General features: G+C 43.0%; 2 protein-coding genes across 2 annotated transcripts; both read left to right on the plus strand.

Annotated features, from left to right (window-relative positions):
- Positions 1-24193: 24193 nt before the first annotated feature.
- Positions 24194-29312, plus strand: LOC135561251 (beta-microseminoprotein-like). The gene is made up of 4 exons (XM_065002727.1): positions 24194-24216; positions 27854-27962; positions 28171-28273; positions 29106-29312. The coding sequence occupies exons 1-4, from the start codon at positions 24214-24216 to the stop codon at positions 29233-29235; spliced, it is 345 nt and encodes a 114-aa protein (XP_064858799.1). The 5' UTR covers positions 24194-24213; the 3' UTR covers positions 29236-29312.
- A 5360-nt stretch (positions 29313-34672) lies between these two features.
- mrpl2 (mitochondrial ribosomal protein L2) lies at positions 34673-57677 on the plus strand. The gene is made up of 8 exons (XM_065002342.1): positions 34673-34778; positions 36603-36697; positions 42202-42379; positions 46419-46574; positions 50587-50727; positions 51173-51283; positions 54076-54149; positions 57203-57677. The coding sequence occupies exons 2-8, from the start codon at positions 36626-36628 to the stop codon at positions 57410-57412; spliced, it is 942 nt and encodes a 313-aa protein (XP_064858414.1). The 5' UTR covers positions 34673-34778; positions 36603-36625; the 3' UTR covers positions 57413-57677.
- The last annotated feature ends 14412 nt before the right edge of the window (positions 57678-72089 follow it).

Raw genomic sequence — 72089 nt, forward strand, 5'->3', positions numbered from 1 at the left:
TGCGAGGTGCCATTTCCATTCTGGGTCGATCAGCTCTGGGACCGTTTTGTCTTTTAAATGAAGAAATGCGTTAATTTCGGGTAGCAGCTCGTAAAAACGCCTCAAAACTCTGCCCCGGCTCAGCCATCGGACCTCTGTGTAGTACAGCACATTTCCGTGCGTAGACTCCAGTTCAGACAGGAATTCTTGGAACTGCCTGTGTTTAAGTCCCTTTGCTCTGATGAAGTTTATGCACGACACCACAACCTTCATTACAGAATCCCACTTCAACACATTGCAGCACAGTGCTTGCTGGTGAATTAGGCAGTGGACTCGTAGCGGGGCGGTGAGACCCCTTTTTTCCAACTCCCGGTTCATGCGTCCTATTAGACCGCGAGTTTCGCCCACCATGCTAGGAGCCCCGTCAGTCGTGATGCTAGCTAGCTTTGACCAGTCCAGGTCCAACTTCTCCATGGTTTGGCACACTTTGTCAAAAATATCCTCTCCCGTTGTAGTCCCTTTGAGACTTTGGAGGGCCGCCAGCTCCTTGCATATCTCAAAGTTTGCGCTAACTCCACGAATAAAAATGAGCAGTTGCGCTGTGTCTTGCACGTCCGTGCTCTCATCCAGTGCTAATGAAAAAAAGTCAAATTCTTTCGTCTTCTGCTGCAGCTGGGCATATACATTACTCCCGATTTTTTCAACGCGTCTGGTGATTGTACTCGCCGACAGATTTACGGCATTAAATGCATCTTTCTTCTCGGGACACACCTCCTCCGCGACAGCATCCATACATTTCTTAACAAACTCTCCGTCAGTGAAAGGCTTACCGCTTCTTGCTATCAGTTTAGCAACCCGAAAGCTGGCCCGAACGGATGCCTGGTTCAGCTGAGCTTGGCGTACAAATGTATTCTGCTGAGATAGTAGTCCACTTTTTAGCTTTGAGAGTTTGTCTGCTCGTATTTGGCCTTGCAAGCTATCGTACTTGTCTTTGTGACGGGATTCATAGTGTCGGCGAAGATTGTATTCTTTGAATACCGCCACCGTCTCTTGACAGATGAGACAAACAGCCTTTTCTTTGCATTGAACAAAAAAAAAATTGTTTGTCCACTGCAGGTTAAATACCCTGCATGCTGAATCAATTTTTCTCTTACCTAACCTTTTCGCCATTATTCCGTTCTCTCTTTGACAGGGCCGGGCCTAGGATTTTTTTTCTGGAGGCCAAATAGGAAAAAAATTCGATAGCGTCTCTGGTATTGTTCAGAGGGCCGGGCCAAATGTGCTGACGGGCCGTATCCGGCCCGCGGGCCGTAGTTTGGTGACCACTGGTGTAGACATTGTTAATGTTGTAAATAACTGTTGTAGCTGGCAATGGCTTATTTTTAATGGAATATCTACATAGGTGTACAGAGGCCCATTATCAGCAACCATCACTCCTGTGTTCCAATGGAACGTTGTGTTAGCTCATCCAAGTTTATCATTTTAAAAGGCTAATTGATCATTAGAAAACTTTTTTTCAATTATGTTAGCACAGCTGAAAACTGTTGTTCTCATTTAAAGAAACAATAAACTGGCCTTCTTTAGACGAGTTGAGTATCTGAAGCATCAGCATTTGTGGGTTCGATTACATGCTCAAAATGGCCAGAAACTCGTCAGTCTATTCTTGTTCTGAGAAATGAAGGCGAGAAATTGCCAAGAAACTGAAGATCTCGTACAACGTTGTGTACTACCCCCTTCACAGAACAGCGGAGTTGACGTTGAGACTGGTGTTTTGCGGGTACTATTTAATGAAGCTGCCAGTTGAGGACTTGTGAGGTGTCTGATTCTCAAACTAGACACTCTAATGTACTTGTCCTCTTGCTCAGTTGTGCACCGGGGCCTCCCACTCCTCTTTCTATTCTGGTTAGTTTGGGTCTTTAAAGTGCATACTTTTATTTTATTCAGCTGCATTCACAATGATTCCAATTTTCTCCGCTTGTGCTGTTGTGGTGTTCATTGCCAATAAGCATTTCTCTATGGCCATGCTTTCCTCCTTGCTACCCCTACCCTGGTCAACAGCTCCGCACCCCCCGCAGCTCCTTGCCCAAGCCTCCCCATCTTCTCCTTCACCCAAATCCAGATCGCAGATGTTCTGAAAGAGCTGCAAAACCTGGACCCGTACAAATCAGCTGGGCTAGACAATCTGGACCCTCTCTTTCTAAAATTATCTGCCGCCATTGTTGCAACCCCTATTACCAGTCTGTTCAACCTATCTTTCATTTCGTCTGAGATCCCTAAAGATTGAAAGCTGCCTCAGTCATCCCCCTCTTCAAAGGGGTGACACTCTAGACCCAAACTGTTACAGACCAATATCCATCCTACCCTGCCTTTCTAAAGTCTTTGAAAGCCAAGTTAATGAACAGATCACTGACCACTTCAAATCTCACCATACCTTCTCCGCTGTGCAATCCGGTTTCCGAACTGGTGACGGGTGCATCTCAGCTACGCTCAAGGTACTAACTGATATCATAACCGCCATCGATAAAAGACAGTACTGTGCAGCCGTTTTCATCGACCTGGCCAAGGCTTTCGACTCTGTCAATCACCGTATTCTTATTGGCAGACTCAATAGCCTTGGTTTCTCAAATGACTGCCTCGCCTGGTTCACCAACTACTTCGCAGATAGAGTTCAGTGTGTCAAATCGGTGGGCCTGTTGTCCAGGCCTCTGGCAGTCTCTATGGGGGCACCACAGGGTTCAATTCTCGGGCCGACTATTTTCTCTGTATATATCAATGATGTCGCTCTTGCTGCGGGTGATTCCCTGATCCATCTCTACACAGACGACACCATTCTGTATACATCTGGCCCTTCTTTGGACACTGTGTTAACTAACCTCCAAACGAGCTTCAATGCCATACAACACTCCTTCCATGGCCTCCAACTGCTCTTACACGCTAGCAAAACCAAATGCATGCTTTTGACTGACTAGCATCACTACTCTGGATGGTTCTGACCTAGAATATGTGGAAACTACAAATACCTAGGGTTCTGGCTAGACTGTAAACTCTCCTTCCAGACTCATATCAAACATCTCCAATCCAAAATCAAATCTAGAATCGGCTTTCTATTTCGCAACAAAGCTTCCTTCACTCACGCCGCCAAACTTACCCTAGTAAAACTGACTATCCTACCAATCCTCAACTTCGGCGATGTCATCTACAAAATAGCTTCCAATACTCTACTCAGCCAATTAGATTCAGTCTATCACAGTGCCATCTGTTTTGTTACTAAAGCACCTTATACCACCCACCACTGCGACCTGTTTGCTCTAGTCAGCTGGCCCCCGCTACGTTTTCGTCGCCAGACCCACTGGCTCCACGTCATCTACAAGTCTATGCTAGGTTATGCTCCTCTTTATCTCAGCTCACTGGTCACGATAACAACACCCACCCGTAGCACGCGCTCCAACAGGTGTATCTCACTGGTCATCCCCAAAGCCAACACCGCATTTGGCCACCTTTCCTTCCAGTTCTCTGCTGCCAGTGACTGGAACGAATTGCAAAAATCGCTGAAGCTGGAGACTTACATTTCCCTCACTAACTTTACATCAGCTATCTGAGCAGCTAACCAATCGCTGCAGCTGTACATAGTCCAGCTGTAAATAGCCCATCCAATCTACCTATATTGTTTTTATTTACTTTTCTGCTCTTTTGCACACCAGTATCACTACTTACACACCAGTATCACTACTTACACACCAGTATCACTACTTACACACCAGTATCACTACTTACACACCATCATCTGCTCATCTGTCACTCCAGTGTTAATTTGCTAAATTGTAATTACTTTGCTCCTACGGCCTATTTATTGCCATACCTCCTCATGCCATTTGCACACACTGTAGATAGACTTTCTTTTTTTTCTATCGTGTTATTGACTGTACGTTTGTGTATTCCATGTAACTCTGTGTTGTTGTTTCTGTCGCACTGCTTTGCTTTATGTTGGCCAGGTCGCAGTTGTAAATGAGAACTTGTTCTCAACTAGCCTACCTGGTTAAATAAAGGTGAAATAAATTTAAAAATAAATAAATTAAATTGCGGTTGTCAACCAACTTTCTCACTGATCATTATTCACAAATCTTTCAGGATTATCCTTAATCGTGGTACCATCCGCATTAATGTAGAAGTGTTTAGAAACATATTATATTCTTATTTACAATAAAAGTGACTCCAAAATGACACAATTACATTGGGTCTTTGTGATTTCACAGCTGAGGCTGTGCAAGAAATCCTGTCTGTGAATGTTTTGTGATGGACTGGAATTGAAGAAGTGGGATGGGTTTTATTTGTTGACATGTCTATTTTTTGGATTTTGAATGATGTCATTTTTGACCCCTTTCCCGCAATATATGTATTTGATCGTTAAATGTCCCGTCCAGCTGGTGGCGGTAACATTGAATGCCAACCGCCGTTAAACCCCACCGAAGAAGAATGAGCACGACCGGCGAAGAAGAAGAACCTTCGGACGTCAGTTATGTGCGACACAGCGTGCTGAAGGACAAGCAGAATCGATTGGAGGCACGAAATAACTTCAGGTGGCTATGGAGCTAAAATTACCGAAACATGTAGCTCATGAAATTCACAACTTTTAGCAATGAATGCCAAAACGAGTATTGTATTTAGAGCGACGCTACGGGTTATGTGATGCTATTTCTGTCTCGTGTTGTAACGTTGTTAGCTACGAGATGCGCACAGTAGGCAACGTTATCACATACCATTTTGGTTCATTATTAGCAAGCTACGATAACTTATCAAATTAGCTAGACATAACTTGATACATTGTTTAAACGTGGATAGCTTGTTTATGAGGTGAACATGTATACATTTACATATTACATTTAAGTCATTTAGCAGACGCTCTTATCCAGAGCGACTTACAAATTGGTGCGTTCACCTTAAGACATCCAGTGGAACAGCCACTTTACAATAGTGCATCTAAATCTTTTAAGGGGGGAGTGAGAAGGATTACTTTATCCTATCCTAGGTATTCCTGAAAGAGGTGGGGTTTCAGGTGTCTCCGGAAGGTGGTGATTGACTCCGCTGTCCTGGCGTCGTGAGGGAGTTTGTTCCACCATTGGGGGCCAGAGCAGCGAACAGTTTTGACTGGGCTGCGCAGGAACTGTACTTCCTCAGTGGTAGGGAGGCGAGCAGGCCAGAGGTGGATGAACGCAGTGCCCTTGTTTGGGTGTAGGGCCTGATCAGAGCCTGGAGGTACTGAGGTGCCGTTCCCCTCACAGCTCCGTAGGCAAGCACCATGGTCTTGTAGCGGATGCGAGCTTCAACTGGAAGCCAGTGGAGAGAGCGGAGGAGCGGGGTGACGTGAGAGAACTTGGGAAGGTTGAACACCAGACGGGCTGCGGCGTTCTGGATGAGTTGTAGGGGTTTAATGGCACAGGCAGGGAGCCCAGCCAACAGCGAGTTGCAGTAATCCAGACGGGAGATGACAAGTGCCTGGATTAGGACCTGCGCTGCTTCCTGTGTGAGGCAGGGTCGTACTCTGCGGATGTTGTAGAGCATGAACCTACAAGAACGGGCCACCGCCTTGATGTTAGTTGAGAACGACAGGGTGTTGTCCAGGATCACGCCAAGGTTCTTAGCGCTCTGGGAGGAGGACACAATGGAGTTGTCAACCGTGATGGCGAGATCATGGAATGGGCAGTCCTTCCCCGGGAGGAAGAGCAGCTCCGTCTTGCCGAGGTTCAGCTTGAGGTGGTGATCCGTCATCCAGACTGATATGTCTGCCAGACATGCAGAGATGCAATTCGCCACCTGGTCATCAGAAGGGGGAAAGGAGAAGATTAATTGTGTGTCGTCTGCATAGCAATGATAGGAGAGACCATGTGAGGTTATGACAGAGCCAAGTGACTTGGTGTATAGCGAGAATAGGAGAGGGCCTAGAACAGAGCCCTGGGGGACGCCAGTGGTGAGAGCGCGTGGTGAGGAGACAGATTCTCGCCACGCCACCTGGTAGGAGCGACCTGTCAGGTAGGACGCAATCCAAGCGTGGGCCGCGCCGGAGATGCCCAACTCGGAGAAGGATGAGAGCAGAGGAGAGAGAGTTAGCTTTAGCAGTGCGGAGGGCCTCCGTGATACAGAGAAGAGCAGTCTCAGTTGAATGACTAGTCTTGAAACCTGACTGATTTGGATCAAGAAGGTCATTCTGAGAGAGATAGCGGGAGAGCTGGCCAAGGACGGCACGTTCAAGAGTTTTGGAGAGAAAAGAAAGAAGGGATACTGGTCTGTAGTTGTTGACATCGGAGGGATCGAGTGTAGGTTTTTTCAGAAGGGGTGCAACTCTCGCTCTCTTGAAGACAGAAGGGACGTAGCCAGCGGTCAGGGATGAGTTGATGAGCGAGGTGAGGTAAGGGAGAAGGTCTCCGGAAATGGTCTGGAGAAGAGAGGAGGGAATAGGGTCAAGCAGGCAGGTTGTTGGGCGGCCGGCCGTCACAAGACGCGAGATTTCATCTGGAGAGAGAGGGGAGAAAGAGGTCAGAGCACAGGGTAGGGCAGTGTGAGCAGAACCAGCGGTGTCGTTTGACTTAGCAAACGAGGATCGGATGTCGTCGACCTTCTTTTCAAAATGGTTGACGAAGTCATCTGCAGAGAGGGAGGAGGGGGGAGGGGAGGAGGATTCAGGAGGAGGAGAAGGTGGCAAAGAGCTTCCTAGGGTTAGAGGCAGATGCTTGGAATTTAGAGTGGTAGAAAGTGGCTTTAGCAGCAGAGACAGAAGAGGAAAATGTAGAGAGGAGGGAGTGAAAGGATGCCAGGTCCGCAGGGAGGCGAGTTTTCCTCCATTTCCGCTCGGCTGCCCGGAGCCCTGTTCTGTGAGCTCGCAATGAGTCGTCGAGCCACGGAGCAGGAGGGAGGACCGAGCCGGCCTGGAGGATAGGGGACATAGAGAATCAAGGGATGCAGAAAGGGAGGAGAGGAGGGTTGAGGAGGCAGAATCAGGAGATAGGTTGGAGAAGGTTTGAGCAGAGGGAAGAGATGATAGGATGGAAGAGGAGAGAGTAGCGGGGGAGAGAGAGCGAAGATTGGGACGGCGCGATACCATCCGAGTAGGGGCAGTGTGGGAAGTGTTGGATGAGAGCAAGAGGGAAAAGGATACAAGGTAGTGGTCGGAGACTTGGAGGGGAGTTGCAGTGAGGTTAGTGGAAGAACAGCATCTAGTAAAGATGAGGTCGAGCGTATTGCCTGCCTTGTGAGTAGAGGGGGAAGGTGAGAGGGTGAGGTCAAAAGAGGAGAGGAGTGGAAAGAAGGAGGCAGAGAGGAATGAGTCAAAGGTAGACGTGGGGAGGTTAAAGTCGCCCAGAACTGTGAGAGGTGAGCCGTCCTCAGGAAAGGAGCTTATCAAGGCATCAAGCTCATTGATGAACTCTCCGAGGGAACCTGGAGGGCGATAAATGATAAGGATGTTAAGCTTGAAAGGGCTGGTAACTGTGACAGCATGGAATTCAAAGGAGGCGATAGACAGATGGGTAAGGGGAGAAAGAGAGAATGACCACTTGGGAGAGATGAGGATCCCGGTGCCACCACCCCGCTGACCAGAAGCTCTCGGGTGTGCGAGAACACGTGGGCGGACGAAGAGAGAGCAGTAGGAGTAGCAGTGTTATCTGTGGTGATCCATGTTTCCGTCAGTGCCAAGAAGTCAAGGGACTGGAGGGAGGCATAGGCTGAGATGAACTCTGCCTTGTTGGCCGCAGATCGGCAGTTCCAGAGGCTACCGGAGACCTGGAACTCCACGTGGGTCGTGCGCTGGGACCACCAGATTAGAGTGGCCGCGGCCACGCGGTGTGGAGCGTTTGTATGGTCTGTGCAGAGAGGAGAGAACAGGGATAGACAGACACATAGTTGACAGGCTACAGAAGAGGCTACGCTAATGCAAAGGAGATTGGAATGACAAGTGGACTACACGTCTCGAATGTTCAGAAAGTTAAGCTTACGTAGCAGGAATCTTATTGACTAAAATAATTCAAATGATACAGTACTGCTGAAGTAGGCTAGCTGGCAGTGGCTGCGTTGTTGTTGTTCTATCTCTCTATAGTGCTGTTATATATTGTTGTATACTGTATCAGTTTGCTAGCTAGCTAACTAGCTGTGTCTAAACTAACTAGTGATTTACAGCAGGTTTTCCCCAAATTGGTCTCCAGCCCATAAGCAGCTTGTTGCTACTCTGTCATTCAACCTGGTTATTTATAAGGTGCTCTGGTCAGATGAAACCAAAATGGAACTTTTTGGCAACAATGCAAAACATTATGTTTGGCGTAAAAGCCCATCACCCTGAACACACCATCCTCACTGTCAAACATGGTGGTGGCAGCATCATGGTTTGGGCCTGCTTTTCTTCAGCAGGGACAGGGAAGATAGTTAAAATTGATGGGAAGATGGATGGAGCCAAATACAGGACCATTCTGGAAGAAAACCTGATGGAGTCTGCAAAAGACCTGAGACTGGGACGGAGATTTGTCTTCCAACAAGACAATGATCCAAAACATAAAGCAAAATCTACAATGGAATAGTTCAAAAATAAACATATCCAGGTGTTAGAATGGCCAAGTCAAAGTCCAGACCTGAATCCAATCGAGAATCTGTGGAAAGAACTGAAAACTGCTGTTCACAAATGCTCTCCATCCAACCTCACTGAGCTCGAGCTGTTTTGCAAGGAGGAATGGGAAAAAATTTCAGTCTCTCGATGTGCAAAACTGATAGAGACATACCCCAAGCGACTTACAGCTGTAATCGCAGCAAAAGGTGGCGCTACAAAGTATTAACTTAAATTGCTGTATGTTGGTGTTGTACTGCAGGTTTCTTAGGATTCAAACCTTCTCAAACAGCCTGTCTAGGAGTGACTAGTCATCAGGATGGATAACAATAAGTGTAAATTAACAAACAGAAGAGCAACAGCAAATTATGTGTGTGAGTGTGCGTGCTTGTGTGTGTCTTTTCACTCTGCAATCACACCTGCAGCTGTCACGCCCTGACCGTAGAGCTTTTTATGTCTCTATTTTGGTTTGGTCAGGGTGTGATTTGGGTGAGAATTCTATGTTCCTTTTTCTATGTTTTTGTATTTCTTTGTTTCTTTGTTTTGGCCGGGTATGGTTCTCAATCAGGGACAGCTGTCTATCGTTGTCTCTAATTGGGAACCGTAGTTAGGTAGCTTTTTCCCACAGGGTTGTTGTGGGTAGTTCATTTCTGTTTAGTACCTTTCAGGACTGTTTCGGTTATTCCCTTTGTTATTTTGTTATCAGTGTTCAGTTTTAATAAAGTAAGCATGAACACTTACCACGCTGGGCTTTGGTCCGATGATTCCTCATCTTCCGACGACGAATACAGTTACAGTAGCCCAGTACATGTGACTATTAAACACTCTCAATCTCTGAATGTGTGTGGGAGTGACAGCGTAGTGTGTGTATGATTGTGTATATGGTATGTATATAAAGTGAGTGTGCGTAGGGTCAGTGCAGATAGTTTGGGTATCATTGTCTATTTAGCAGTCTGGCTATTTAGCAGTCTTATTGCTGTCTCAGAACCTGCTGCCTCAGAGCCTCCAGTACTGTTTCTCCCCACCCTGCCCTTGGTCTGCTTCCCCCTTTCTCTCCCTTCTTCCACCTGTGTTTCGTCACCCCCTTCCCCTGCATCTCTCTGCCTCCACCCTTTCTCCTTTTCCTCCCCCCTCCCCTCTAATCCCTCTTCCTCCTTGTGTATTATGAAGCCAAGCTCAATGATATAAAGAATCATGGAAAACATTTTTGGAGTACTTTAAATGAACTTATGGGCAGAAAGACACATTCAACTCTATCTTTCATATGGTTTATTCATCATAAACCCACATAATGTTGCCAATTACTTTAATGATTGCTAAGTGGGCAAACTCAGGCAGGAAATGTCAACAACGAACAGTGAGCCATTGTATTCATGCATTAAAAAAAATAACTCTGAAAGAAAAAAATATATATATATATATACATATGCATCAGCAACCACAGCTAATGAAGTCACTGAAACCCTTAACAAAGAGTTACAGTCTGTTTTGGAATGGGTAGCCAGTAAAAAACAGGTCCTGAAAATCTCTAAAACTGAACTTGTATTTGGCAGAAATCATTCTGTAAGTTCTAGACCTCAGGTGAATCTGGTAATGAATGGTGTGGCTGTTGAACAAGTTGAGGAGACTAAATTACTTGGCGTTACCTTAGATTGTAAACTGTCATGGTCAAAACATATAGATTCAGTGGTTGTGAAGATGGGGAGAGGTCTGTCCATAATAAAGAGATACTCTGCTTTTTTGACACCACACTCCAAAAAGCAATTCCTGCAGGCTCTAGTTGTGTTATCTGTCCAGTCGTGTCCAGTTGTGTGGTCCAGTGCTGCAAGAAAATACCTAGTTAATCTGCAGTTGTCCCAGAACAGCACGTCTTGCTCTTCATTGGAATTGGCTTGTCTCTCTTGGCTAAGAGTTGAGGAGAGACTGACTGTATCACTTCTTCTTTGTTTGCATAGTCAACTTACACACACCTCTGACACGAACACCTACCCCACCAGACATGCCAGCAGGGTTCTTTTCATGGTCCCCAAATCCAGAACAAATTCAAGAAAGTGTACAGTATTATATAGAGCCATTATTGCATGGGACTCCGTTCCATCTCATATTGCTAAAATGAACAGCAAACCTGGTTTAAAAAAACCAGAAAGCAACACCTCACTGCATAACGCCTCTGCCTTATTTTATGTCACCTTTATTTAACTAGGCAAGAAGTTAAGAATTCTTATTTGCAATGACGTCCTACCCCGGCCAAACCCTAACGATGCTGAGCCAAATGTGCTCCGCCCTATGGGACTCCCAATCACGGCCAGGGTTTGTCATGAACCAGGGTCTGTAGTGACGCCTCTAGCACTGAGATGCAGTGGCTTAGACCGCTGTGCCACTCAGGAGCCCTATTTGACCTAGATAGTTTGTGTGTATTGTAGCAGGCTCAAGGGTGTGGGGTTTCCACATCACCAAGTTGAAAAATCAAACACACACAGGGAGCGCAACAAGAATGCAAATGGGGAATTTATTAGGGATATTTGCACACCGTGGGAAAGGGGGGGATCCAGCAACCAGTTCACAAGGGGTAATATACAGATAATTCTCCGCTTCTCACACTCTCCATAACACACGTTTTCTTCTCGGTCCTCTCCCCCTTTGTGCAGCCCGCTTCCTCTTTTAATCTTCAAAAAGACACTCCGGACCCAAACTGCTGCAGACCTATATCTATCCTACCCTGCCTTTCTAAGGTCTTCGAAAGCCAAGTAAACAAACAGATCACCGACCATTTTGAATCCCTCCGTACCTTCTCCGCTATGCAATCTGGTTTCCGAGCTGGTCATGGGTGCACCTCAGCCATGCTCAAGGTCCTAAACGATATCATAACCTCCATCGACAAGAGACAATACTATGCAGCTGTATTCATCGACCTGGCCAAGGCTTTTGACTCTGTCAATCACCACATTCATTCTAACAGTATAAGTCTGGTTTATCGGCTCATGTTTACTGCTTACAATATCTGTAGGATAAACAGATGTATTCAGTGTAATTAGGGTACATAAAATAAATTACTGACAGGAGGAACCACTGTAGCCTAGTGGTTAGAGCTTTGGGCGAGTAACTGAAAGGTTGCTGGATTGAATCCCAGAGCTGACAAGATAAAGATCTGTTGTTCTGCCCCTGAACAAGGCAGTTAACCCACTGTTCCCTGGTAGGCCGTCATTGTCAATAAGAATTTGTTCTTAACTGACTTGCCTAGTTAAATACATTTTTTAAGTGACCACCTCAGCAATTTATAACTATTTTTTACCAGAAATGTAAAATATTTTAACCTTGAACAAGCAGTATTTCTAAGCAGTATTTGTATCTTCCATGATGGTAAGGTTTATTGATACACCATCCAAGTGTAATTAATAACTTCACCATGCTCAAAGGGATAGTCCATGTCCGCCTTTTTTTGTCTCTACCAATAGGTGCCCTTCTTTGAGAGGCATTGGAAAACCTCCCTGGTCTTTGTGGTTGGAAAACCTCCCTGGTCTTTGTGGTTGGAAAACCTCCCTGGTCTTTGTGGTTGAAAACCTCCCTGGTCTTTGTGGTTGGAAAGCTCCCTGGTCTTTGTGGTTGGAAAGCTCCTGGTCTTTGTGGTTGGAAGGCTCCCTGATCTTTATGGTTGGAAAGCTCCCTGGTATTTGTGGTTGGAAAGCTCCCTGGTCTTTGTGGCTGTAAACCTCCCTGGTCTTTGTGGTTGGAAAGCTCCCTGGTCTTTGTGGTTGGAAAGCTACCTGGTCTTTGTGGTTGGAAACCTCCCTGGTCTTTGTGGCTGTAAACCTCTCTGGTCTTTGTGGTTGGAATCCTCTCTGGTCTTTGTGGTTGGAAAGCTCCCTGGTCTTTGTGGTTGGAAAGCTACCTGGTCTTTGTGGTTGGAAACCTCCCTGGTCTTTGTGGCTGTAAACCTCTCTGGTCTTTGTGGTTGGAATCCTCTCTGGTCTTTGTGGTTGGAAAGTTCCCTGGTCTTTGTGGTTGGAAAGCTCCCTGGTCTTTGTGGTTGGAAACCTTCCTGGTCTTTGTGGTTGGAAACCTCTCTCGTCTTTATGGTTGAACAAGATGGCGCCAACAGAGATGGTCGCCTTGCTTCAAGGCGTTAGGAAACTATACAGTATTTTGTTTTTTGTATATTATTTCTTACATTGTTACCCCAGGAAATCTTAAATCTTATTACATACAGACGGGAAGAACGATTGGATATAAGAGCAAAGTAAACTTACCAACATTACAACCAGGAATACGACTTTCCAGAAGCGGATCCTCTGTTTGGACCACCACCCAGGGCAATGGATCTAATCCCTGAAGCCGACCCAAAACAATCGCGCCGCAGAAGGTTGCAGACAGAGCAGCCTCCTGGTCAAGCTCAATAGATGTGCACATTGCCCACCGCTCCCGAGTATACTACTCGCCAATGTCCAGTCTCTTGACAACAAGGTAGATGAAATTTTGAGCAAGGGTTGCCTTCCAGAGAGACATCAGAGATTGTAACATCCCCTTGTTTCACAGAAACATGACTCTCTCAGGATATGTTGTCGGAGTCGGTTCAGCCACCGGGCTTCTCCATGCATCGCACCAACAGCGATAAACACCTCTCTGGGAAGAGGAAGGCGGGTGTATGCTTCATGATTAACGACTCATGGTGTAATCGTAACAACATACAGGAACTCAAGTCCTTCTGCTCACCCGACCAAGAATTCAAATTCACCGGCTCAGACACGAGACGTATGTGGCAGGGTCTACAGGAAATAATGGACTACAAAAAGAAAACCAGCCATGTCATGGACACCGGCATCACACTTCTAGACAAACGAAATACCTTCTTTGCCCGCTTTAAGGATAATACAGTGCCACCGTCGCGGCCCACTAACAAGGACTCCGCCCTCCTCTCCTTCTCCTTGGTCGACGTGGGTAAAACATTTAAGAATGTTATCCCTCAAAAGGCTGCTGGCCCAGACGGCATCCCGAGTTGCGTCCTCAGAGCATGCGCAGACCAGCTGGCTGGTGTGTTTACGGACATCTTCAAACCGGTCTACTTCCGGCGCCGACTGAGATGGCCGCCTCGCTTCGCGTTCCTAGGAAACTATGCAGTTTTTTGTTTTTTTACGTGTTATTTCTTACATTAGTACCCCAGGTCATCTTAGGTTTCATTACATACAGTCGAGAAGAACTACTGAATATAAGATCAGCGCCAACTCACCATCAGTACGACCAAGAATATGTTTTCCGCGACGCGGATCCGGTGTTCTGCCTTACAAACAGGACAACGGAATGGATCGCATGCAGCGACCCAAGGAAACGACTCCGAAAAAGAGGGAAACGAGGCTGTGTTCTGGTCAGACTCCGAAAAAGGGCACATCGCGCAGCACTCCCCAGCATTCTTCTTGCCAATGTCCAGTCTCTTGACAACAAGGTTGACGAAATCCGAGCAAGAGTAGCATTCCAGAGAGGGACATCAGAGACTGCAACGTTCTCTGCTTCACAGAAACATGGCTAACTGGGAAGACGCAATCCGAGGCGGTGCAGCCAACGGGTTTCTCCACACATCGCGCCGACAGAAACAAACATCTTTCTGGTAAGAAGAGTGGCGGGGGCGTATGCCTCATGACTAACGAGACATGGTGTGATGAAGGAAACATACAGGAACTCAAATCCTTCTGTTCACCTGATTTAGAATTCCTCACAATCAAATGTAGACCGCATTATCTTCCAAGAGAATTCTCCTCGATTATAATCACAGCCGTATATATCCCCCCCAAGCAGACACATCGATGGCTCTGAACGAACTTTATTTAACTCTTTGCAAACTGGAAACCATTTATCCGGAGGCTGCATTCATTGTAGCTGGGGATTTTAACAAAGCTAATCTGAAAACAAGACTCCCTAAATTTTACCAGCATATCGATTGCGCAACCAGGGGTGGTAAAACCTTGGATCATTGTTACTCTAACTTCCGCGACGCATATAAGGCCCTGCCCCGCCCCTTTCGGAAAAGCTGACCACGACTCCATTTTGCTGATCCCTGCCTACAGGCAGAAACTTAAACAAGAGGCTCCCACGCTGAGGTCTGTCCAACGCTGGTCAGACCAAGCTGACTCCACACTCCAAGACTGCTTCCATCACGTGGACTGGGACATGTTTCGTATTGCGTCAGATGGAAATATTGACGAATACGCTGATTCGGTGTGCCAGTTCATTAGAACGTGCGTCGAAGATGTCGTTCCCATAGCAACGATAAAAACATTCCCAAACCAGAAACCGTGGATTGATGGCAGCATTCGCGTGAAACTGAAAGCGCGAACCACTGCTTTTAATCAGGGCAAGGTGTCTGGTAATATGTCCGAATATAAACAATGCAGCTATTCCCTCCGCAAGGCTATTAAACAAGCTAAGCGTCAGTACAGAGACAAAGTGGAATCTCAATTCAATGGCTCAGACACAAGAGGCATGTGGCAGGGTCTACAGTCAATCACGGACTACAAGAAGAAACCCAGCCCAGTCACGGACCAGGATGTCTTGCTCCCAGGCAGACTAAATCACTTTTTTGCCCGCTTTGAGGACAATACAGTGCCACTGACACTGCCTGCAACGAAAACATGCAGTCTCTCCTTCACTGCAGCCGAGGTGAGTAAGACATTTAAACGTGTTAACCCTCGCAAGGCTGCAGGCCCAGACGGCATCCCCAGCCGCGCCCTCAGAGCATGCGCAGACCAGCTGGCCGGTGTGTTTACGGACATATTCAATCAATCCCTATACCAGTCTGCTGTTCCCACATGCTTCAAGAGGGCCACCATTGTTCCTGTTCCCAAGAAAGCTAAGGTAACTGAGCTAAACGACTACCGCCCGTAGCACTCACTTCCGTCATCATGAAGTGCTTTGAGAGACTAGTCAAGGACCATATCACCTCCACCCTACCTGACACCCTAGACCCACTCCAATTTGCTTACCGCCCAAATAGGTCCACAGACGATGCAATCTCAACCACACTGCACACTGCCCTAACCCACCTGGACAAGAGGAATACCTATGTGAGAATGCTGTTCATCGACTACAGCTCGGCATTCAATACCATAGTACCCTCCAAGCTCGTCATCAAGCTCGAGACCCTGGGTCTCGACCCCGCCCTGTGCAACTGGGTACTGGACTTCCTGACGGGCCGCCCACAGGTGGTGAGGGTAGGCAACAACATCTCCTCCCCGCTGATCCTCAACACGGGGCCCCACAAGGTGCGTTCTGAGCCCTCTCCTGTACTCCCTGTTCACCCACGACTGCGTGGCCATGCACGCCCAACTCAATCATCAAGTTTGCGGACGACACAACAGTGGTAGGCTTGATTACCAACACCGACGAGACGGCCTACAGGGAGGAGGTGAGGGCCCTCGGAGTGTGGTGTCAGGAAAATAACCTCACACTCAACGTCAACAAAACTAAGGAGATGATTGTGGACTTCAGGAAACAGCAGAGGGAACACCCCCTATCCACATCGATGGATCAGTAGTGGAGAGGGTAGCAAGTTTTAAGTTCCTCGGCATACACATCACAGACAAACTGAATTGGTCCACTCACACTGACAGCGTCGTGAAGAAGGCGCAGCAGCGCCTCTTCAACCTCAGGAGGCTGAAGAAATTCGGCTTGTCACCAAAAGCACTCACAAACTTCTACAGATGCACAATCGAGAGCATCCTGGCGGGCTGTATCACCGCCTGGTACGGCAACTGCTCCGCCCTCAACCGTAAGGCTCTCCAGAGGGTAGTGAGGTCTGCACAACGCATCACCGGGGCAAACTACCTGCCCTCCAGGACACCTACACCACCCGATGTTACAGGAAGGCCATAAAGATCATCAAGGACATCAACCACCCAAACCACTGCCTGTTCACCCCGCTATCATCCAGAAGGCGAGGTCAGTACAGGTGCATCAAAGCTGGGACCGAGAGACTGAAAAACAGCTTCTATCTCAAGGCCATCAGACTGTTAAACAGCAATCACTAACATTGAGTGGCTGCTGCCAACACACTGTCATTGACACTGACCCAACTCCAGCCACTTTAATAATGGGAATTGATGGGAAATGATGTAAATATATCACTAGCCACTTTAAACAATGCTACCTTATATAATGTTACTTACCCTACACTATTCATCTCATATGCATATGTATATACTGTACTCTAGATCATCGACTGCATTCTTATGTCACTAGCCACTTTAACTATGCCACTTTTGTTTACTTTGTCTACACACTCATCTCATATGTATATACTGTACTCGATACCATCTACTGTATGCTGCTCTGTACCATCACTCATTCATATATCCTTATGTACATATTCCTTATCCCCTTACACTGTGTATAAGACAGTCGTTTTGGAATTGTTAGTTAGATTACTTGTTGGTTATCACTGCATTGTCGGAACTAGAAGCACAAGCATTTCGCTACACTCGCATTAACATCTGCTAACCATGTGTATGTGACAAATAAAATTTGATTTGATTTGAAAAAAATCGCTCCCTATCCCAGTCTGCTGTCCCCACATGCTTCAAGATGGCCACCATTGTTCCTGTGACCAAGAAGGCAAATATAACTGAACTAAATGACTACCGCCCTGTAGTACTCACTTCTGTCATCATGAAGTGCTTTGAGAGACTAGTCAAGGATCATATCACCTCCATCTTACCGGCCACCCTGTGCAATTGGGTCTTGGACTTTCTGACGGGCCGCCCGCAGGTGGTGAAGGTAGGAAACAACATATCCACTTCGCTGAACCTCGACACTGGGGCCCCACAAGGGTACGTGCTCCGCCCCGACCTGTACTCCCTGTTCACCCATGACTGCGTGGCCATGCACGCCTCCAACTCAATCATCAAGTTTGCAGACAACACAACAGTAGTGGGCTTGATTACCAACAACAACGAGACAGCCTACAGGGAGGAGGTGAGGGCACTTGGAGTGTAGTGTCAGGAAAACAACCTCTCAGTCAACGTCAACAAAAAATAAGAGATGATCGTGGACTTAATGAAACAGCAGAGGGAGCACCCCCCTATCCATATTGAAGGGACAGTAGTGGAGAAGGTGGAACGTTTTAAGTTCCTCGATTTACACATCACAGATAAACTGAAATGGTCCACGCACACAGACAGTGTGGTGAAGAAGGCGCAACAGCACCTCTTCAACCTCAGGAGGCTGAAGAAATTTGTCTTGTCACCCAAAACCCAGACAAACTTTTACAGATGCACAATCGATCGCATCCTGTCGGGCTGTATCACAGCCTGGTACGGCAACTGCACTGCCCTCAACCTCAACGCTCTCCAGAGGGTGATACGGTCTGCACAACGCATCACTGCGGGCAATCTACCTGCCCTCCATGACACCTACAGTACCGATGTCACAGGAAGGCCAAAAAGATCATCAAGGACCACAACCACCCGAACCACTGCCTGTTCACACCGCTACCATGCGAGAAGGCGAGGTCAGTACAGGTGCATCAAATCTGGGACAGAGATACTGAAAAACAGCTTCTATCTCAAGGTCATCAGACTGCTAAAAAGCAATCATTAACTCAGAGAGGCTGCTGCCTACACTGAGACCCAATCACTGGCCACTTTAATAAATGGATCACTAGACACTTTAAACAATGCCACTTAATAATGTTTACATATCTTACATTACTCATATCATGTGTACAGTTGAAGTCGGAAGCTTACACAAGACTTAGCCAAATACATTTAAACTCAGTATTTCACAATTGCTGACATTTAATACTAGTAAAAATTCCATGTCTTAGGTCAGTTAGGATCACCACTTTATTTTAAGAATGTGAAATGTCAGAATAATAGTAGAGAGAATGATTTATTTCAGCTTTTATTTCTTTCATCACATTCCCAGTGGGTCAAAAGTTTACATACACTCAATTAGTATTTGGTAGCATTGCCTTTCAATTGTTTAACTTGGGTCAAACATTTCGGGTAGCCTTCCACAAGCTTTCCACAATAAGTTGGGTGAATTTTGGCCCATCCCTCCTGACAGAGCTTGTGTAACTGAGTCAGGTTTGTAGGCCTCCTTGCTTGCACACGCTTTTTCAGTTCTGCTCACAAATTTTCTGTAGGATTGAGGTCAGTGCTTTGTGATGGCCACTCCAATACCTTGACTTTATTGACTTTAGGCCATTTTGCCACAATTTTGGAATTATGATTGAGGTCATTGTCAATTTGGAAGACCCATTTGCGGCCAAGCTTTAACTTCCTGACTGATGTCTTGAAATGTTGCTTCAATATATCCACATAATTTTCCAACGTCATGATGCCATCTATTTTGTGACGTGCACCAGTCACTCCTGCGGCAAACCACCCCCACAACATGATTCTGCCACCCCCCTGCTAAACAAGTGGGATGTTGTTCTTCGGCTTGCAAGCCTCCACCTTTTTCCTCCAAACATAACGATGGTTATCATGGCCAAAGAGTTATATTTCTGTGTCATCAGACCAGAGGACATTTCTCTGGTATGATCTTTGTCCCCATGTGCAGTTACAAACCGTAGTCTGGCTTTTTTATGGCGGTTTTGGAGCAGTGGCTTCTTCCTTGCTAAGCGGCCTTTCAGGTTATGTCGATATAGGACTTGTTTTACTGTGGATATAGATACTTTTGTACCTGTTTCCTCCAGCATCTTCCCAAGGTCCTTTGCTGTTGTTCTGGGACCGATTTGCACTTTTCGCACCAAAGTACGTTCATGTCTAGGAGACAGAATGTGTCTCCTTCCTGAGCGGTATGACGGCTATGTGGTCCCATGGTGTTTATACTTGCGTACTCTTGTTTGTACAGATGAACTTGGTACCGTCAGGTGTTTGGAAATTGCTCCCAAGGATGAACCAGACTTGTGGAGGTCTACAATTATTTTTCTGAGGTCTTGGCTGATTTATTTTGATTTTACCATGATGTCAAGTAAAAAGGCACTGAGTTTGAAGGTCGGCTTTGAAATACATCTACAGGTACACCTCCAATTGACTCAAATTATGTCAATTAGCCTATCAGAAGCTTCTAAAGCCATGACGTAATTTTCTGGAACTTTCCGTAGTGATCACACGGTTACGGACCCAGGAACGGAAACGACTACGAGTAGGAACACAGCACATGAGACAACCATAACAGCAGCAGGACACACACTTCAGGCGTGCAGCTGTGGTTGGGAGAGAGTAACATCGGCAAGGGGGTTAAGGATCCATCAAGGGAGGAAAAGGTGCTTGGGAGAGCAGAGAGCATTGACCAGTACTTCTTAAGAAGCAGCCAGTCAAATCAGTCGAATGAAGCACAGCGAAGGGAAGAAAACCAAAGTTCGCAGAGCATCAGCACCCCTGTAACCGAGGAGGATAACACAAGCACAGAAATGTCGGTGGATGAACTCACCCAACCACAGAGACCTCTAAAAGAGGAAAAGATCAAAGGGCACAGACCGAGTGTGAAGTGGCCCAAAGCTGTTGAAAAGAGAGAGTGGGAAACAATCAACAACGACCTGACAAAAATCTTGGAACAACAGGTAGGAACAGCAGAGAAAAAGCTTGAAAGGATGGGAGACATTATCTACCACTACGGAGAAGAGCGCTTTGGAGTAAACGAAAGGAGAAGTGGCAAGACACCACCCCCGCCAGCCAAATCTAGGAGACAGCAGGAGATCGAGATACTTGTCAGAGAGAGAAGGCAGCTGAGGAAGCAGTGGAAGAAGGCCTCTGATGCAGAGAGAGAAGGTCTCATGCTACTCCAAGCAGACATTAAATGTCTGCTGGCAACCTTGTGAAGAGCAGAAAACTTAAGGAAACTTCGTAGGAAGAAGGAACACTCAAGAACACGGTTCTATAAAAAAAATGGTAAGTTTGTCAAAGATCTCTTCGCAAAGGAAAAGTGCGGAATCCTAAAAACTCCAAAGCCTGAACTGGAAGAACATCTGGAAGAGGTCCACCAGGACATGAAAAGGCATGAGCAGATAATCATCCCACATGACATCCCACCTATTCAACCACCAGAATTCAATCTGGACACTGACTCTCCAAAATGGAGGGAAGTAGAGAACGTTGTCCGAAGAGCAAAAGCGGCCTCGGCTCCTGGGCCTAATGGAGTACCATACAAGCTCTACAAGAACGCCCCGGATGTTCTACGCTTTCTTTGGAGGCTCATGAGGATAGTGTGGCAGAAGGAAATAATACCAAAGGCATGGCGAAGGGCTGGTGGTGTGCTAATCCCGAAAGAGAAGGATGCGACAGACATCAGTCAATTCCGACCAATCTCCCTTCTCAACGTCGAAGGGAAGATCTTTTTCAGTATAATAGCACAGAGGCTGTCCACTTATCTGGAAAGGAACAAGTACATTGATACATCTGTACAGAAAGCAGGCATTCCTGGTTTCTCTGGTTGCCTGGAACATACTAGTATGATTTGGCACCAGATCCAAACAGCTAAGAAGGACAAGAAAGACCTCTATGTCATCTTCCTCGACCTGGCCAATGCCTTTGGCTCAGTTCCCCATGAACTCCTCTGGGAATCCTTCAACATTTTCCACGTACCAGAACCCATCACTACACTAGTAAAGGCCTATTTCCAAGACCTGCAATTGTGTTTCACAACACCTGACTTCACAACAACATGGCAGCGCTTGGAAGTAGGCATAATGGCAGGCTGTACAATTTCTCCTCTGGCCTTCAGTATGGCCATGGAAGTCATCATCAGGGCATCGAGATGGGTGGTCGGCGGTGAGAGAACTAAGGAAGGGCTCCGTCTCCCACCTATCCGAGCATACATGGATGACATGACTACACTGACCACCACTGCAGCATGCACCAGGCGGCTACTTGCGAAACTGCAGGATAACATCAAGTGGGCCCGGATAAAAATCAAGCCAAGCAAATCTCGAAGCATCTCCATAGTCAAGGGACAGCTTAAAGATGTGAGGTTCTGCATTGGAGATGACCCGATACCAACGGTGTCTGAGCAACCCATCAAGAGCCTGGGTAGATGGTACAACGAAAGCCTCCGGGATAAAGATCAAGTGCAGCAAGTAAGGCAGGACATCGCCGACGGTCTTGAGAACATCAACAAGACCCTACTGCCTGGGAGGCTCAAGCTTTGGTGCCTACAGTTTGGACTTCTCCCCCGGGTAATGTGGCCACTCACCGTCTATGAGGTCCCAATAACAACAGTGGAGAAGATGGAGCGAACCATTACCTCATACGTGAAGAAATGGCTGGGTGTCCCACGATGCTTGAGTAACATCGGCCTCTATGGCAAAGGGGTCCTTGAACTACCTCTTACAAGTCTAACGGAGGAGTACAAGTGCTCTAAAGTAAGACTTCAGATGACATTGAAGGACTCCAAAGACCAGACCATTAGCAAGGCTGCACCTCCCCTACAAACTGGACGGAAATGGACATCATCCAAGGCTGTGCAGCAAGCAACATCAGCCCTGAAACACCAAGACATTGTGGGGAATATCCAGCATGGAAGAGGAGGCTTTGGCTTGGCAGCAAGCAAACCAACGTTCCATAAGGCAACAACATCTGAAGAAGCTGGTGGTCGAGGAGGTGCGCAGACAGGAGGAGACTGCAAGAAGTGCAAAGGCTGTCTCTCTTGCTAAACAAGGGCAATGGACGTGGTGGGAAGGCCTGGAGAGGAGAAAGATCAACTGGAGTGAGCTTTGGCAAATGGAGGCAAGCAACATCAGCTTCATCATAAGAGCTGTTTATGATGTGCTTCCATCACCAAAAAATCTACATCAATGGTATGGCGAGGACTCGACCTGCCCCCTCTGCCCAGCTCCAGCGACTCTCAGGCATATAATGACAGGTTGCAAGACCAGCCTCTCACAAGGCCGCTACACCTGGAGGCACAATCAGGTCCTCAAGAGCCTGGCTGCAGCACTTGAGACCAAGAGGAGTGCAACCAATTCATTACCTCCAAAACAAGCAATCCCGTCAAAACAACAACATTCATCCGGGAGGGACAGAAAAGGCCCAAGTATCCTCCTACGAAGCCAGAAACTGGACACCTAGCCATGGCCCGGGACTGGAAGATGCTTGTCGATATTGGCCAGCAACTCATTTTTCCACCTGAGATTGCTTCTACCAACCTTAGGCCAGACATGGTACTCTGGTCCCCTTCACGAAAGGCTGTGTACATCATAGAGCTCACAGTCCCATGGGAAAACTCTGTTGAAGAGGCCTACGAGCGTAAGAAACTGCGTTACACAGAATTGGCAGCAGACGCAACTCAGCGTGGCTGGAATGCAAAAGTCTGGCCAGTTGAAGTGGGATGCAGAGGATTCGTGGCTTCATCCACCATCAGGTTGCTGAAAGAACTTGGAATCCATGGACAGGCTCTGCGGCAGACCGTCAGAGCAGTTTCTCAAGCAGCTGAAAGAGGCAGCCAGTGGATCTGGATCAAACGGAAGGACCCTTGCTGGGCTATAACTTCATGACCCCCCACCCCCACCTGAGAACCCAATTCAGATCCCTCCAACTTGAGGAGGGCATATGAGGTATGCGGTCAGCTGTAGGACTGGCTCAGGGAAGAGGACGCCCCTGCCTTGCATAGTCCCGTGGGACATCTTAATTGGGCATGGGACACAAGCTAAGGCTTGATCACCCTTTAGCTGGCCAATTTGGATGAGGGTGTTTAGTGATTAAAGGCCGAAACACCCACTGATTCGAAGGCACACTACTGAGGATGTGTCCCAAAATTGACATCTTAACCCAGTCTAAGAAATAAACCTCCCATGCCACTCTGTCAACATCACGGCAAATCTCATGCGAGTGCATTCCATCTATTGGCACAATGGACAGTTTTTAACATCTCGTCCCGTGTTTTATGATTCTGAGCTTATGTAAACTTCTGACCCACTGGAATTGTGATACATTGAATTATAAGTGAAATAATCTGCCTGTAAACAATTGGTGAAAAAATTAATTGTGTCATACACAAAGTAGATGTCCTAACTGACTTGCCAAAACTATAGTTTGTTAACAAAAAATGTGTGGAGTGGTTGAAAAACTAGTTTGTTTTAATGACTCCGACCTAAGTGTATTTAACTTCCGACTTCAACTGTATATATCCTTCACCTACAATACATTGAAGTAGAAGTCCTCGTGTGTGTGTGTGTGTGTGCGCGTGTGTGTGTGTTTTTGTGTGTGTGTGCGTGTGCGTGCGCGTGCGTGTGTGTGTGTGTGTGTGTGTGCGTGCGTGCGTGTGTGTATGTTTGCTAGGTATGTGTTTCTACCTCTCTTGTAAATACAGACACATTCTCAGCTGTGCAAAGTTCATCAGTAAAAACTGAAGACACGTGGCCATTCTGGACTGTGTATTTGAGTCGTATTTACTGTTCCAGCACTGCCTTAAACAAATACTGTTCCCTGTTGTTCAGAGATTGATAGATTTAAGAGTTATGGGCAAATTCGCTATGCACATAGAGCTTTGGGGAGAGCAGGTGCGCTCCAGCTGTGTGTACGAACTTAAGTAAATACATTGGGAGGGCAGTTATGACTACTGTGTGATATGACGACATTGGGAGGGGTATTAACGTCTTATATAAAGCTGTGAACGGGGAGACATAAGACAGTTCAACTTTTGACAAGAAGACTTCTGTCAGCATGGTACGTACCCACATCGTAGGGACCCTAGAGTAGGGCCTCTCTGTTTTGGGATTAGAAGTTATTACATATCACTTGTGAAATGTTATAAACATACATTTGATGCCAGTTATGAATTGTATTTATTATTTCAACTTTAGTATCAGATGTTTATTAATAAGTATTTAATAAGTAAATATGTGAGCGATGTGTGTGTGAGTGAGCGCTGCGTGTGAATCTGTGTTGAGTCTGTCAGTGAACGCTGAGGGCCTATTGAAACAAGCATTGGCTAGTGTACTACCGAGCCAAAATCACTCGCACAGCTGATCATTAAAAACTGTCACATCTTATGCTTCACGGAGTCGTGGCTGAACGACGACAACATCAACATACAGTTGGCTGGTTATACGATGTACCGGCAGAACAGTGGCGTCTCGTAAGACGAGGGGCGGCGGTCTATGTATTTTTGTAACCAACAGCTGGGGCACAACAACAGCTGGTACTTCTAAGGAAGTAGCTAATTCTTGTTTTTTTTGTTTCCAATTTATGTAATCCATCTACAAAAATAACGTTTTCAAAACTAATATGGTCATTTTTGATCAAGATCGGGAGAACGTATCCCTGGACTGTCCACTTTTGAAATGTGTAACTAAGGACTGGATTAAATCCTTATGGCCGAAGTTTCGCGGAAAATCAGGTGAACTTTTTAAAGTCCGATTGAGCCGACATATGCAGTACGACTGCAGTCTCTGCAACCGCAAGAACATTGCTTTTAATTGTCGCGCTGAAACACTGAATTTCCATGATAGAGCGCTAGATCAAGTCAATCGTAATATTTAGATAATCTATATTTATTTTTATAAAATGTAGGCTAGTCTAATAAAGTTATTTAAAATAGCACGAGTTATGTTATCTTGACATATGTGCCTACTGCTTCTTTTTTCTTATACTCTTAACTATTTTTTACATTCGTCTGCCTTACGGTTTCCAATGCTCCTGATAGGTCGATATTTCATTTGAAGCATGAGTAGGGAACCTAGATGCAGCTGTCTGGTATCATAATCAACGAGACCAAATGATCTGTTAATTTATTCTTGTGGGAGTGTTTTAACATGCAAGTGAATGTAACCTCCAGTCAGTAGCGTTTTAAAGGGATAATTCGGGATTTTGGCAATGAAGCCCTTTCTCCACAGTACCAGTCAAAAGTTTGGACAAACCTACTCATTCCTGGGTTGTTCTTTATTTTTAATATTTTCTACATTGTAGAATAATAGTGAAGACATCAAACTATGAAATAATATGGAATCATATACTAACCAAAAAAAGTGTTTAACAAATCAAAACATTGATTTTTGATTTTTGATTCTTCAAATTAGCCACCCTTTGCCTTGATGACAGCATTGCACACTCATGGCAATCTCTCAACCAGCTTCATGAAAAATGCTTTTCCAGCAGTCTTGAAGAAGTTCCCACATATGCTGAGCATTTGTTGGGTGCTTTCCTTCACTCTGCGGTCCAACTCATCTCAAACCATCTCAATTGGGTTGAGGTTGGGTAATTGTGGAGGCCAGGTCATCTGATGCAGCATTCCATCACCCTCCCTCTTGGTCAAATAGCCCTTACACAACCTGGAGGTGTGTTGGGTCGTTGTCCTGTTGAAAAACAAATAATAGTCTCACTAAGCACAAACCAGATGGGATGGAGTATCACTTCAGAATGCTGTGTCTGCCATGCTGGTTAGGTGTGCCTTGAATTCTAAATAAATCAAAGGCAGTGTCACCAGCAAATTACCCTCACACCTCCTCCTCCGTGCTTCATGGCGGGAACCACACATGCGGAGATCATCCGTTCATCTACTCTGCGTCTCACAAAGAGACGGCAACCCAAACCCCCAAAATCTCCAATCTGGACTCATCAGACCAAAGGACACATTTCCGTCTGTCAAAAGTCCATTGCTTGTGTTTCTTGGAAGTCGAAGCAAGGCTCTTCCTCTTATTGGTGGACTTTAGTAGTGGTTTCTTTGTAGCAATTCGACCATGAAGGCCTGATTCACGCAGTCGCTTCTTATTGGTGGACTTTAGTAGTGGTTTCTTTGTAGCAATTCGACCTTGAAGGCCTGATTCACGCAGTCTCTTCTGAACAGTTGATGTTGAGATGTGTCTCTTACTTGAACTATATGAAGCATTTATTTGGGCAGCAATCTAACTTATCCTCTGCAGCAGAGGTAAATCTGGATCATCCTTTCCGGTGAATGTCCTCTGCAGCAGAGGATAAGTTAGATTGGCAGCAGCTACTCTTCCTGGGGTCCAGTAAAATTAAGGCAGAATATGCCATTTAAAAAATATTACAAAACATTCACAGATTTCACAACACATTGTGGCCCCCAGGATGGTACTCCACCACTACCACATATCTACAGTGTGTGTGCGTGTGTGTGTGTGTGTGTGTGTGTGTGTGTGTGTGTGTGTGTGTGTGTGTGTGTGTGTGCCAATGTGTGTGTTGCTTCACAGTCCCCGCTGTTCTATAAGGAGTTTACATCTGATTCTCCTGCTGCATCAGTTACCTGATGTGGAATAGAGTTCCATGTAGTCATGGCTCTATGTAGTACTGTGGAATAGAGTTCCATGTAGTCATGGCTCTATGTAGTACTGTGCGCCTCCCATAGTCTGTTCTGGACTTGGGGACTGTGAAGAGACCTCTTGTGGCATGTCTTGTGGGGTATGCAAGGGTGTCCAAGCTGTGTGCCAGTAGATTAGACAGGCAGCTCGGTGCTTTCAACATGTCAATACCGCTCATAAATAAAAGTAGTTATGAAGTCAATCTCTCCTCCAATTTCAGCCAGATTGACATGCATATTATTAATATTAGCTCTCTGTGTACATCCAAGGGCCAGCCGTGCTGCCCTGTTCTGAGCCAATTGCAATTTTCCTAAGTCCTTTTTTGTGACACCTGACCACACGACTGAACAGTAGTCCAGGTGAGACAACATTAGAGCCTGTAGGACCTGCCTTGTTGATAGTGTTGTTAAGAAGGTAGAGCAGCACTTTATTATGGACAGACTTCCCCCATCTTAGCTACTGTTGTATCAATGTGTTTTGACCATGACAGTTTACAATCTAGGGTCACTCCAAGCAGTTTAGTCATCTCAACTTGCTCAAATTTACACATTATTAGATTTTTTACAAGATGTATTAAAAAATAAAAAATAAAAACCCTTGAATGAGTTGGTGTGTCCAAAATTTTGAGTGGATATAATATTTCACCCTTTTTTATGTTGGCACAAAACTACCTCCATACTTCCATCATTTAAAAAAACAACATTGCCAGTTACATTCAGACATCTCTCATGACGTCAAAACGGAGAACACCATCGTGTTTGTGACAATCTCCCCTTTCCAAGACGAGTTCATATTAGTTTTGTTGGCCGTTTTGAGGATGTCTCATGGTCTGACAAACACTGCTGTACCAGATGCGGAAAGCTAACATAAACTGATGGATTAAGACGCAGGCATCTCTAGTTTACTGACACATTTTAATGGGGATGTTTTGTATGTTACTTCGCGCAGGTTAGCGCAGGATAAAGAAACCCAGCGTTAACCTGCAGGTGTGCGTAAAAGTATTCAGTGTTCTTTGCAATCAACCAATCGTGTGTCTGTCACAGGGTTCTCTCGTCCGTGTGGTAGTGTGTGTGCTGATGTTGGTGGTTGTGTGTCGAGCTCAGTGCTTCTTCCAGGAGCTGGAGACCAAAGACCCCAAGACTCCAGCAAAGGGTGAGTCTAGTCCTATACGACGATACTATTACAATTTGAATCAGTGAAGTTAGCACTGTAACCAGGATAAGGAGGGTGTGATGCTGTATGCGTTTGGTAATTTGGCAAAAACAGGTGTGTGTGTGTGTGTGTGTGTGTGTCTGTGTGTCTGTGTGTCTGTGTGTCTGTGTGTGTGTGTGTGTGTGTGTGTGTGTGTCTGTGTGTGTAGGGTGTGTGGATAAGGAGGGAAAGCAGCATGTGTTTGGTTCTTCATGGGTGAAGGACTGCTATGACTGTTCCTGCTCCGTGCGAGGCATCGGATGCTGCAACAGGTAACACCAGATTTCTGTATTAAATTCTAATAAGTTTTATAAGCATGAGTATAACCCTATCTGTCTCCACCTCTATGAGAGATGCACTAGTTATATTGAGAGATTGAAACCAGCAAACAACAGCCTGATTTGACCCCCCTCTCCCCCTCCTCCTCTCTTTCTCCCCTTCTCTCTCTATTTGTCTCCACCCCTTCTCTCCCTTCTCTCCCCCTCTTCCTTCTCTCCCTTCTCTCTTCGTCTCCTTCTCTCCCTTCTCTCCCCCTCTCCCTTCTCTCCCTTCTCTCCCCCTCTCCCTTCTCTCCCCCTCTCCCTTCTCTCTTCGTCTCCTTCTCTCTCGCTTGATCTGTCTCCACCTCTCTTTCTCCCCCTCCTCCCTTCTACCGCTCCCTCTATCTCCACCCGCCTTTCCCTCCCAATCCATCAATCTCTATCCATCCCCTCTCTCTATCTCTCTCTTTCTCCCCTCTCTCTCTCTCCCTCTCCCTCTGACCCTTGACCCTTGATCTGTCTCCGCCCCTCTCTCTCTCTCTCTCTCTCTCTCTCTCTCTCTCTCTCTCTCTCTCTCTCTCTCTCTCTTTTCCCCTCTCTCACTCTCTCTTTCCCTCTCTCTCACTCTCTCACTCTCTCTCTCTCACTCTCTCACTCTCTCTTTCCCCCTCTCCATTTTACCTCTCCCTTCTAACTCTCTCTCCCCCTCTCCCTTCTCCCTGTCTCCATCCCCTCTCTCTCTCTCCCTCTCTCCCTTTGACCTCCCACTCTCCCTTCTACCTCTCCTATTCCCTCTCCCTTCTACCTCTCCCTCTCTCCCCCTCTCCCTTCCTCTCCATGTCAGGATCCCAGAGGTGGTGGATCTCTCAGCAGAGTGTGAGCTGGTGGTGGACAGAAAAGCCTGCTCACACAGAGTGGTGATGAAGTCAGACAAGACCAAGGACTGTAACAGATCCTTCAGTATGGTCTTATAAAAATGTCTGCATGGTTGCATGTACACACCAACATGTATAGATGGAACTTACATCCAATAAAACAAGGCAACAGTGAACATGTCAATGTTTATTTGGATCCCCATTAGCTTTTTCAGAAGCAGCAGCTACTCTTCCTGGGGTCCACAAAAACAGAAACCATGACAAGTAACAAACACTGATACACTGATAGATCAGAACAGTCCAACAAATGTCCAATATAATGATATACAAACAATGCAGCTAAAAAATAAAAACAGTACAACAAAAATGTTGTGTTTGTGTGTTTGTGTGTCCCTTCCGTTCCAGGAGTTGGTTTTAAATCTGTTTTTTAAAGGTCATTTTGCTGTTTGCTTGAGTAATTGGCGATGGAAGGGAGATCAATGCCATCAAGGCTCTAAATAAAACTGTGTCTTGCAGCGAATTCGTTGAGGAAAATGTTGGTTCCACTGAAGTTCCAAACTACTTTAATGATTTTTTTCCTTAGCAAGATTAGCAAATTTAGACATGACATGCTAGCAATGAATGCCGACCCTGCACATCCAAGTATAACTGACCAAATTATGAAAGACACGCATTTTCTAACTGTGAATGTGGAAGAGGTGTGTGAATGTGGAAGAGGTGAGACAATTATTGTTGTCTATTTTGTATTTGTATTTATTATGAATCCCCATTAGCTGCTGCCAAGGCAGCTACTCTTCCTGGGGTCCAGCAAAATTAGGGCAGTTTATACAATTTTAAAAACATTACAATACATTCACAGATTTCACAACACATTGTGTGCATTCAGGCCCCTACTCCACCACTAACACATATCTACAATACTAAATCCATGTATATGTGTGTGCATAGTGCATATGCTACTGTGTGTTTGTGTGTGTGTGTCTGTGTGTGTGTGTGTGTGTGTGTGTGTGTGTGTGTGTGTGTGTGTGTGTGTGTGTGTGTGTGTGTGTGTGTGTGTGTGTGTGTGTGTGTGTGTGTGTGTGTTGCTTCACAGTCCCCGCTGTTCTATAAGGTGTTTACATCTGATTCTCCTGCTGCATCAGTTACCTGATGTGGAATAGAGTTCCATGTAGTCATGGCTCTATGTAGTACTGTGGAATAGAGTTCCATGTAGTCATGGCTCTATGTAGTACTGTGGAATAGAGTTCCATGTAGTCATGGTTCTATGTAGTACTGTGGAATAGAGTTCCATGTAGTCATGGCTCTATGTAGTACTGTGGAATAGAGTTCCATGTAGTCATGGCTCTATGTAGTACTGTGGAATAGAGTTCCATGTAGTCATGGCTCTATGTAGTACTGTGTGCCTCCCATAGTCAGCTCTGGTCTTGGGGACTGTGAAGAGACCTCTTGTGGCATGTCTTGTGGGGTATGCAAGGGTGTCCAAGCTGTGTGCCCGTAGTTTAGACAGACAGCTCGGTGCATTCAACATGTCAATACCTCTCATAAATAAAAGTAAAGTTAATAATTTCTCCATCAACAATAACAAGCCACCAGGGTCTAAGATCTTAGATAGAAAATGAATGAGGATAATAGCAGACGATATTCCCACTCCTATTTGCCACATCTTCAATCTACCCTTCTAGAAAGTGTGTTCCCTCAGGCCTGGAGGGAAGTAATAGTCATTCAGCTACCCAAGAATGGTAAGGCCCACTGTGCTGGCTCAAATAGCCAACCAATCAGCCAACACAGGAAATGTGTTCACCAGATACAATGCTATTTTACGGTTTATTTTATTTATTTTTCTGTCTGTCTGTCTGTCTGTCTGTCTGTCTGTCTGTCTGTCTGTCTGTCTGTCTGTCTGTCTGTCTGTCTGTCTGTCTGTCTGTCTGTCTGTCTGTCTGTCTGTCAAAGATGATCAATGAAAATAGGATACACCTCAGCTCAATTTTGAGTGTCATACAAAGGGTCTGAATACTTACGTAAATGTCATATTTCAATTTTTTTTAACATTTTTTTTTATAAATTTGCACACATTTCTAAAAACCTGTTGTTGCTTTGTCATTATTGGGTATTGTGTGTAGGTTGATGAGGGGAAAACGATTTAATCAATTTTAGAATAAGGCAGTAACGTAATAAAATGTGGGAAAAAACTATGGGTCTGAATTCTTTCTGAATGCACAATATGTAAATACACCACAGTTCAAAAGGGTTAGGGTTAGAATAGCCTAACCCTAACCCTAACCCTAACCCACAATATGTATATACACCACAGTTCAAAAGTCTGGGGTCACTTAGAAATTACCATGTTTTTTAAATAAAAAATATGTTTTTTGTCCGTTAAAATAACATCAAATTGATCAGAAATACAGTGTAGACATTGTTAATGTTGTAAATAACTGTTGTAGCTGGCAATGGCTTATTTTTAATGGAATATCTACATAGTTGTACAGAGGTCCATTATCAGCAACCATCACTCCTGTGTTCCAATGGAACGTTGTGTTAGCTCATCCAAGTTAATCATTTTAAAAGGCTAATTGATCATTAGAAAACTTTTTTTCAATTATGTTAGCACAGCTGAAAACTGTTGTTCTCATTTAAAGAAACAATAAACTGGCCTTCTTTAGACGAGTTGAGTATCTGAAGCATCAGCATTTGTGGGTTCGATTACATGCTCAAAATGGCCAGAAACTCGTCAGTCTATTCTTGTTCTGAGAAATGAAGGCGAGAAATTGCCAAGAAACTGAAGATCTCGTACAACGTTGTGTACTACCCCCTTCACAGAACAGCGGAGTTGACGTTGAGACTGGTGTTTTGCGGGTACTATTTAATGTACTTGTCCTCTTGCTCAGTTGTGCACCGGGGCCTCCCACTCCTCTTTCTATTCTGGTTAGTTTGGGTCTTTAAAGTGCATACTTTTATTTTATTCAGCTGCATTCACAATGATTCCAATTTTCTCCGCTTGTGCTGTTGTGGTGTTCATTGCCAATAAGCATTTCTCTATGGCCATGCTTTCCTCCTTGCTACCCCTACCCTGGTCAACAGCTCCGCACCCCCCGCAGCTCCTTGCCCAAGCCTCCCCAGCTTCTCCTTCACCCAAATCCAGATCGCAGATGTTCTGAAAGAGCTGCAAAACCTGGACCCGTACAAATCAGCTGGGCTAGACAATCTGGACCCTCTCTTTCTAAAATTATCTGCCGCCATTGTTGCAACCCCTATTACCAGTCTGTTCAACCTATCTTTCATTTCGTCTGAGATCCCTAAAGATTGGAAAGCTGCCTCAGTCATCCCCCTCTTCAAAGGGGGTGACACTCTAGACCCAAACTGTTACAGACCAATATCCATCCTACCCTGCCTTTCTAAAGTCTTTGAAAGCCAAGTTAATGAACAGATCACTGACCACTTCAAATCTCACCATACCTTCTCCGCTGTGCAATCCGGTTTCCGAACTGGTGACGGGTGCATCTCAGCTACGCTCAAGGTACTAAATGATATCATAACCGCCATTGATAAAAGACAGTACTGTGCAGCCGTTTTCATCGACCTGGCCAAGGCTTTCGACTCTGTCAATCACCGTATTCTTATTGGCAGACTCAATAGCCTTGGTTTCTCAAATGACTGCCTCGCCTGGTTCACCAACTACTTCGCAGATAGAGTTCAGTGTGTAAAATCGGTGGGCCTGTTGTCCAGGCCTCTCGCAGTCTCTATGGGGGCACCACAGGGTTCAATTCTCGGGCCGACTATTTTCTCTGTATATATCAATGATGTCGCTCTTGCTGCGGATGATTCCCTGATCCACCTCTACACAGACGACACCATTCTGTATACATCTGGCCCTTCTTTGGACACTGTGTTAACTAACCTCCAAACAAGCTTCAATGCCATACAACACTCCTTCCATGGCCTCCAACTGCTCTTACATGCTAGCAAAACCAAATGCATGCTTTTGACTGACTAGCATCACTACTCTGGACGGTTCTGACCTAGAATATGTGGAAACTACAAATACCTAGGGTTCTGGCTAGACTGTAAACTCTCCTTCCAGACTCATATCAAACATCTCCAATCCAAAATCAAATCTAGAATTGGCTTTCTATTTCGCAACAAAGCCTCCTTCACTCACGTCGCCAAACTTACCCTAGTAAAACTGACTATCCTACCAATCCTCAACTTTGGCGATGTCATCTACAAAATAGCTTCCAATTCTCTACTCAGCCAATTAGATTCAGTCTATCACAGTGCCATCTGTTTTGTTACTAAAGCACCTTATACCACCCACCACTGCGACCTGTTTGCTCTAGTCGGCTGGCCCCCGCTACGTTTTCGTCGCCAGACCCACTGGCTCCACGTCATCTACAAGTCTATGCTAGGTTATGCTCCTCTTTATCTCAGCTCACTGGTCACGATAACAACACCCACCCGTAGCACGCGCTCCAACAGGTGTATCTCACTGGTCATCCCCAAAGCCAACACCGCATTTGGCCACCTTTCCTTCCAGTTCTCTGCTGCCAGTGACTGGAACGAATTGCAAAAATCGCTGAAGCTGGAGACTTACATTTCCCTCACTAACTTTACATCAGCTATCTGAGCAGCTAACCAATCGCTGCAGCTGTACATAGTCCAGCTGTAAATAGCCCATCCAATCTACCTATATTGTTTTTATTTACTTTTCTGCTCTTTTGCACACCAGTATCACTACTTACACACCAGTATCACTACTTACACACCAGTATCACTACTTACACACCAGTATCACTACTTACACACCAGTATCACTACTTACACACCAGTATCACTACTTACACACCATCATCTGCTCATCTGTCACTCCAGTGTTAATTTGCTAAATTGTAATTACTTTGCTCCTACGGCCTATTTATTGCCTTACCTCCTCATGCCATTTGCACACACTGTATATAGACTTTCTTTTTTTTCTATCGTGTTATTGACTGTACGTTTGTGTATTCCATGTAACTCTGTGTTGTTGTTTCTGTCGCACTGCTTTGCTTTATGTTGGCCAGGTCGCAGTTGTAAATGAGAACTTGTTCTCAACTAGCCTACCTGGTTAAATAAAGGTGAAATAAATTTAAATTTTTTTTTTTTAAATTGCGGTTGTCAACCAACTTTCTCACTGATCATTATTCACAAATCTTTCAGGATTATCCTTAATCGTGGTACCATCCGCATTAATGTAGAAGTGTTTAGAAACATATTATATTCTTATTTACAATAAAAGTGACTCCAAAATGACACAATTACATTGGGTCTTTGTGATTTCACAGCTGAGGCTGTGCAAGAAATCCTGTCTGTGAATGTTTTGTGATGGACTGGAATTGAAGAAGTGGGATGGGTTTTATTTGTTGACATGTCTATTTTTTGGATTTTGAATGATGTCATTTTTGACCCCTTTCCCGCAATATATGTATTTGATCGTTAAATGTCCCGTCCAGCTGGTGGCGGTAACATTGAATGCCAACCGCCGTTAAACCCCACCGAAGAAGAATGAGCACGACCGGCGAAGAAGAAGAACCTTCGGACGTCAGTTATGTGCGACACAGCGTGCTGAAGGACAAGCAGAATCGAGTGGAGGCACGAAATAACTTCAGGTGGCTATGGAGCTAAAATTACCGAAACATGTAGCTCATGAAATTCACGACTTTCAGCAATGAATGCCAAAACGAGTATTGTATTTAGAGCGACGCTACGGGTTATGTGATGCTATTTCTGTCTCGTGTTGTAACGTCGTTAGCTACGAGATGCGCACAGTAGGCAACGTTATCACATACCATTTTGGTTCATTATTAGCAAGCTACGATAACTTATCAAATTAGCTAGACATAACTTGATACTTATATCGTTTAAACGTGGATAGCTTGTTTATGAGGTGAACATGTATACTGTATCAGTTTGCTAACTAGCTGTGTCTAAACTAACTAGTGATTTACAGCAGGTTTTCCCCAAATTGGTCTCCAGCCCATAAGCAGCTTGTTGCTACTCTGTCATTCAACCTGGTTATTTTACTGACACATGATTAAGTCATTCAACCTAGTAACATGAATGTAGGTAGTTAACATATTCATTCAACCGAATAAATGACTGAGATTGTTGTAGTTACAGGTCCCGCCCATTAGGCAGCAGAGTGAGGTCGGTATTTTCTGAGTTAAACTGACCAAGACACACCAACTAGGGGTGGGCGATATGTCGAATGAATTCAAACATGTTTTTTTTGCGCAATATTCCAAATGCCAGTATTGCAGAAGCAAGTTTTTTTTGTATTTGTTTTTATGAGCGTTTATGTCCGCTTGTTCTCATGTTGTCTCGTTCGCTCCTTCTGTTCTGTGCACCTTCCCATTGACACTAGAGATCTGTTTTTGTAGACAGAGCTGAAAGCCAGATCAATGATTATCGGGGAAAAAAGCAGGTACAACTATTTTGATAAAATGATTAGTGGTTGTGGAAGACTTGTATTCAACCTCGGTATTATTTACCTCTGAATTCATATTATTATTGCTGACTGTTTAAATGCATTTGACCATTAATTTTTACAACCATGCTTATTTAGAGAACATTTAAAAAAAAAATCAACATGAGTTTTAGCCCATATCGCCCAGCTCCAACACATAACACCTCACAATTCTGCCCAAAGACAATGAAGACTTTTCTGACCTAGTGGTATATGGGGTATTTACGTTAGCATTGATGCCTCCCATGATAAGCAGTGCCTACTTTGCCAAAGTCGGCGCAAAATATTTATCTTATTGCGCTGTTTCCTCCCGCATGTTGTTGGACGATCAAATAAGTGAAAGTAATATAAAGATTGGGACACGCAAGTGATGCTTAATGATAATCATAAATGGATTTAATGTGAGCATTTTCTCCAATAAACAAATGACTAGCATGAACATGTTAATTTAACATTTGGAAATGTGAAACCAACCAGAACAAATGGAGAAAAAAAAATACAATATAACAAATGATCAGCTGAGAACTGTGTGAAAATGCCCAAAACATGTTAACACCATATCCTAAAAACAGAAGTCAAAATAAAATGTACAGTATTTAATGGAATTAGGCTACTAAGTTCCCCTCCTTCTCTGTGGGCTTTGTCATCAATCAGTTCTGCAGGCTAATAAAGACTATGCAACAGCCAGTTTTACAAATGGTACCACATCGATGAGTATTCATAAAATTACATTGTGGGCTGACACTAGGCTGCACAAGTCTTGTGTTTTACTTTTTGACTCGCCTAGGGCGGTAGAACTGCCAGGGCGGTGGCCAGTGTAGCTAGCTAACATTATTCATTCACTAAATCTAATAAAGTGACTGAGATTGTTGGAGGTAGTTAACATTATTCATTCATTCAACCTGGTCTAGGATTCAACCTAATGATGTGACTGAGAGTGAATGTTAATCATTAATTGACCCATCAGGCTTTCCTCTGGAGATTGTCATCATGGCGGTGGCATCTTTATCCCGAGCTCTGCGCTCCCTGTCCCTCTCCTGGCCGGCTCTATTACCAGCTCAGGTAGGCTCTAGTCTCCATATCTAATCAAACAGCATCATGGTAGACAGTGGGGACAATAGCTTTGTATTGTTTTGTGCTATACACAATTTGTATTGTGACCAGCTGACTGTTTAGACATCAGGACAGAGCCAGAGGTCAGGCAGGACTAAGGCCAGATAGAGACCGTTGAAGTCGGAAGTTTACATACACTTAGTTTTGGAGCCATTAAAACTTGGTTTTTCAACCACTCCACAAACTTCTTGTTAACAAATGATAGTTTTGGCAAGTCGTTTTAGGATATTTTCTTTGTGCATGACACAAGTAAAATTTCCAACCATTGTTTATACACAGATTATTTAACTTATAATTACAATGTTTCACAATTCCAGTGGGTCAGAAGTTTTCATACACTAATTTGACTGTGCCTTTAAACAGCTTGGAAAATTCCAGAAAATGTCATGGCTTTAGAAGCTTCTGATAGGCTAATTGACATAATTTGAGTCAATTGGAGGTGTACCTGTGGATGTATTTCAAGGCCTTCCTTCAAACTCAGTGCCTCTTTGCTTGACTTCATGGGGAAATCAGTCAAGACTTCAGAAAAAAAAATTGGACACCTCCACAAGTCTGGTTCATCCTTGGGAGCAATTTCCAAACTCCTGAAGGTACCACGTTCATCTGTACAAACAAGAGTACGCAATTATAAACACCATGGGACCACGCAGCCGTCATATCGCTCAGGAAGGAGACGCGTTCTGTTTCCTAGAGATGAACGTACTTTGGTGTGAAAAGTGCAAATCAATCCCAGAACAGCAGCAAATGACGTTGTGAAGATGCTGGAGGAAACGGGTACAAAAGTATCTATATCCACAGTAAAATGAGTCCTATATCGACATAACCTGAAAGGCCGCTCAGCAAGAAGGAAGCCACTGCTATAAAACCACCATAAAAAAGCCAGACTACGGTTTGCAACTGCACACGGGCACAACGATCGTACTTTTTGAAGAAATGTCCTCTGTTCTGATGAAACAAAAATAGAACTGTTTGGCCATAATGACCATCGTTATGTTTGGAGGAAAAAGGGATGCTTACAAGCTGAAGAACACCATCTCAACCGCGAAGCACGGGGATGGTAGCGTCATGTTGTGAGGGTGCTTTGCTGCAGGAGGGACTGGTGCACTTCACGAAATGGATGTCATTATGAGGCAGGAAAATTATGTGGATATATTGAAGCAACATCTCAAGACATCAGTCAGGAAGTTAAAGCTTGGTCTTTCAAATGTACAATGACCCCAAGCAAAATGGCTTAAGGACAACAAAGTCAAGGTATTGGAGTGGCCATCACAAAGCCCTGACCTCAATCCTTTAGAAAATTTGGGGGCAGAACTGAAAAAAGCGTGTGCGAGCAAGGAGGTCTACAAACCTGACAGTTCCACCAGCTCTGTCAGGAGGAATGGGCCCAAATTAACCCAACTTATTGTGGGAAGCTTGTGGAAGGCTACGTGAAACGTTTGACCCAAGTTAAACAATTTAAAGGCAATGCTACTATATGCTAATTTAGTGTATGTAAAATTCTGGCCCACTGGGAATGTGATGAAATAAATAAAAGGTGAAATAAATCACGCTCTACTATTTTGACATTTTCACATTTTCAAAATAACTGACTGATCCTAAGACAGGGAAGTTTTACTGTGAAACTGAGTTTAAATGTATTTGGCTAAGGTGTATGTAAACTTCCGACTTCAACTGTAGATTTACGGTCGTGGCCAAAAGTAGAGAATGACACAGGTGGGTAGGTGTGGGCAGTGACCGGTTGAAGAGCATGCATTTAAGAGAAGTTGGAGGCCATGTAAGGAGAGTTGTGTGGCATTGAAGCTGGTGTGGAGGTTAGTTATTAACAGTGTCCAGAAGTCTACAGAATGGTGTCATCTGCGTAGTGGTGGATCAGAGAATCACCAGCAGCAAGAGCGACATCGTTGATGTATACAGAGAAGAGTCGGCCCGAGGATTGAACCCTGTGGCACCCCTAGGGACTGACAGAGGTCCGGACAACAAGCCCTCCGATTTGACACACTGAACTCTATGATTGACTGTCGAAAGCCTTGGCCAGGTCGATGAAGACTGCTGCACAGTAATGTCTTTTATCGATGGCGGTTATGATATCGTTTCGGACCTTGAGCGTGGCTGAACTGCACCCATGACCAGCTCGGAAACCAGATTGCATAGCGGAGAAGGTACGGTGGGATGGTCAGTGATCTGTTTGTTAACTTGGCTTTCAAAGACTTTAGAAAGGCAGGGTAGGATAAATATAGATCTGTTGCAGTTTGGATTTAGTGTCTCCCCGTTTTGAAGAGGGGGATGACCGCGTCAGCTTTCCAATCTTTGGGGATCTCAGATGATACGAAAGAGAGGTTGAACAAGCTAGTAATAGGGGTTGCAACAATTTCGGCAGGTCATTTTAGAAAGGGAGGGTCCAGATTGTCTTGCCCAGCTTATTTGTGTGGATCCAGGTTTTGCAGCTCTTTCAGAACATCAGTTATCTGGATTTGGGTGAAGGAGAAATGGGGAGGCTTGGGCAAGTTGCAGTGAGGGGTGCAGGGCTGTTGACAGGGGTAGGGGTAGCCAGGTGAAAAGCGTGGCCAGGTGAAGAAAAAATGCTTATTGATAGTGTTTCCTAGCCTCGGTGCAGTGGGCAGCTGGGAGGAGGTGCTCTTATTGTCCATGGACTTTAGTGTCCCACAACTTACTGGAGTTAGTGCTACAGGATGCAAATTTCGGTTTGAAATAGTTTTCCTAAGGTAACAGTCTGGTGTGCTGTAGACAGCTAGCGGGCCGTGGCTAGCGGATGAGCATTCAGGCGACGTTGCGACAGAGGAGTCTGTTGAAAAAAAACCTTGGGCGGAATTGCGTTGGTAGTCCAGTCTTGATGGGTCGGCAGGGGTCCAGGTATTGTAGCCCAAGGACTGGCTGATGGGCCTCTTCAGCTTGCCGGGAGATGGGCCTAGCAATGGCTAACTGACTACTAGCTAGTAGCAAGTTAGCTGGCTTGCTTTCTACGGGAGTTCTTAAGTATTAAAAATAGCAGATCCGTACCACATTGGGTGAGGAAGGGTTGCAGGAGAGTATATTCAGTCCGTAGATGGAAAGTGATAATAAAAAATATATAAATTTACGGAAAAAAAACAAGGAAAAACAATATTTACACTATTTTCCAATTGAGATGGTTTGGGATGAGTTGGACCGCAGAGTGAAGGTAAAGCAGCCAACAAGTGCTCAGCATATGTGGAAACTCCTTCAAGACTGTTGGAAAAACTGCTTTGTTGGTTAAGAGCTTGTAAGCAAGCATTTCACTGCAAGGTCTACTACACCTGTTGTATTCAGCATTTCACTGCGAGGTCTACTACACCTGTTGTATTCAGCATTTCACTGCGAGGTCTACTACACCTGTTGTATTTATCATTGTATTTGGTGCAAATAAGATTTGATTTGATAAGCATTTCAGGTGAAATTGTGTGTGTAAAGCTGTCATCAAGGCAAGGTGTTTAACATTTTTTTTTGGTTACTACATGATTTCATGTGTTAATAGTTTGTCTTAACTATTATTCTACAATGTAGAAAATATTAAAAATAGAGAATCCTTGTCCAAACATTTGACTTACTGTGTGGAGTATGTTTGAGTGAGTGAATTTGGAAAGTATTCAGACCCCATGACTTTTTTCTACGTTTTTTTTAAAACGTTAAAGCCTTATTCTAAAATGTAATCTACACACAATACCCCATAATGAAAAGCCAAAACAGGTTTAGAAATGTTTGCAAATAAAATGTATCACATTTACTTAAGTATTCAGACCCATTACTCAGTACTTTGTTGAAGCATCTTTGGCAGCGATTACAGCCTTCAGTCTTGGGTTTGACGCAACAAGCTTGGCTCACCTGTATTTGGGGAGTGTATCCTGTTCTTCTCTGCAGATTATCTCAAACTCTGTCAGGATGGATGGGGAGTGTTGCTGCACAGCTATTTGCAGGTCTCTGGATGGGCAACTCAAGGACATTCAGAGACTTGTCTCAAAGCCATTCCTGTGTTGTCTTGGCTGTGTGCTTAGGGTCATTATCCTGTTGGAAGGTGAACCTTCTCCAGAGCGCTCAGGACCTCAAACTGGGGTGAAGGTTTTCATCAAGGATCTCTTCGTACTTTGCTCCATTCATCTTTCCCTCAATCCAACTATTCTCCCAGTCCCTGCCACTGTAGAACATCCACACATCATGATGCTGCCACCACCATGCTGCATTGTAGGGATGGTGCCACCACCATGCTGCATCATAGGGATGGTGCCACCACCATGCTGCATCGTAGGGATGGTGCCACCACCATGCTGCATGCCACCACCATGCTGCATCGTAGGGATGGTGCCACCACCATGCTGCATCGTAGGGATGGTGCCACCACCATGCTGCATCGTAGGGATGGTGCCACCACCATGCTGCATCGTAGGGATGGTGCCACCACCATGCTGCATCGTAGGGATGGTGCCACCACCATGCTGCATCATAGGGATGGTGCCACCACCATGCTGCATCATAGGGATGGTGCCACCACCATGCTGCATCGTAGGGATGGTGCCAGGTTTCTTCCAGACATGACGCTTGGCTTTCAGGCCAAAGAGTTACATTTTGGTTTCATCAAACCAGGGAATCTTGTTTCTCATGGTCTGAGACTCTTTGCGTGCCTTTTGGCAAACTCCAAGAGGGCTGTCATTTGCCTTTTACTGAAGAGTGGCTTCCGTCTGGCCACTTTACCATAAAGGCCTGGTTGGTGGAGTGCTGCAGAGATGGTTGTCCTTCTGGAAGGTTCTCCCATCTCCACAGAGGAACTCTCTAGCTCTGTGATTGACCATCGGGTTCTTAGTCACCTTCCTTACGAAGGCCTTTCTCCCCTGATTGCTCAGTTTGGCCGGGCGGCCAGCTCTAGGAAGAACCTTGGTGGTTCCAAACTTCTCCATTTAAGAATGATGGAGGCCAGTGTGTTCTTAGACCTTCAATGCTGCAGAAATGTTTTGATACCCTTCCCCAGATCTGTGCCTCGACACAATACTGTCTCTGAGCTCTACGGACAATTCCTTCGGCCTCATGGCTTGGTTTTTGCTCTGACATACACTGTCAAGTGTGAGACCTTGTATAGACAGGTGTGTGCCTTTCCAAATCATGTCCAATCAGTTGAAATGACCACGGGTGGACTCCAAGTTGTAGAAACATCTCAAGGATGATCAATGGAAAAAAGATGCACCTGAGCTCAATTTTGCGTCTCATAGCGAAGGGTCTGAATACTTTTATGTAAATAACCTATTCTGTTTATTTTTAATAGATTTGCAAACGTTTCTAAACAGTTTTTGCTTTGTCATTATGGGTTGTGTAGATTGATGTAAAACATATTATTTTCTCCATTTTTAGAATCAGGCTAACTTAACAAAATGTAGAAGATGTCAAGGGGTCCGAATACTTTCCAAATGCATTGTGTTTGTTGTTCATAGACAGCAGGACAAACGGTGCACCGGGCCCAGACCAGCTCCATGTTTCTAACCTGCTCTGGGTGGAGAGGCTTCCTGACTACATCCTGTCTGGAGCAGAACAGAAACGCATGGAAACAGAGGGAGAAATACACTGTTAGACCTATAGGCATGAAGAAGACTGGAGGCAGAGATCACTCTGGTAACCCTGTCCGTAGTACACCATCAGACAGACTAACCCCTACCTACACCCTACCCATAGTACACCATCAGACAGACTAACCCCTACCTACATCCTACCCATATAGTACACCATCAGACAGACTAACCCCTACCCATAATACATCCTAACCCATAGTACACCATCAGATCAGAGACTAACCCCTACCTACACCCTACCCATAGTACACCATCAGACAGACTAACCCCTACCTACACCCTACCCATAGTACACCATCAGACAGACTAACCCCTACCTACATCCTACCCATAGTACACCATCAGACAGACTAACCCCTACCCATAATACACCATCAGACAGACTAACCCCTACCTACACCCTACCCATAGTACACCATCAGACAGACTAACCCCTACCCATAATACACCATCAGACAGACTAACCCCTACCTACATCCTACCCATAGTACACCATCAGACAGACTAACCCCTACCCATAATACACCATCAGACAGACTAACCCCTACCTACACCCTACCCATAGTACACCATCAGACAGACTAACCCCTACCTACATCCTACCCATAGTACACCATCAGACAGACTAACCCCTACCCATAATACACCATCAGACAGACTAACCCCTACCTACACCCTACCCATAGTACACCATCAGACAGACTAACCCCTACCTACACCCTACCCATAGTACACCATCAGAAAGACTAACCCCTACCCATAATACACCATCAGACAGACTAACCCCTACCTACATCCTACCCATAGTACACCATCAGACAGACTAACCCCTACCCATAATACACCATCAGACAGACTAACCCCTACCTACATCCTACCCATAGTACACCATCAGACAGACTAACCCCTACCCATAATACACCATCAGACAGACTAACCCCTACCTACATCCTACCCATAGTACACCATCAGACAGACTAACCCCTACCTACATCCTACCCAGGGTACACCATCAGACAGACTAACCCCTACCCATAATACACCATCAGACAGACTAACCCCTACCTACACCCTACCCATAGTACACCATCAGACAGACTAACCCCTACCTACACCCTACCCATAGTACACCATCAGACAGACTAACCCCTACCCATAATACACCATCAGACAGACTAACCCCTACCTACATCCTACCCATAGTACACCATCAGACAGACTAACCCCTACCTACACCCTACCCATAGTACACCATCAGACAGACTAACCCCTACCTACATCCTACCCATAGTACACCATCAGACAGACTAACCCCTACCCATAATACACCATCAGACAGACTAACCCCTACCTACACCCTACCCATAGTACACCATCAGACAGACTAACCCCTACCCATAATACACCATCAGACAGACTAACCCCTACCTACACCCTACCCATAGTACACCATCAGACAGACTAACCCCTACCCATAATACACCATCAGACAGACTAACCCCTACCTACATCCTACCCATAGTACACCATCAGACAGACTAACCCCTACCTACACCCTACCCATAGTACACCATCAGACAGACTAACCCATAGTACACCATCAGACAGACTAACCCCTACCCATAATACACCATCAGACAGACTAACCCCTACCTACATCCTACCCATAGTACACCATCAGACAGACTAACCCCTACCCATAATACACCATCAGACAGACTAACCCCTACCTACATCCTACCCATAGTACACCATCAGACAGACTAACCCCTACCCATAATACACCATCACAGACTAACCCCTACCTACACCCTACCCATAGTACACCATCAGACAGACTAACCCCTACCTACACCCTACCCATAGTACACCATCAGACAGACTAACCCCTACCCATAATACACCATCAGACAGACTAACCCCTACCTACATCCTACCCATAGTACACCATCAGACAGACTAACCCCTACCCATAATACACCATCAGACAGACTAACCCCTACCTACATCCTACCCATAGTACACCATCAGACAGACTAATCCCTACCCATAATACACCATCAGACAGACTAACCCCTACCTACACCCTACCCATAGTACACCATCAGACAGACTAACCCCTACCTACACCCTACCCATAGTACACCATCAGACAGACTAACCCCTACCCATAATACACCATCAGACAGACTAACCCTACCTACCCATAATACACCATCAGACAGACTAACCCCTACCTACATCCTACCCATAGTACACCATCAGACAGACTAACCCCTACCCATAATACACCATCAGACAGATTAACCCCTACCTACATCCTACCCATAGTACACCATCAGACAGACTAACCCCTACCCATAATACACCATCAGACAGACTAACCCCTACCCATAATACACCATCAGACAGACTAACCCCTACCTACATCCTACCCATAGTACACCATCAGACAGACTAACCCCTACCCATAATACACCATCAGACAGATTAACCCCTACCTACATCCTACCCATAGTACACCATCAGACAGACTAACCCCTACCCATAATACACCATCAGACAGACTAACCCCTACCTACACCCTACCCATAGTACACCATCAGACAGACTAACCCCTACCCATAATACACCATCAGACAGACTAACCCCTACCTACATCCTACCCATAGTACACCATCAGACAGACTAACCCCTACCTACACACCCTACCCATAGTACACCATCAGACAGACTAACCCATAGTACACCATCAGACAGACTAACCCCTACCCATAATACACCATCAGACAGACTAACCCCTACCTACATCCTACCCATAGTACACCATCAGACAGACTAACCCCTACCCATAATACACCATCAGACAGACTAACCCCTACCTACATCCTACCCATAGTACACCATCAGACAGACTAACCCCTACCCATAATACACCATCACAGACTAACCCCTACCTACACCCTACCCATAGTACACCATCAGACAGACTAACCCCTACCTACACCCTACCCATAGTACACCATCAGACAGACTAACCCCTACCCATAATACACCATCAGACAGACTAACCCCTACCTACATCCTACCCATAGTACACCATCAGACAGACTAACCCCTACCCATAATACACCATCAGACAGACTAACCCCTACCTACATCCTACCCATAGTACACCATCAGACAGACTAACCCCTACCCATAATACACCATCAGACAGACTAACCCCTACCTACACCCTACCCATAGTACACCATCAGACAGACTAACCCCTACCCATAATACACCATCAGACAGACTAACCCTTACCCATAATACACCATCAGACAGACTAACCCCTACCTACATCCTACCCATAGTACACCATCAGACAGACTAACCCCTACCCATAATACACCATCAGACAGATTAACCCCTACCTACATCCTACCCATAGTACACCATCAGACAGACTAACCCCTACCCATAATACACCATCAGACAGACTAACCCTTACCCATAATACACCATCAGACAGACTAACCCCTACCTACATCCTACCCATAGTACACCATCAGACAGACTAACCCCTACCCATAATACACCATCAGACAGATTAACCCCTACCTACATCCTACCCATAGTACACCATCAGACAGACTAACCCCTACCCATAATACACCATCAGACAGATTAACCCCTACCTACACCCTACCCATAGTACACCATCAGACAGACTAACCCCTACCTACACCCTACCCATAGTACACCATCAGACAGACTAACCCCTACCCATAATACACCATCAGACAGACTAACCCTTACCCATAATACACCATCAGACAGACTAACCCCTACCTACATCCTACCCATAGTACACCATCAGACAGACTAACCCCTACCCATAATACACCATCAGACAGATTAACCCCTACCTACATCCTACCCATAGTACACCATCAGACAGACTAACCCCTACCCATAATACACCATCAGACAGATTAACCCCTACCTACATCCTACCCATAGTACACCATCGGACAGTGAGACTGACTGGGACAGACATACCATTGGTTGAGCTATATTTCCCTCCTAACCTATAGGCAGGGTTCGTACACATGGCATTGGAGGAGGCCATAAACAGAGATACCGTTGGATTGACTTCCAACGTCTCCGCTATGAACCAGGCAGAGAGGAGCAGACCTTCGAGGAGAGGGTGATGGAGGTCCCATCAGGACTAACCCCTACCCCCCTACCAGGTACACCATTACTCTTAACCTTACCCCTGTTGGTGGCCCCCACCTTACCCCTGTTGGTGGCCCCCACCTTACCCCTGTTGGTGGCCCCCACCTTACCCCTGTTGGTGGCCCCTTCCTTACCCCTGTTGGTGGCCCCCACCTTACCCCTGTAAGGCACCAAGCTGTTTTGTTGGAACTACTAGCACACAGCTCAGCCCCCCAAGACATGCCCCCAAGACATGCCCCCCAAGACATGCCCCCAAGACATGCCCCACAAGACATGCCTTCACAGTCCCCCAAGTCCAGAACAGACTATGGGAGGCGCACAGTACTAAATGGAGCCATGACTACATGGAACTCAGGTAACTGATGCAGCAGTAGAATCAGATTTAAAATAAAAAAAACAGGTAAAAATACACCTTATGGAACATCAGGGACTGTGAAGCAACACAGGCATATAAACACACGTACACATGGATTTTGTGTTGTAGAGTAGGGGCCTGAGGGCTTAGTGTGTTGTGAAAATGAATTGTAATGTTTTTGGACATTTTGTAACTGCCTTAATTCTGCCGGACCCCGGGAAGAGTAGCAGCTGCCTTGGCAGTACATCACTGGGGCTTCCTGCTATCCACAACCTCTATATCAGGCGGTGTCAGAGGAAGGCCCTAAAAATTGTCAGACTCCAGCCACCCTAGTCATAGACTGTTCTTTCTACTACTGCACGGCAATCGGTACCAGAGCGCCAAGTTGAGGTCCAATAGGCTTAACAGGTTCTACCCCCAAGCCATCAGACTCCTGAACAGCTAATTAAGGGCTACCCTGACCTCTCTTTTATGCTGCTGCTACTCTGTTTATAATCTATAATCACTTTAACTCTACCTACATGTACATATGACCTCGACTAACCGGTCGGTGCGCCCACACATTGACTCTGTACCGGCACCCCTGTATATAGCCTCCACATTGACTCTGTACCGGTACCCCCTGTATATAGCCTCCACATTGACTCTGTAACTGACCCCCTGTATATAGCCTCCACATTGACACTGTACCGGTAAAAATACCCTGTATATAGCCTCCTCATTGACTCTGTACCGGTACCCCTGTATATAGCCTCCACATTGACTCTGTACCGGTACCCCTGTATATAGCCTCCACATTGACTCTGTAACTGCCTTAATTCTGCCCCTGTATATAGCCTCCACATTGACTCTGTACCGGTACCCCTGTATATAGCCTCCACATTGACTCTGTACCGGTACCCCCTGTATATAGCCTCCTCATTGACTCTGACCGGCCCCCTGTCATATAGCCTCCACATTGACTCTGTACCGGTACCCCTGTATATAGCCTCCACATTGACTCTGTACCCCAAGCCATCAGACCCTGTATATAGCCTCCACATTGACTCTGTACCTGCTGCTACCCCCTGTATATAATCCACATTGACTCTGTACATGTACCCCTGTATATAGCCTCCTCATTGACTCTGTACCGGTACCCCTGTATATAGCCTCCACATTGACTCTGTACCGGTACCCCTGTATATAGCCTCCACATTGACTCTGTACCGGTACCCCTGTATATAGCCTCCACATTGACTCTGTACCGGTACCCCCTGTATATAGCCTCCACATTGACACTGTACCGGTATACCCTGTATATAGCCTCCACATTGACTCTGTACCGGTACCCCCTGTATATATCCTCCACATTGACTCTGTACCGGTACCCCTGTATATAGCCTCCACATTGACTCTGTACCGGTACCCCTGTATATAGCCTCCACATTGACTCTGTACCGGTACCCTCTGTATATAGCCTCCACATTGACTCTGTACCGGTACCCCCTGTATATAGCCTCCACATTGACACTGTACCGGTATACCCTGTATATAGCCTCCTCATTGACTCTGTACCGGTACCCCCTGTATATAGCCTCCACATTGACTCTGTACCGGTACCCCCTGTATATATCCTCCACATTGACTCTGTACCGGTACCCCCTGTATATAGCCTCCACATTGACTCTGTACCGGTACCCCCTGTATATAGCCTCCACATTGACTCTGTACCAGTACCCCCTGTATATAGCCTCCACATTGACTCTGTACTGGTACCCCCTGTATATAGCCTCCACATTGACTCTGTACTGGTACCCCCTGTATATAGCCTCCACATTGACTCTGTACCGGTACCCCCTGTATATAGTCTGGCTTGTTATTTTCCTGCTCGGGGGATTTTGGAGGCCAGGTCATCTGATGTAGCACTCCATCACTCTCCTTCTTGGTCAAATAGCCCTTACACAGCCTGGAGGTGTTGGGTAATTGTCCTGTTGAAAAACAAATAATAGTCCCACTAAGCTCAAACCAGATGGGATGGAGTATCACTGCAGAAGGCTGTGGTAGCCATGCTGGTTAAGTGTGCCTTTAATTCTAAATAAGTCAAGTGTTGCCATCAAAGCACCACCATCTCACCACCTACCTCCTTGCTTTATGGTGGGAAATACACATGCGGAGATCATCCGTTCACCCACACCACATCTCACAAAGACGCGTGGTCGGAACAAATTTCCACCGGGCTAATGTCCACCGCTCGTGTTTCTTGGACCAAGCAAGTCTCTTATTCGTGTCCTTTACTAGTGGTTTCTTTGCAGCAATTCGACCATGAGGCCTGATTCACGCAGTCTCTTCTGAACAGTTGATGTTGAGATGTCTGTTACTTGAACTCTGTGAAGCATTTATTTGGGCTGCAATTTCTGAGGCTGGGGAAACTAAGTTTTCAGACCGCCATTCCAGTTTCATCACAGAGCTTGATGGTTTTTGCGACTGAACTTGAAGAAACTTTCAAAGTTCTTGTAATGTTCCGTATTGACTGACGTTCATGTCTTAAAGTAATGATGGACTGCTGTTTCTCTTTGCTTATTTGAGCTGTTCTTTACATTATATAGACTTGGTCGTTTACCAAATAGGGCTATCTTTTGTATACCACCCTACCTAGTCACAACACAACTGATTGGCTCAAATGCATTAAGAAGGAAAGAAATTCCACAAAGGAACTTTTAATAAGGCACACCTGTTAATTGAAAGCTGGTACAGAGAGTGCCAGGAGTGCAAAGTTGTCATCAAGGCAAATGGTGGCTACTTTGATGAATCTAAAATATATTTTTTATTTGTTTAACACTTTTTGTTTTTGGTTACCACATGATTCCATGTGCGTTACACCGAGGTCGGATTCGCTTTTATCGTCGAAGGAATGAGCGTTGTACTCTAGAGTGGGATTGATTTGGAGGTGGAGGGTCTGTCATGGTCTGGGGCGGTGTGTCACAGCATCCTCAGACTGAGCTTGTTGTCATTGCAGGCAATCTCAATGCTGTGCGTTACAGGGAAGACATCCTCCTCCCTCATGTGGTACCCTTCCTGCAGGCTCATCTTGACATGACCCTCCAGCATGACAGAGCCACCAGCCATACTGCTCGTTCTGTGCGTGATTTCCTGCAAGACAGAAATGTCAGTGTTCTGCCATGGCCAGCGACGAGCCCAGATCTCAATCCCATTGAGCACGTCTGGGATCGGAGGTTGAGGGCTAGGGCCATTTTCCCCCAGAAATGTCTGGGAACTTGCAGGTGCCTTGGTGGAAGAGTTGGGTAACATCTCACAGCAATAACTGACCAATCTGGTGCAGTCCATGAGGAGATGCACTGCAGTACTTAATGCAGCTGGTGGCCACACCAGATACTGACTGACTTTTGATTTTAACCCCCCTTTGTTCAGGGACACATTATTCAATTTCTGTTAGTCACATGTCTGTGGAACTTGTTCAGTTTATCTCAGTTGTTGAGTCTTGTTATGTTCATACAAATATTTACACATGTTGGGTTTGCTGAAAATAAATGCCGTTGACAGTGAGAACTTTTATTTTTAGGAAAAATAAAGAGAAACCCTTGAATGAGTAGGTGTTCTAAAACTTTTAACCTGTAGTGTATCTACTGGTCTTTTTCTATGTGAATCTAGAAGACGTTCGCTGTCTAAGTGATACCTATTGGTCTTTCGTAACAGATCTGCAGAAATAGCTCTGGTGGCTGGAGGCAAGAGGAAGCGCTGGATTATTGCTACAGAGAACATGCAAGTTGGAGACCTCATTAAAACCTCTGGGACTATCGGCCGCATGGCAGGTAAGACCTCCATCCTAGCTGCTGCACGGTGTGGAAGTTTCAGTCAATCCTCCTGCCTTATTGTATTTGTTTTATTTTATCCTTAATTTACCAGGTAAATTGACTGAACACATTCTCATTTACAGCAACAACGGGAGAATAGTTACAGGGGAGAGGAAGGGGGATGATTGAGCCAATTCTTAGCTAGGGAAGGTTTGGTGGCCATGATGGCCAGATTGGGAATTTAGCCCGGGCTAGACCCACCTGTCCTCTCCACAACATAATTGAGCTGTTTCTAACCCACCTGTCCTCTCTACCAGATAATGGAGCTGTCTAACCCACATTACCTCTCCACGAGATAATGGAGCTCTCTCAAGTCTGTTATAATGTATGTTGTCTCCAGTCTGTGATGTATATTGTATGTCTGTATAATAATCTAATGTTTCTGTCATGATGTCCTCTCTAGTTTCGGCTAAAGAAGGAGACTCGTTCCCCCTGGGAGCTCTTCCTGTTGGAACGCTGGTCAACAACCTGGAACTGTATCCTGGGAAAGGAGCCACCTACATCCGTGCTGCAGGTAACCTTTACCCCTAACGACTGACCCCTAACCCCTAATCCCTATCCGTGCTGCAGGTAACCTTTACCCCTAACCCTAATCCCTATCCATGCTGCAGGTAACCTTTACCTCTAACCACTGACCTCTAACCCCTAATCCCTATCCGTGCTGCGGGTAACCTTTACCCCTAACCACTGACCTCTAACCCCTAATCCCTATCTGTGCTGCAGGTAACCTTTACCTCTAACCCCTGATCCCTATCCGTGCTGCAGGTAACCTTTACCCCTAACCCCTGATCCCTATCCATGTTGCAGGTAACCTTTACCTCTAACCCCTGATCCCTATCCGTGCTGCAGGTAACCTTTACCCCTAATCCCTATCCGTGCTGCAGGTAACCTTTACCTCTAACCCCTGATCCCTATCCGTGCTGCAGGTAACCTTTACCCCTAATCCCTATCCGTGCTGCAGGTAACCTTTACCTCTAACCCCTGATCCCTATCCATGCTGCAGGTAACCTTTACCTCTAACCCCTGATCCCTATCCGTGCTGCAGGTAACCTTTACCTCTAACCCCTGATCCCTATCCGTGCTGCAGGTAACCTGTCCCCTAACCACTGACCTCTAACCCCTAATCCCTATCCGTGCTGCAGGTAACCTTTACCCCTAACCCCTGATCCCTATCCGTGCTGCAGGTAACCTGTCCCCTAACCACTGACCTCTAACCCCTAATCCCTATCCGTGCTGCAGGTAACCTTTACCCCTAACCCTTAATCCCTATCCATGCTGCAGGTAACCTTTACCCCTAACCCCTAATCCCTATCCATGCTGCAGGTAACCTGTCCCCTAACGACTGACCTCTAACCCCTGATCCCTATCCGTGCTGCAGGTAACCTTTACCTCTAACCCCTGATCCCTATCCGTGCTGCAGGTAACCTGTCCCCTAACGACTGACCTCTAACCCCTAATCCCTATCCGTGCTGCAGGTAACCTTTACCTCTAACCCCTATCCATGCTGCAGGTAACCTTTACCTCTAACCCTGATCCCTATCCATGCTGCAGGTAACCTTTACCCCTAACCACTGACCTCTAATCCCTATCCGTGCTGCAGGTAACCTTTACCCCTAACCACTGACCTCTAACCCCTAATCCCTATCCGTGCTGCAGGTAACCTTTACCTCTAACTGACCTGACCTCTAACCCCTAATCCCTATCCGTGCTGCAGGTAACCTTTACCTCTAACCCCTAATCCCTATCCGTGCTGCAGGTAACCTGTCCCCTAACCACTGACCTCTAACCCCTAATCCCTATCCGTGCTGCAGGTAACCTTTACCCCTAACCCCTGATCCCTATCCGTGCTGCAGGTAACCTGTCCCCTAACCACTGACCTCTAATCCCTATCCGTGCTGCAGGTAACCTTTACCCCTAACGACTGACCTCTAACCCCTAATCCCTATCCGTGCTGCAGGTAACCTGTCCCCTAACCACTGACCTCTAACCCCTAATCCCTATCCGTGCTGCAGGTAACCTTTACCCCTGATCCCTATCCGTGCTGCAGGTAACTTGTCCCCTAACCACTGACCTCTAACCCCTAATCCCTATCCGTGCTGCAGGTAACCTTTACCCCTAACGACTGACCTCTAACCCCTAATCCCTATCCGTGCTGCAGGTAACCTTTACCCCTAACCCCTAATCCCTATCCATGCTGCAGGTAACCTTTACCCCTAACCCTAATCCCTATCCATGCTGCAGGTAACCTGTCCCTAACGACTGACCTCTAACCCTGATCCCTATCCGTGCTGCAGGTAACCTGTCCCCTAACCCCTCTAACCCCTGATCCCTATCCATGCTGCAGGTAACCTTTACCTCTAACGACTGACCTCTAACCCCTAATCCCTATCCGTGCTGCAGGTAACCTTTACCTCTAATGACTGACCTCTAACCCCTGATCCCTATCCATGCTGCAGGTAACCTTTACCTCTAACCCCTGATCCCTATCCGTGCTGCAGGTAACCTTTACCCCTAACCACTGACCTCTAACCCCTAATCCCTATCCGTGCTGCAGGTAACCTTTACCCCTAACCACTGACCTCTAACCCCTAATCCCTATCCGTGCTGCAGGTAACCTTTACCTCTAACGACTGACCTCTAACCCCTGATCCCTATCCGTGCTGCAGGTAACCTTTACCTCTAACCCCTAATCCCTATCCGTGCTGCAGGTAACCTTTACCCCTAATCCCTATCCGTGCTGCAGGTAACCTTTACCTCTAACCCCTGATCCCTATCCGTGCATCAGGTAACCTTTACCTCTAATCCCTAATCCCTATCCATGCTGCAGGTAACCTTTACCTCTAACGACTGACCTCTAACCCCTAATCCCTATCCGTGCTGCAGGTAACCTTTACCCCTAACCACTGATCCATATCCGTGCTGCAGGTAACCTGACCTCTAACGACTGACCTCTAACCCCTGATCCCTATCCGTGCTGCAGGTAACCTTTACCCCTAACCCCTAATCCCTATCCGTGCTGCAGGTAACCTTTACCCCTAATCCCTATCCGTGCTGCAGGTAACCTTTACCCCTAACCCCTAATCCCTATCCGTGCTGCAGGTAACCTTTACCCCTAATCCCTATCCGTGCTGCAGGTAACCTTTACCCCTAACCACTGATCCATATCCGTGCTGCAGGTAACCTGACCTCTAACGACTGACCTCTGTTCAGCTGGATAGGGACCAGGGGTTAATCTCCATCTCATACATTAGAAGTGGAATAATAATAATGAGTCTGATCACTATTGAAAGTGTTATTGTGTTGTAGGTACGAGTGGCGTGTTACTTCGTAAAGTCAGCGGAACAGCGATTGTACAGCTGCCATCTAAACAACAGATTCAGGTGAGATTACTGTCCATCTAAACAGCAGATTCAGGTGAGATTACTGTCCATCTAAACAGCAGATTCAGGTGAGATTACTGTCCATCTAAACAGCATATTCAGGTGAGATTACTGTCCATCTAAACAGCAGATTCAGGTGAGATTACTGTCCATCTAAACAGCAGATTCAGGTGAGATTACTGTCCAGATCTAAAGAGCAGATTCAGGTGAGATTACTGTCCATCTAAACAGCAGATTCAGGTGAGATTACTGTCCATCTAAACAGCAGATTCAGGTGAGATTACTGTCCATCTAAACAGCAGATTCAGGTGAGATTACTGTCCATCTAAACAGCAGATTCAGGTGAGATTACTGTCCATCTAAACAGCAGATTCAGGTGAGATTACTGTCCATCTAAACAGCAGATTCAGGTGAGATTACTGTCCATCTAAACAGCAGATTCAGGTGAGATTACTGTCCATCTAAACAGCAGATTCAAGTGAGATTACTGTCCATCTAAACAGCAGATTCAGGTGAGATTACTGTCCATCTAAACAGCAGAGTCGGGTGAGATTACTGTCCATCTAAACAGCAGAGTCGGTAATATACTCACTGTTGTCTCTGTTTTGGCTGTCTAGCCTCATTTACACTTTACGCTACCGTGAGTCTCGTCATCTGATCATTTTAAGATCTATTATTTTGAAATAATATCAATGTATTTTAAGACATTTACGGATGTCATAAATCAATGATTTTAGAGGTCTGTATGATGACTTTAAATGGTTTGACCATCTGTTTACACTGACTACCTGCTGCTCTGACTGCACCTCACCAGATCTAGATTATAGAAGCTGGTGCTCTGACTGCACCTCACCAGATCTAGATTATAGAAGCTGGTGCTCTGACTGCACCTCACCAGATCTAGATTATAGAAGCTGGTGTTCTGACTGCACCTCACCAGATCTAGATTATAGAAGCTGGTGCTCTGACGGCACCTCACCAGATCTAGATTATAGAAGCTGGTGCTCTGACTGCACCTCACCAGATCTAGATTATAGAAGCTGGTGCTCTGACTGCACCTCACCAGATCTAGAAGCTGGTGCTCTGACTGCACCTCACCAGATCTAGAAGCTGGTGCTCTGACTGCACCTCACCAGATCTAGAAGCTGGTGCTCTGACTGCACCTCACCAGATCTAGATTATAGAAGCTGGTGCTCTGACTGCACCTCACCAGATCTAGAGGCTGGTGCTCTGACTGCACCTCACCAGATCTAGAAGCTGGTGCTCTGACTGCACCTCACCAGATCTAGAGGCTGGTGCTCTGACTGCACCTCACCAGATCTAGATTATAGAAGCTGGTGCTCTGACTGCACCTCACCAGATCTAGAAGCTGGTGCTCTGACTGCACCTCACCAGATCTAGATTATAGAAGCTGGTGCTCTGACTACACCTCACCAGATCTAGAAGCTGGTGCTCTGACTGCACCTCACCAGATCTAGAAGCTGGTGCTCTGACTGCACCTCACCAGATCTAGAAGCTGGTGCTCTGACTGCACCTCACCAGATCTAGAAGCTGGTGCTCTGACTGCACCTCACCAGATCTAGAAGCTGGTGCTCTGACTGCACCTCACCAGATCTAGAAGCTGGTGCTCTGACTGCACCTCACCAGATCTAGAAGCTGGTGCTCTGACTGCACCTCACCAGATCTAGATTATAGAAGCTGGTGCTCTGACTGCACCTCACCAGATCTAGAAGCTGGTGCTCTGACTGCACCTCACCAGATCTAGATTGTAGAAGCTGGAGTTCTGACTGTACCTCACCAGATCTAGATTGTAGAAGCTGGAGTTCTGACTGTACCTCACCAGATCTAGATTATAGAAGCTGGTGCTCTGACTGCACCTCACCAGATCTAGATTATAGAAGCTGGTGCTCTGACTGCACCTCACCAGATCTAGAAGCTGGTGCTCTGACTGCACCTCACCAGATCTAGAAGCTGGTGCTCTGACTGCACCTCACCAGATCTAGAAGCTGGTGCTCTGACTGCACCTCACCAGATCTAGAAGCTGGTGCTCTGACTGCACCTCACCAGATCTAGAAGCTGGTGCTCTGACTGCACCTCACCAGATCTAGAAGCTGGTGCTCTGACTGCACCTCACCAGATCTAGAAGCTGGTGCTCTGACTGCACCTCACCAGATCTAGCTGGTGCTCTGAGCTGGTGCTGGTGCTCTGACTGCACCTCACCAGATCTAGAAGCTGGTGCTCTGACTGCACCTCACCAGATCTAGAGGCTGGTGCTCTGACTGCACCTCACCAGATCTAGAAGCTGGTGCTCTGACTGCACCTCACCAGATCTAGAAGCTGGTGCTCTGACTGCACCTCACCAGATCTAGATTATAGAAGCTGACAGCCATGACTACATGAACTCTATTCCACATCGAGTAACTGATAAAAGCAGTCAAATTTGATGTAAAAAAACACCTTATGGAACAGCGGTACTGTGAAGCAACACAAACATAGGCACAGACACTGTAGATATGTGTTAGTGGTGGAGTAGGGGCCTGAGGGCCCACAATGTGTTGTGAAATCTGTGAATGTATTGTAATGTTTTTAAAATTGTATAAACTGCCTTAACTTTTGCTTGGATGCCAGGAAGAGTAGCTGCTGCCTCGGCAGGAACAAATGGGATCATAATAAATACAAATACCAGATCTAGATTCTAAAAGCTGGTGCTCTGACTGCACCTCACCAGATCTAGAAGCTGGTGCTCTGACTGCACCTCACCAGATCTAGATTCTAAAAGCTGGTGCTCTGACTGCACCTCACCAGATCTAGAGGCTGGTGCTCTGAACCCTCACCAGATCTAGATTCTAAAAGCTGGTGCTCTGACTGCACCTCACCAGATCTAGAGGCTGGTGCTCTGACTGCACCTCACCAGATCTAGATTCTAAAAGCTGGTGCTCTGACTGCACCTCACCAGATCTAGAGGCTGGTGCTCTGACTGCACCTCACCAGATCTAGATTCTAAAAGCTGGTGCTCTGACTACACCTCACCTGCTCTTGTCTTCTGTTTCCAGGTGATTGAGACATGCATGGCCACAGTGGGAAGGGTGTCCAACATCGATCACAACAAACGGATCATTGGTAAAGCTGGCAGGAACCGTTGGCTCGGCATCCGGCCCTCCAGCGGCTTGTGGAAGAGGAAAGGTGGCTGGGCCGGACGCAAGATCAAACCACTTCCTCCCATGAAGAGTTATATTAACCTGCCTTCAGTGGCTGCCAACTAAATGTGCTAAACTCTGTATGCAACAGGACATTGCAGGAGACGCCACCTCTTCTTTTTAGATCGATCAGAGGCAGTGATGCTAATGGACAGAGCTGTCAGTCATTTCAATTATGTAGTCTTGTGACAATGTTTTGGTCTGTTATGACATGGATTTTGTGAAATGAAATGATTGAACTGTCTGAAGTGTTGGTAAAGAATGAGGCTTGGGAAGTAGACACGGTTCCAAACATTAAACACAGCTGCTCCTGGGGAGAGCAACACATTTACATCCATAGTGAAACATTCAAAGGTCAACCCATGTTTTCTTAAATGGTATTTAAAAATGTCATATCTGTTAAAACAACAAGGTTTGTGCAAAGACCTGGGATGCATTTTCAAAAGTGGAATGAGTGAGTTGCTTGACTAGTTGTCAGAATATTTAGGACAGTTGGCTAATACCTGCTAGAGTGGGGTTGGGGTTAGTTGGTTGGGCTTAACAATAGCCTTATAGTTATTCATAGATAGTGGTCTATTATAGAGTGGGGCAGTCAAGCTCTTGGAATCTTCATATGGATTCAACAGCCTATCAAAAGTTATTCCATAGATAGTGGTCTATTAGTTATTCCATACATAGATAGTGGTCTATTAGTTATTCCATACATAGATAGTGGTCTATTAGTTATTCCATACATAGATAGTGGTCTATTAGTTATTCCATACATAGTGGTCTATTAGTTATTCCATACATAGATAGTGGTCTATTAGTTATTCCATACATAGTGGTCTATTGGTTATTCCATACATAGATAGTGGTCTATAGGTTATTCCATACATAGATAGTGGTCTATAGGTTATTCCATACATAGATAGTGGTCTATTAGTTATTCCATACATAGATAGTGGTCTATTAGTTATTCCATACATAGTGGTCTATTAGTTATTCCATACATAGTGGTCTATTAGTTATTCCATACATAGATAGTGGTCTATTAGTTATTCCATACATAGATAGTGGTCTATTAGTTATTCCATACATAGATAGTGGTCTATTAGTTATTCCATACATAGTGGTCTATTGGTTATTCCATACATACATAGTGGTCTATTAGTTATTCCATACATAGATAGTGGTCTATTAGTTATTCCATACATAGATAGTGGTCTATTAGTTATTCCATACATAGATAGTGGTCTATTAGTTATTCCATACATAGATAGTGGTCTATTAGTTATTCCATACATAGATAGTGGTCTATTAGTTATTCCATACATAGTGGTCTATTAGTTATTCCATACATACATAGTGGTCTATTAGTTATTCCATACATAGATAGTGGTCTATTAGTTATTCCATAGATAGTGGTCTATTAGTTATTCCATACATACATAGTGGTCTATTAGTTATTCCATACATAGATAGTGGTCTATTAGTTATTCCATAGATAGTGGTCTATTAGTTATTCCATACATAGTGGTCTATTGGTTATTCCATACATAGTGGTCTATTAGTTATTCCATACATAGATAGTGGTCTATTAGTTATTCCATACATAGATAGTGGTCTATTAGTTATTCCATAGATAGTGGTCTATTAGTTATTCCATACATAGTGGTCTATTAGTTATTCCATACATAGATAGTGGTCTATTAGTTATTCCATACATAGATAGTGGTCTATTAGTTATTCCATACATAGATAGTGGTCTATTAGTTATTCCATACATAGATAGTGGTCTATTAGTTATTCCATACATAGATAGTGGTCTATTAGTTATTCCATACATAGATAGTGGTCTATTAGTTATTCCATACATAGATAGTGGTCTATTAGTTATTCCATACATAGTGGTCTATTAGTTATTCCATACATAGTGGTCTATTAGTTATTCCATACATAGATAGTGGTCTATTGGTTATTCCATACATAGATAGTGGTCTATTAGTTATTCCATACATACATAGTGGTCTATTAGTTATTCCATACATAGATAGTGGTCTATTGGTTATTCCATACATAGATAGTGGTCTATTAGTTATTCCATACATAGATAATGGTCTATTAGTTATTCCATACATAGTGGTCTATTAGTTATTCCATACATAGATAGTGGTCTATTGGTTATTCCATACATAGATAGTGGTCTATTAGTTATTCCATACATAGTGGTCTATTAGTTATTCCATACATACATAGTGGTCTATTAGTTATTCCATACATAGATAGTGGTCTATTGGTTATTCCATACATAGATAGTGGTCTATTAGTTATTCCATACATAGTGGTCTATTAGTTATTCCATACATACATAGTGGTCTATTAGTTATTCCATACATAGATAGTGGTCTATTAGTTATTCCATACATAGATAGTGGTCTATTGGTTATTCCATACATGGATAGTGGTCTATTGGTTATTCCATACATAGATAGTGGTCTATTAGTTATTCCATACATAGATAGTGGTCTATTGGTTATTCCATACATGGATAGTGGTCTATTAGTTATTCCATACATAGTGGTCTATTAGTTATTCCATACATACATAGTGGTCTATTAGTTATTCCATACATAGTGGTCTATTAGTTATTCCATACATAGATAGTGGTCTATTGGTTATTCCATACATAGATAGTGGTCTATTAGTTATTCCATACATAGATAATGGTCTATTAGTTATTCCATACATAGTGGTCTATTAGTTATTCCATACATAGATAGTGGTCTATTGGTTATTCCATACATAGATAGTGGTCTATTAGTTATTCCATACATAGTGGTCTATTAGTTATTCCATACATACATAGTGGTCTATTAGTTATTCCATACATAGATAGTGGTCTATTGGTTATTCCATACATAGATAGTGGTCTATTAGTTATTCCATACATAGTGGTCTATTAGTTATTCCATACATACATAGTGGTCTATTAGTTATTCCATACATAGATAGTGGTCTATTAGTTATTCCATACATAGATAGTGGTCTATTGGTTATTCCATACATGGATAGTGGTCTATTGGTTATTCCATACATAGATAGTGGTCTATTAGTTATTCCATACATAGATAGTGGTCTATTGGTTATTCCATACATGGATAGTGGTCTATTAGTTATTCCATACATAGTGGTCTATTAGTTATTCCATACATACATAGTGGTCTATTAGTTATTTCATACATAGATAGTGGTCTATTAGTTATTCCATACATAGATAATGGTCTATTAGTTATTCCATACATAGATAGTGGTCTATTAGTTATTCCATACATGGATAGTGGTCTATTAGTTATTCCATACATGGATAGTGGTCTATTAGTTATTCCATACATAGTGGTCTATTAGTTATTCCATACATACATAGTGGTCTATTAGTTATTTCATACATAGTGGTCTATTAGTTATTCCATACATAGATAGTGGTCTATTAGTTATTCCATACATAGTGGTCTATTAGTTATTCCATACATAGATAGTGGTCTATAGGTTATTCCATACATAGATAGTGGTCTATTAGTTATTCCATACATAGATAGTGGTCTATTAGTTATTCCATACATAGATAGTGGTCTATAGGTTATTCCATACATAGATAGTGGTCTATTAGTTATTTCATACATGGATAGTGGTCTATTAGTTATTTCATACATAGATAGTGGTCTATAGGTTATTCCATACATAGATAGTGGTCTATTAGTTATTCCATACATAGTGGTCTATTAGTTATTCCATACATAGATGGTGGTCTATTATAGTTATTCCATACATGGACAGTGGTCTATTAGTTATTCCATACATAGTGGTCTATTGGTTTTTCCATACATAGTGGTCTATTAGTTATTCCATACATAGTGGTCCATTAGTTATTTCATACATAGTGGTCCATTAGTTATTCCATACATAGATAGTGGTCTATTAGTTATTCCATACATAGTGGTCTATTAGTTATTCCATACATACATAGTGGTCTATTAGTTATTCCATACATCGTGGTCTGTTGGTTATTCCATACATAGTGGTCTATTAGTTATTCCATACATAGTGGTCTATTAGTTATTCCATACATAGTGGTCTGTTGGTTATTCCATACATAGTGGTCTATTAGTTATTCCATACATAGATAGTGGTCTATTAGTTGTTCCATACATAGAGAATGGTTTATTGGTTATTCCATACATAGATAGTGGTCTATTATAGTTATTCCATACATAGATAGTGGTATATTAGTTATTCCATACATGGATAGTGGTCTATTAGTTATTTCATACATAGATAGTGGTCTATAGGTTATTCCATACATAGATAGTGGTCTATTAGTTATTCCATACATAGTGGTCTATTAGTTATTCCATACATGGACAGTGGTCTATTAGTTATTCCATACATAGTGGTCTATTGGTTATTCCATACATAGTGGTCTATTAGTTATTCCATACATAGTCTCCATTAGTTATTCCATACATAGATAGTGGTCTCCATTAGTTATTCCATACATAGATAGTGGTCTATTAGTTATTCCATACATAGATAGTGGTCTATTAGTTATTCCATACATAGTGGTCTATTAGTTATTCCATACATAGTGGTCTATTAGTTATTCCATACATAGTGGTCATAGTTATTCCATACATAGATAGTGGTCTATAAATGATTTCATACATAGTGGTCTATTAGTTATTCCATACATAGTGGTCTATTAGTTATTCCATACATAGATAGTGGTCTATTGGTTATTCCATACATAGATAGTGGTCTATTAGTTATTCCATACATAGATGGTGGTCTATTATAGTTATTCCATACATAGATAATGGTCTATTAGTTATTCCATACATAGTGGTTTATTAGTTATTCCATACATAGTGGTCTATTAGTTATTCCATACATAGTGGTCTGTTGGTTATTCCATACATAGTGGTCCATTAGTTATTCCATACATAGATAGTGGTCTATTAGTTATTCCATACATAGTGGTCTATTAGTTATTCCATACATAGATAGTGGTCTATTAGTTATTCCATACATAGATAGTGGTCTATTAGTTATTCCATACATAGAGAGTGGTCTATTGGTTATTCCATACATAGATAGTGGTCTATTAGTTATTCCATACATAGATAGTGGTCTATTAGTTATTCCATACATAGATAGTGGTCTATTAGTTATTCCATACATAGTGGTCTATTAGTTATCCCATACATAGTTATTAGTTATTCCATACATAGTGGTCTATTAGTTATTCCATACATAGTGGTCTATTGGTTATTCCATACATAGATAGTGGTCTATTGGTTATTCCATACATAGATAGTGGTCTATTAGTTATTCCATACATAGATAGTGGTCTATTAGTTATTCCATACATAGATAGTGGTCTATTATAGTTATTCCATACATAGATAGTGGTCTATAGGTTATTCCATACATAGATAGTGGTCTATTAGTTATTCCATACATAGTGGTCTATTAGTTATTCCATACATGGACAGTGGTATATTAGTTATTCCATACATAGTGGTCTATTGGTTATTCCATACATAGTGGTCTATTAGTTATTCCATACATAGTGGGCCATTAGTTATTCCATACATAGATAGTGGTCTATTATAGTTATTCCATACATAGATAGTGGTCTATTAGTTATTCCATACATAGATAGTGGTCTATTAGTTATTCCATACATAGATGGTGGTCTATTATAGTTATTCCATACATAGATAATGGTCTATTAGTTATTCCATACATAGTGGTTTATTAGTTATTCCATACATAGTGGCCCATTAGTTATTCCATACATTGTGGTCTATTGGTTATTCCATACATAGATAGTGGTCTATTGGTTATTCCATACATAGATAGTGGTCTATTAGTTATTCCATACATAGTGGTCTATTCCATACATAGATAGTGGTCTATTAGTTATTCCATACATAGATAGTGGTCTATAGGTTATTCCATACATAGATAGTGGTCTATTAGTTATTTCATACATGGATAGTGGTCTATTAGTTATTTCATACATAGATAGTGGTCTATAGGTTATTCCATACATAGATAGTGGTCTATTAGTTATTCCATACATAGTGGTCTATTAGTTATTCCATACATAGATGGTGGTCTATTATAGTTATTCCATACATAGATAGTGGTCTATTATAGTTATTCCATACATGGACAGTGGTCTATTAGTTATTCCATACATAGTGGTCTATTGGTTTTTCCATACATAGTGGTCTATTAGTTATTCCATACATAGTGGTCCATTAGTTATTTCATACATAGTGGTCCATTATTATTCCATACATAGATAGTGGTCTATTAGTTATTCCATACATAGTGGTCTATTAGTTATTCCATACATACATAGTGGTCTATTAGTTATTCCATACATCGTGGTCTGTTGGTTATTCCATACATAGTGGTCTATTAGTTATTCCATACATAGTGGTCTATTAGTTATTCCATACATCGTGGTCTGTTGGTTATTCCATACATAGTGGTCTATTAGTTATTCCATACATAGATAGTGGTCTATTAGTTATTCCATACATAGATAGTGGTCTATTAGTTATTCCATACATAGATAGTGGTCTATAGGTTATTCCATACATAGATAGTGGTCTATTAGTTATTTCATACATGGATAGTGGTCTATTAGTTATTTCATACATAGATAGTGGTCTATAGGTTATTCCATACATAGATAGTGGTCTATTAGTTATTCCATACATAGTGGTCTATTAGTTATTCCATACATAGATGGTGGTCTATTATAGTTATTCCATACATGGACAGTGGTCTATTAGTTATTCCATACATAGTGGTCTATTGGTTTTTCCATACATAGTGGTCTATTAGTTATTCCATACATAGTGGTCCATTAGTTATTTCATACATAGTGGTCCATTAGTTATTCCATACATAGATAGTGGTCTATTAGTTATTCCATACATAGTGGTCTATTAGTTATTCCATACATACATAGTGGTCTATTAGTTATTCCATACATCGTGGTCTGTTGGTTATTCCATACATAGTGGTCTATTAGTTATTCCATACATAGTGGTCTATTAGTTATTCCATACATCGTGGTCTGTTGGTTATTCCATACATAGTGGTCTATTAGTTATTCCATACATAGATAGTGGTCTATTAGTTGTTCCATACATAGAGAATGGTTTATTGGTTATTCCATACATAGATAGTGGTCTATTATAGTTATTCCATACATAGATAGTGGTATATTAGTTATTCCATACATGGATAGTGGTCTATTAGTTATTTCATACATAGATAGTGGTCTATAGGTTATTCCATACATAGATAGTGGTCTATTAGTTATTCCATACATAGTGGTCTATTAGTTATTCCATACATGGACAGTGGTCTATTAGTTATTCCATACATAGTGGTCTATTGGTTATTCCATACATAGTGGTTATTCCATACATTAGTTATTCCATACATAGTCTCCATTAGTTATTCCATACATAGATAGTGGTCTATTAGTTATTCCATACATAGATAGTGGTCTATTAGTTATTCCATACATAGTGGTCTATTAGTTATTCCATACATAGTGGTCTATTAGTTATTCCATACATAGTGGTCCATTAGTTATTCCATACATAGATAGTGGTCTATAAATGATTTCATACATAGTGGTCTATTAGTTATTCCATACAATGTGGTCTATTAGTTATTCCATACATAGTGGTCTATTAGTTATTCCATACATAGATAGTGGTCTATTGGTTATTCCATACATAGATAGTGGTCTATTAGTTATTCCATACATAGATGGTGGTCTATTATAGTTATTCCATACATAGATAATGGTCTATTAGTTATTCCATACATAGTGGTTTATTAGTTATTCCATACATAGTGGTCTATTAGTTATTCCATACATAGTGGTCTGTTGGTTATTCCATACATAGTGGTCCATTAGTTATTCCATACATAGATAGTGGTCTATTAGTTATTCCATACATAGTGGTCTATTAGTTATTCCATACATAGATAGTGGTCTATTAGTTATTCCATACATAGATAGTGGTCTATTAGTTATTCCATACATAGATAGTGGTCTATTGGTTATTCCATACATAGATAGTGGTCTATTAGTTATTCCATACATAGATAGTGGTCTATTAGTTATTCCATACATAGTGGTCTATTAGTTATCCCATACATAGTGGTCTATTAGTTATTCCATACATAGTGGTCTATTAGTTATTCCATACATAGTGGTCTATTGGTTATTCCATACATAGATAGTGGTCTATTGGTTATTCCATACATAGATAGTGGTCTATTAGTTATTCCATACATAGATAGTGGTCTATTAGTTATTCCATACATAGATAGTGGTCTATTATAGTTATTCCATACATAGATAGTGGTCTATAGGTTATTCCATACATAGATAGTGGTCTATTAGTTATTCCATACATAGTGGTCTATTAGTTATTCCATACATGGACAGTGGTATATTAGTTATTCCATACATAGTGGTCTATTGGTTATTCCATACATAGTGGTCTATTAGTTATTCCATACATAGTGGGCCATTAGTTATTCCATACATAGATAGTGGTCTATTATAGTTATTCCATACATAGATAGTGGTCTATTGGTTATTCCATACATAGATAGTGGTCTATTAGTTATTCCATACATAGATGGTGGTCTATTATAGTTATTCCATACATAGATAATGGTCTATTAGTTATTCCATACATAGTGGTTTATTAGTTATTCCATACATAGTGGCCTATTAGTTATTCCATACATTGTGGTCTATTGGTTATTCCATACATAGATAGTGGTCTATTGGTTATTCCATACATAGATAGTGGTCTATTAGTTATTCCATACATAGTGGTCTATTGGTTATTCCATACATAGATAGTGGTCTATTAGTTATTCCATACATAGATAGTGGTCTATAGGTTATTCCATACATAGATAGTGGTCTATTAGTTATTCCATACATGGATAGTGGTCTATTAGTTATTTCATACATAGATAGTGGTCTATAGGTTATTCCATACATAGATAGTGGTCTATTAGTTATTCCATACATAGTGGTCTATTAGTTATTCCATACATAGATGGTGGTCTATTATAGTTATTCCATACATAGATAGTGGTCTATTATAGTTATTCCATACATGGACAGTGGTCTATTAGTTATTCCATACATAGTGGTCTATTGGTTTTTCCATACATAGTGGTCTATTAGTTATTCCATACATAGTGGTCCATTAGTTATTCCATACATAGTGGTCCATTAGTTATTCCATACATAGATAGTGGTCTATTAGTTATTCCATACATAGTGGTCTATTAGTTATTCCATACATACATAGTGGTCTATTAGTTATTCCATACATAGTGGTCTATTAGTTATTCCATACATCGTGGTCTGTTGGTTATTCCATACATAGTGGTCTATTAGTTATTCCATACATAGATAGTGGTCTATTAGTTATTCCATACATAGATAGTGGTCTATTAGTTATTCCATACATAGATAGTGGTCTATTAGTTATTCCATACATAGTGGTATATTAGTTATTCCATACATAGATAGTGGTCTATTAGTTGTTCCATACATAGATAGTGGTATATTAGTTATTCCATACATAGAGAATGGTCTATTGGTTATTCCATACATAGATAGTGGTCTATTATAGTTATTCCATACATAGATAGTGGTCTATTAGTTATTCCATACATAGATAGTGGTCTATTAGTTATTCCATACATAGATAGTGGTCTATTAGTTATTCCATACATAGATAGTGGTCTATAGTTATTCCATACATAGATAGTGGTCTATTAGTTATTCCATACATAGTGGTCTATTAGTTATTCCATACATAGTGGTCTATTAGTTATTCCATACATAGTGGTCATTAGTTATTCCATACATAGTGGTCTGTTGGTTATTCCATACATAGTGGTCCATTAGTTATTCCATACATAGATAGTGGTCTATTAGTTATTCCATACATAGTGGTCTATTAGTTATTCCATACATAGATAGTGGTCTATTAGTTATTCCATACATAGATAGTGGTCTATTAGTTATTCCATACATAGAGAGTTCTATTGGTTATTCCATACATAGATAGTGGTCTATTAGTTATTCCATACATAGATAGTGGTCTATTAGTTATTCCATACATAGTGGTCTATTAGTTATTCCATACATAGTGGTCTATTAGTTATTCCATACATAGTGGTCCATTAGTTATTCCATACATAGTGGTCTATTGGTTATTCCATACATAGATAGTGGTCTATTGGTTATTCCATACATAGATAGTGGTCTATTAGTTATTCCATACATAGATAGTGGTCTATTAGTTATTCCATACATAGATAGTGGTCTATTATAGTTATTCCATACATAGATAGTGGTCTATAGGTTATTCCATACATAGATAGTGGTCTATTAGTTATTCCATACATAGTGGGTCTATTAGTTATTCCATACATGGATTGGTTATTAGTTATTCCATACATAGTGGTCTATTGGTTATTCCATACATAGTGGTCTATTAGTTATTCCATACATAGTGGGCCTATTAGTTATTCCATACATAGATAGTGGTCTATTATAGTTATTCCATACATAGATAGTGGTCTATTGGTTATTCCATACATAGATAGTGGTCTATTAGTTATTCCATACATAGATGGTGGTCTATTATAGTTATTCCATACATAGATAATGGTCTATTAGTTATTCCATACATAGTGTTATTCCCATTAGTTATTCCATACATTGTGGTCTATTGGTTATTCCATACATAGATAGTGGTCTATTGGTTATTCCATACATAGATAGTGGTCTATTAGTTATTCCATACATAGTGGTCTATTGGTTATTCCATACATAGATAGTGGTCTATTAGTTATTCCATACATAGATAGTGGTCTATAGGTTATTCCATACATAGATAGTGGTCTATTAGTTATTTCATACATGGATAGTGGTCTATTAGTTATTTCATACATAGATAGTGGTCTATAGGTTATTCCATACATAGATAGTGGTCTATTAGTTATTCCATACATAGTGGTCTATTAGTTATTCCATACATAGATGGTGGTCTATTATAGTTATTCCATACATAGATAGTGGTCTATTATAGTTATTCCATACATGGACAGTGGTCTATTAGTTATTCCATACATAGTGGTCTATTGGTTTTTCCATACATAGTGGTCTATTAGTTATTCCATACATAGTGGTCCATTAGTTATTTCATACATAGTGGTCCATTAGTTATTCCATACATAGATAGTGGTCTATTAGTTATTCCATACATAGTGGTCTATTAGTTATTCCATACATACATAGTGGTCTATTAGTTATTCCATACATCGTGGTCTGTTGGTTATTCCATACATAGTGGTCTATTAGTTATTCCATACATAGTGGTCTTAGTTATTCCATACATCGTGGTCTGTTGGTTATTCCATACATAGTGGTCTATTAGTTATTCCATACATAGATAGTGGTCTATTAGTTATTCCATACATAGATAGTGGTCTATTAGTTATTCCATACATAGATAGTGGTCTATTAGTTATTCCATACATAGTGGTATATTAGTTATTCCATACATAGATAGTGGTCTATTAGTTGTTCCATACATAGATAGTGGTATATTAGTTATTCCATACATAGAGAATGGTCTATTGGTTATTCCATACATAGATAGTGGTCTATTATAGTTATTCCATACATAGATAGTGGTCTATTAGTTATTCCATACATAGATAGTGGTATATTAGTTATTCCATACATGGATAGTGGTCTATTAGTTATTTCATACATACATAGTGGTCTATAGGTTATTCCATACATAGATAGTGGTCTATTAGTTATTCCATACATAGTGGTCTATTAGTTATTCCATACATAGATAGTGGTCTATTAGTTATTCCATACATAGATAGTGGTCTATTAGTTATTCCATACATAGAGAGTGGTCTATTGGTTATTCCATACATAGATAGTGGTCTATTAGTTATTCCATACATAGATAGTGGTCTATTAGTTATTCCATACATAGTGGTCTATTAGTTATTCCATACATAGTGGTCTATTAGTTATTCCATACATCGTGGTCTGTTGGTTATTCCATACATAGTGGTCTATTAGTTATTCCATACATAGATAGTGGTCTATTAGTTATTCCATACATATATAGTGGTCTATTAGTTATTCCATACATAGATAGTGGTCTATTAGTTATTCCATACATAGATAGTGGTCTATTGGTTATTCCATACATAGATAGTGGTCTATTAGTTATTCCATACATAGATAGTGGTCTATTATAGTTATTCCATACATAGTGGTCTATTAGTTATTCCATACATCGTGGTCTGTTGGTTATTCCATACATAGTGGTTTATTAGTTATTCCATACATAGTGGTATATTAGTTATTCCATACATCGTGGTCTGTTGGTTATTCCATACATAGTGGTCTATTAGTTATTCCATACATAGTGGTCTATTAGTTATTCCATACATAGATAGTGGTCTATTAGTTGTTCCATACATAGAGAATGGTTTATTGGTTATTCCATACATAGATAGTGGTATATTAGTTATTCCATACATGGATAGTGGTCTATTAGTTATTTCATACATAGATAGTGGTCTATAGGTTATTCCATACATAGATAGTGGTCTATTAGTTATTCCATACATAGTGGTCTATTAGTTATTCCATACATGGACAGTGGTCTATTAGTTATTCCATACATAGTGGTCTATTGGTTATTCCATACATAGTGGTCTATTAGTTATTCCATACATAGTCTCCATTAGTTATTCCATACATAGATAGTGGTCTATTAGTTATTCCATACATAGATAGTGGTCTATTAGTTATTCCATACATAGTGGTCTATTAGTTATTCCATACATAGTGGTCTATTAGTTATTCCATACATAGTGGTCCGTTAGTTATTCCATACATAGATAGTGGTCTATAAATGATTTCATACATAGTGGTCTATTATTCCATACAATGTGGTCTATTAGTTATTCGATACATAGTGGTCTATTAGTTATTCCATACATAGATAGTGGTCTATTGGTTATTCCATACATAGATAGTGGTCTATTAGTTATTCCATACATAGATGGTGGTCTATTATAGTTATTCCATACATAGATAATGGTCTATTAGTTATTCCATACATAGTGGTTTATTAGTTATTCCATACATAGTGGTCTATTAGTTATTCCATACATAGTGGTCTGTTGGTTATTCCATACATAGTGGTCCATTAGTTATTCCATACATAGATAGTGGTCTATTAGTTATTCCATACATAGTGGTCTATTAGTTATTCCATACATAGATAGTGGTCTATTAGTTATTCCATACATAGATAGTGGTCTATTAGTTATTCCATACATAGAGAGTGGTCTATTGGTTATTCCATACATAGATAGTGGTCTATTAGTTATTCCATACATAGATAGTGGTCTATTAGTTATTCCATACATAGTGGTCTATTAGTTATCCCATACATAGTGGTCTATTAGTTATTCCATACATAGTGGTCCATTAGTTATTCCATACATAGTGGTCTATTGGTTATTCCATACATAGATAGTGGTCTATTGGTTATTCCATACATAGATAGTGGTCTATTAGTTATTCCATACATAGATAGTGGTCTATTAGTTATTCCATACATAGATAGTGGTCTATTATAGTTATTCCATACATAGATAGTGGTCTATAGGTTATTCCATACATAGATAGTGGTCTATTAGTTATTCCATACATAGTGGTCTATTAGTTATTCCATACATGGACAGTGGTATATTAGTTATTCCATACATAGTGGTCTATTGGTTATTCCATACATAGTGGTCTATTAGTTATTCCATACATAGTGGGCCATTAGTTATTCCATACATAGATAGTGGTCTATTATAGTTATTCCATACATAGATAGTGGTCTATTGGTTATTCCATACATAGATAGTGGTCTATTAGTTATTCCATACATAGATGGTGGTCTATTATAGTTATTCCATACATAGATAATGGTCTATTAGTTATTCCATACATAGTGGTTTATTAGTTATTCCATACATAGTGGCCCATTAGTTATTCCATACATTGTGGTCTATTGGTTATTCCATACATAGATAGTGGTCTATTGGTTATTCCATACATAGATAGTGGTCTATTAGTTATTCCATACATAGTGGTCTATTGGTTATTCCATACATAGATAGTGGTCTATTAGTTATTCCATACATAGATAGTGGTCTATAGGTTATTCCATACATAGATAGTGGTCTATTAGTTATTTCATACATGGATAGTGGTCTATTAGTTATTTCATACATAGATAGTGGTCTATAGGTTATTCCATACATAGATAGTGGTCTATTAGTTATTCCATACATAGTGGTCTATTAGTTATTCCATACATAGATGGTGGTCTATTATAGTTATTCCATACATAGATAGTGGTCTATTATAGTTATTCCATACATGGACAGTGGTCTATTAGTTATTCCATACATAGTGGTCTATTGGTTTTTCCATACATAGTGGTCTATTAGTTATTCCATACATAGTGGTCCATTAGTTATTTCATACATAGTGGTCCATTAGTTATTCCATACATAGATAGTGGTC

This window comes from Oncorhynchus nerka, linkage group LG16 (assembly GCF_034236695.1).
Source record: "Oncorhynchus nerka isolate Pitt River linkage group LG16, Oner_Uvic_2.0, whole genome shotgun sequence".
Lineage (NCBI taxonomy): Eukaryota > Metazoa > Chordata > Actinopteri > Salmoniformes > Salmonidae > Oncorhynchus > Oncorhynchus nerka.

Coding starts and splice junctions, on each gene's coding strand:
- LOC135561251 (XM_065002727.1), top strand. Junction 27,963..28,170: donor CCCCAAGACTCCAGCAAAGG/GTGAGTCTAGTC, acceptor CTGTGTGTGTAG/GGTGTGTGGATAAGGAGGGA. Junction 28,274..29,105: donor GGCATCGGATGCTGCAACAG/GTAACACCAGAT, acceptor TCTCCATGTCAG/GATCCCAGAGGTGGTGGATC.
- mrpl2 (XM_065002342.1), top strand. CDS start 36,626: ATGGCGGTGGCATCTTTATCCCGAGCTCTGCGCTCCCTGTCCCTCTCC. Junction 42,380..46,418: donor TGGAGGCAGAGATCACTCTG/GTAACCCTGTCC, acceptor CCTAACCTATAG/GCAGGGTTCGTACACATGGC. Junction 46,575..50,586: donor AACCCCTACCCCCCTACCAG/GTACACCATTAC, acceptor CGCTGTCTAAGT/GATACCTATTGGTCTTTCGT.